Raw genomic sequence first — 69,838 nt, 5'->3', positions numbered from 1 at the left:
AGTGCTAGGATTACAGGCATGAGCCACTGCGCCCAGCTGAAGGCAGACATTTTTAAACGACTGCACACAGTGAAGCTGCACACAAGCATGAAGCAAAGAGTGGTTCTCTGGCTTTGTAGTCCCCTTGTCTGTAACCCAGAAATCAGACAGAAGTCTCCAAAACCTAGTTTTCGCTATGCACACCGCTCTACTGAGCAGCATTTACATCTGCAGTCCAAGAAATATAAAGCAGAATCCCTGTAACAGGCAAAAATGCTACAACATAAAATACAACTTACCAGAATGCCCTTTTCTCCCTCCATTAGGATATGTTTTAAACTAGGAAAGCGCCCGAAAGTCAAGGATTAATCACTGTATACTCTTGCTTACTACTCACCACACAGAGCATCAAGATATATGCTCTTTTGTTTTTTTTTTTGAGACCAAGTCTCGCTCTGTCGCCCAGGATGGAGTGCAATGGAGCGATCTTGGCTCACGGCAACCTCCACCTTCCAGGTTCAAGTGATTCTCCTGCCTCGGCCTCCCGAGTGGCTGAGATTATAGGCATGCCCCACTACGCCCGGCTAATTTTTGTATTTTCAGTAGAGACAGGGTTTCACCATGTTGGCCAGGCTGGTCTTGAACTCTTGACCTCAGGTGATCCACCTGCCTCAGCCTTCTAAGGTGCTGGGATTACAGGAGTTGAGCCACCACGCCCGGCTAGATATATACTCTTTTCCTCAAAAACCCTCACCAACCTAGGACATTTTAGGACTCATTTCCTCCTTCCTTATTGGGGAAGATAATGTGTATCATCTACTTCTTTCAAAATAAGGAGTAGGCCGGGCGCCATGGCTCATGCCTGTAATCCTAGCACTTTGAGAGGCCAAGGCTGGAGGATCACTTGAGGTCAGGAGTTAGAGACCAGCATGGCCAACATGGTGAAACCTCATCTCTACTAAAAATACAAAAAATTAGCCAGGCGTGGTAGTTGGTGCCTGTAATCCCAGCTACTTGGGAGGTTGAGGCAGGAAAATCACTTGAACCTGGGAGGCGGAGGTTGCAGTGAGCCGAGATCGCACCACTGCACTCCATCCAGCCTGTGCAACAGAGCAAAACTCCGTCTCAAAAAAAAAAAAAGAAAAATAAGAAAAAAAAGAAATTGGAGATTTAAGTTCAGTGTGTGAAAAATGTGTAGAGTATTTACAGCTATATACGTGATAGGATAATCTACATAGCTGTTAACTAAGACAGACCTCTATGTCACCCTATCTGTAAGTCATTAAACCAGCAAATATCTACCACTTAGAAAACAAGAACAGGACCAAAAAAGGTGTGATTAAAAAAAAAAATCTCAAAATCTATGCACTCAAATTTACAATAAACTTGGCTCTCAGAGTCAATGTTCATATTTTATTTATTTTTTTGACACAGAGTCTCACTCTGTTGCCCAGGATGGAGTGCAGTGGCGTGATCTCGGCTCACTGCAACCTCTGCCTCCCAGGTTCAAGTGATTCTTGTGCCTGAGCCTCCCAAGTAGCTGGGATTACAGGCACCCACCACCATATTCGGCTGATTTTTATATTTTTAGTAGAGACCGAGTTTCATCATGTCACCCAAGCTGTTCTTAAACTCCTGAACTCAAGCGATCCATTCGCCTCAGCCTCACAAAGTGCTGGGATTACAGGCGTGAGCCACCCTGCCTGGCCAATGCTCGTATTTTAGAAATAATTCAATTAATGAGGAATAGGTAGAAAAAACATACTAGAGGCAAAAAGTCAGGGCAAACAAGGACTGCTATGCCCAAAGGAACAGTTCAGAAAACTAAAGCATGCACACATGCCACTTAACATCCAACAACAAAGTTCCTACTAATTTGAAGTAACAAAAGATTTTTTTTTTTTTTTTGAGACGGAGTCTTGCTCTGTGGCCCAGGCTGGAGTGCAGTGGCGCGATCTCGGCTCACTGCAAGCTCCGTTCATGCCATTTTCCTGCCTCAGCCTCCCCAGTAGCTGGGACTACAGGTGCCCACCACCACACCCAGCTAATTTTTTGTTTTAGTAGAGACGGGGTTTCACCATATTAGCCAGGATGGTCTCCATCTCCTGATCTTGTGATCCACCAGCCTCGGCCTCCCAAAGTGCTGGGATTACAGGCATGAGCCACTGCACCCAGCCAACAAAAGATATCTAACAGAGGCTCTGCGAGGTGGCTCACACCTGTAACCCCAGCACTTTCGGAAGCTGAGGCAGGTGGATCAACATCAGCCCAGTCAACATGAAAAAACGCTGTCTCCACTAAAAACACAAAAATTAGCGCTGTGTGCTATGGCTCACGTCTGTAATCCCAACACTTTGGGAGGCCGAGGTGGGTGGATCACCTGAGGTCAGGAGTTCTAGACCAGCCTGGCCAACGTGATAAAACCTCATCTCTACTAAAAGTACATAATTAGCCGGGTGTGGTGGTGCACGACTGTAATCCCAGCTACTCCGGAGGCTAACGAAGGAGAATCGCTTGAACCTGGGAGGCGGAGGTTGTAGCGAGCCAAGATCGTGCCACCACACTCCAGACTGGACAACAGAGGAAGACTGTCTGAAAAAGATAAATAAAATAAAAATAAAATAAAATAAGCCAGGCCTAGTGGAGCATGTCTGCAATCCCAGCTACTTGGGAGGCTAAGGCACAAGAATCACTTGACCCCAGGAGGCAGAGGTAGCAGTGAGCCTAGATCATGCCACTGCACTCCAGCACGGGAGACGGAGTGAGACTGACTCAAAACAAAAAAAAAAGAAAAAGAAAAAGATTATCTAACAGGAAAAATGTTCACAACACGCAGCAAGGTTACAAAGGAGGATGCAGAATAGGATTCCAACCTAATTAAAAATAAGTAAGGCCGGGCCAGGTGCAGTGGCTCACGCCTGTAATCCCAGCACTCTGGGAGGCCGAGGCAGGTGGATCAGGAGGTCAGCAGATCGAGACCACCCTGGCTAACATGGTGAAACCCAGTCTCTACTAAAATTACAAAAAATTAGGTGGGCGCGGTGGCGGGCGCCTGTAGTCCCAGCTTCTCGGGAGGCTGAGGCAGGAGAATGGCGTGAACCCGGGAAGTGGAGCTTGCAGTGAGCCGAGATAGCGCCACTGCACTCCTGCGTGGGCGAAAGAGCGAGATTCCATCTCAAAAATAAATAAATAAATAAAAAATAAGTAGGTCCTGGTACGGTGGCTCACGCCTGTAATCCCAGCACTTTGGGAGGCCGACGTGGGTGGATCACCTGAGGTCAGGAGTTCCAGACCAGCCTGGCCAACATGGTGAATCCCTGTCTCTACTAAAAAAAAAAAAAAAAAAAAAAAAAAAAAATTGGCAAGGTGTTGGGGCAGGCACCTCTACTAAAAGTACAAAATTAGCCGAGTGTGGTGGTGCACGCCTGTAATCCCAGCTACTCTGGAGGACGAGGCAGGAGAATCACTTGAACCCGGGAGGCAGAGGCTGCAGTGAGCTGAGATTGAGCCACTGCACTCCAGCCTGGCAGACAAGAGCAAGACTTCGTCTCAAAAATAATAAATAAATAAATACATACATAAATAAATAAAATAAAAATAAAATACATAAATAATTAAAAAAACTAAGCTGGGCATGGTGGCTCACACCTGTAATCCCAACACCTTGGATGGCCAGGGAGGAGGGGATTGCTTGAGGCCAGGAGTTGAAGGCCAGCCTGGGCAACACAGTAAGACCCCATCTTTACAAAAAAAATAGCTGGGCCTGGTGATACGCACCTACACTCCTAGCTACCCAGGAGCTTGAGGCCAGAGGATCGCTTAAGGCCAGGAGTTCAAGGTTATAGTGAGCTATGATCACACCACAGCACTCTAGCCTGGGCAACAGAGCGAGACTCTGTCTCTAAATTAATTTAAAATAATCATTATAATTTAACAAACTAGACAAACAGCAATCCCAGTTATCCCACCTTAAGTCAGGACAGCATTACATCTTGCATGGACCAATGCAACGGCCTTCTAAACAGTTTCCCTGCTCCCCCTCTTGCTCCATTACCCACCATTTTTCACACAGCAGCCACGGATTTCTAAAATGTAAATCCATTATCAGCAAGAAGACTTCCCTTCTGAAACCACCATGCTGAAAACTCTTAAAGTCCAAACTCTTTCACATGGCCTACCAAGTGCTTCAGGGCCCTATCAGCAGATCTGCATCCAGCCTGACATACTCGCCTCTAATCACACTGAACTTCTTTCAGTAGCCAGAACATTCTAGGTCTTTCCTTTCCTGCCTCTGGGCCTTTGTACATGCCATTCCCTCTTCTAGGAATATACAAGCAATTCTCTATGTTTACACTAGTACACGAGCCTAAAGATGTGTATATAAGAAGGCTATCTACTACTAGGGTATTTTTCTCTAATGGCAAAAGATTAAAAACAAGCTGGGCGTGGTGGCTCATACCTGTAATCCCAGCACTTCAGGAAGCCTGGGCAGTTGGGAGACCAGGGCAATTGGGAGGCCGAGGCAGGTGGATCACCTGAGGTCAGGAGTTTGAGACCAGCCTGGCCAACATGACGAAACCCTGTATCTACTGAAAATACAAAAATTAGCCGGGCATGGTGGCATGTGCCCATAATCCCAGCTACTCGGGAGGCTGAGACAAGAGAATCGCTTAAACCTGAGAAGCAAGGATTGCAGTGAGCCGAGATCATGCCACTGCACTCCAGCCTAGGTGACAGAGCAGCAAGACTCCGTCTCAAATAAAAAAAAATAAAAAAAACCACAAAGATTGAAAACAACTCAAACGTCTAGAACAACGTGTATAGTAAGCTACTATTTGTGCTTTTTTATTTTTATTATTTATTTATTTATTTTGAGACGGAGTTTCACTCTTGTTGCCCAGGCTGGAGTGCAATGGCGATCTCGGCTCACTGCAACCTCCACCTCCCAGGTTCAAGCGATTCTCCTGCCTCAGCCTCCCGAGTAGCTGAGATTACAGGCATGTGCCACCACACCCAGCTAATTTTTGTATTTTTAGTAGAGATGGGGTTTCACCATGTTGGTCAGGCTGGTCTTGAACTCCTGACCTCAGGTGATCCACGCACCTCGGCCTTCCAAAGTGCTGGGATTACAGGCGTAAGCCACCACACCCGGCCTTTTATTTTCATTTATTTTTGAGACAAAGTCTTGCTCTTGTCCCCCAGGCTGGAGTGCAATGGTGCGATCTCGGCTCACTGCAACCTCCACTTCCCGGTTTCAAGCGATTCTCCTGCCTCAGCCACCTGAGTAGCTGAGATTACAGGCGCCTGCCACTACGCCCAGCTAATTTTCGTATTTTTAGTAGAGATGGGGTTTCACCATGTTGGCCAGGCTGGTCTCGAATTCCTGACCTCAGGTGATCTGCCCGCCTCGGCCTCCCAAAGTGCTGAGATTACAGGCGTGAGACACCATGCCCAGCCTATTTGTGCTTTTTTAAAAAGATACATAAACTTGGCCAGGCACATTGGCTCATGCTTGTAATCACAGCAATTTGGGAGGCCGAGGTGGGTGGAACACTTGAGGCCAGGAGTTCGAGACCAGCCTGGCCAACACAGTGAAATCCCATCTCTACTAAAACTACAAAAATTCGCTGGGCATGGCCGCACATGTGTATAATCTCAGCTACTTGGGAGGCTGAGGCACAAGAATCACTTCAACTCAGGAGGTGGAGGTTGCAGTGAGCCAAGATCACGTCTCTCACTCCAGCCTGGGCAACAGAGTGAAAACCCTGTCTCAAAAAAAAAAAAAAAAAAGATACATAAACTCATACATTTGAATATACGCAGAATTTTCTTTGGATGGACACATCAGAAATTGGTATTTATTGCCTCTGAGGAAGAAAAATGAGAGATCAGAGGCAGGACTGAGGATTACTTTTCATTATTAACATTTTGCACTGTTTGAAGTATTTCCCCCTCATGTTCTTACATTAAATGTGGTGGTTATAGAAAATTTCCATAGCACAATTATATTTTGTTTAAAAAGTTGTATTATATTTACATGCCTGTTAATAAAAGCACAAAGTCAACACACCAGACTATTAATAGTCTTCAGCTCTGGGAAAACAAAGTTAAGGGATTCTCTAGGTTCTAATGTAATTCTACAATCATTAGACTCTTCCAAAGAATGAAACTAAACATTACTTGGGTAATATTTAAAGAAAGTTTAAGACCAAATTTAAGTGAGGATCACTGCAAGAACTGCCTCTGCAACCTCAATCCCCTGTAACAGCTGGGCAGATGCAGGAGCTTCCTCCTGCCTTACTCTCCTCCTGGCTGCACTTCTATAACTGTTCCAGTGGCCCTCTCGATTCCACTCAAGAAGTCTAGACTGGCTGGGAGCGGTGGCTCACGCCTGTAATCCCAGCACTTTGGGAGGCCGAGGTGGGCGGATCACAAGGTCAGGAGATGATGAGACCATCCTGGCTAACACAGTGAAATCTCGTCTCTACTAAAAAAAATACAAAAAAAAAATTAGGCAGGCATGGTGGCAGGCGCCTGTAGTCCCAGCTACTCAGGAGGCTGAGGCAGGGGAATGGCATGAACCCGGGAGGCGGAGCTTGCAGTGAGCCAATATCGCGCCACTGCACTCCAGCCTGGGCAATGGAGCGAGACTCCATCTCAAAAAATAAAAAAAAAAAAAGAAGTCTAGACATTACTGCCAAGTAAACTAGGCAAAAACACCTTTTATCATTTCATTATCCTTTTTTTTTTTTGAGACAGAGCCGCCCAGGTTCACACCATTCTCCCACCTCAACCTCCTCAAGTAGCTGGGACTACAGGCGCCTGCCACCACGCCTGGCTAATTTTTGTATTTTTAGTAGAGACGGGGTTTCACTGTGTTAGCCAGGATGGTGTCGATCTCCTGACCTCGTGATCCGCCCACCTCGGCCTCCCGAAGTGCTGGGATTACAGGTGTGAGCCACCACGCCCGGCCCATTTCATTATCTTTATCAGAAAGTTTCAGTGCTACTTCCTACTGTACTGCATTCCCTTTTCCTTTAAAAATTATGCAATACAGGCAACAGGAGAAAGCTTAAAGAAACCTACCTATAGGTTTTATACACACATTCTGGCTTATATCCAAATTCGCAGTCCCCTCCCCAATATATACATATACTTACTCTCATGAGATCATACCATACATATTGTTTGATAATCTGCTTTCTTTGTACTTTGTTTCAAATATCTTGCCATTTCAACATATTTTTTATACATAATGGCTACACAACACTCTATTATAAGGCCAGGCGTGGTGGCTCACGCCTGTAATCCCAGCACTTTCGGAGGCAGAGGCAGGCGGATTAAGAGGTCAGGAGATCCAGACCATCCTGGCTAACATGGTGAAACCCCATCTCTACTAAAAACACAAAAAATTAGCGGTTCTAGCTACTCAGGAGGCTGAGGCAAGAGAATGGTGTGAAGCCGGGAGGCAGAGTTTGCAGTGAGCAGAGATCGTGCCACTGCACTCCAGCCTAGGTGACAGAGGGAGACACCATCTCAAAAAAAAAATAATAACATTCTATTATAGGGATGTATCATAATTTAACCAGTCACCTATTGTTAAATATTTTTATAGCCAGATTTTGGTAATTCTGCTTTAATCTAAGAAAAGAAAAAAACGTATTTGCATTAAAAAAATTACACAAACTATACAAAACCAACAAAAAGTGACCCCCAAACCAAACTACCCTCACACTACTAGTTTTGACTGATGATTTCCACGTCTGTTTAGTCTTTTTTCCCTAGGCATTCATTCATCCAAATAATTACTTATTGAGCTTCTGCTATACACCAGGTTTTAGTTTGGGATTTTCTTTACTTTTATTCCATAATAATTAACTTTTTGGTATTATGCTATTAAAAAACCTCTCTCATAAGCATTTTGCTGGTTAACAGCCTTCCGTTTTTTTTTTTTTTTTTTTTTTTTAAGACAGGGTCTCACTCTGTCACCCAGGCTAGAGTGCATGCAGCCTTAACCTCCTGGGCTCAGGTGATCCTCCCATCTCAGCCTCCCAAGTAGCTGAGACTACAGGTGTGCACCACCACACCTGGCTACATTTTTTTTTTTTTTTTTTTTTAACAGACAAGGTCTCACTAAGTTGCCCAGGCTGACATTCATCTTTTTAAATGGGTTAGGGTTTTATATCCCTTGCAACATGCAACGAGACCTTGTTTTCTTACCCACTTCTCTACTGCTCAACAGATTTTCTGATAAATCTAACCCATTTTCCTATGGCACAATATTTCCGTTTAGTTCATTAACATTTGTATTATCTGGTGGTCATCGAAGTTCAGTTTAATGCAAAATATATACAATAACCAACTTGGCTGGGCACGGTGGCTCACGCTTGTAATCCCAGCACTTTGGGAGGCCGAGGTGGGCGGATCACCTGAGGTCAGGATTTTGAGACCAGCCCAGCCAATATGGTGAAACCCCGTCTCTACTAAAAATACAAAAATTAGCTAGACATGGTGGTGTGCCTGTAGTCCTAGCTATTCAGGAGGCTGAGGCAGGAGAATCGGTTGAACCCGGGAAGCAGAGGCTGCAGTGAGCCAAGATCGCACCACCACTGCACTCCAGCCTGGCGACAGAGCGAGACTCCATCTCTCAAAAAAAAGAGGAAAGGGAAGCCCAAGGAAGTCACCTCTAATAGAACTGCCCAAGGCCATATAGCTATTAAGCTGCATGGCCAGGACTTGGAGTCCTAATGGGATTAAAATAAAATTCATCCTCCCAAAGTGCTGGGATTATAAGCATGAGCCACCACGCCCAGCCTCAGAAAACTTAATTCTTACTTACTTATTTGTTTATTGAGACAGGGTCTTACTCTGTCACCCAGGCTGAAATGCAGTGGTGGGACCACGGCTCATTGCAACCTCGACCTGCTCGGCTCAGACGATCCTCCTGCCTCAGCCTTCTGAATAGCTAGGACTACAGGCATGCAACACAACGCGTGACTAAAGAAAATGTAATTCTTTTTTTTCCCTCTATCCACAAGGACATATGGAAAAAATGTAATTCTTAAATGCCACTTATGTTAAGAGCAGTATGTTAATAACAATACTTAGTAATTGTAAAACACACAGTTAAGAATAGATGCTTTTGGATGGGCGCAGTGGCTCACGCCTGTAATCCCAGCACTTTGGGAGGCCGAGGCAGGCAGATCAAGAGGTCAGGAGATCAAGACCATCCTGGCTGACAAGGTGAAACTCTGTCTCTGCTAAAAATACAAAAATTAGCTGGGTGTGGTGGTGGGTGCATGTAGTCTCAGATACTTGGGAGGCCGAGGCAGGAGAATGGTGTGAACCTGGGAGGCGGAGCTTGCAGTGAGCCAAGATTGCACCACTGCACTTCAGCCTGGGCAACAGAGCAAGACTCCATCTCAAAAAAAAAAAAAAAAAAAAAAAAAAAGATGCTTTTGGCTGGGCGTGGTGGTTCATGCCTGTAATCCCAGCACTTTGGGAGGCCGAACTGGGTGGATCACCTGAGGTCAGGAGTTTGAGACCAGCCTGGCCAACATGGCAAAACCCCATCTCTACTAAAAATACCAAAATTAGCCAGGCGTGGGGGTGAACGCCTGTAATCCCAGCTACTCGGGAGACTGAGGCAGGAGAATTGCTTGAACCTGGGAGGGGGAAGTTGCAGTGAGCCGAGATCACACCACTGCACTCCAGCCTGGGCGACACAGTGAGACGGTCTCAAAAATAAATAAATAAAGTAGTCCTCTTAACAAACTGGCAAATCTAAAGAAGTATTTCCTTGAGGTCTGTGAACTGCTTTAGCAAACTAATGGAACCCAAGAAAGAGGTTGTGGGAAACTCAACTTGAAGCCAGTTGGTCAGAAGCTCTGAAGGAATGGGCTTGTGACTGGTAGGAAGGACAGGTGGTCTTACGGGACTGAACCCTAAACGTGTGGGATCTGACACCATCTTGGGTAGATGGTGTTGGAATTGAATTGGATGACACCTAGTTGGCATCCACTGTTTGGTGTGTGAGGAAAATCCCTCCACCCCATCTTTGGTCACGTAAGTCTTTTTTTTTTGAGATGGAGTCTCGCCTTGTCGCCAAGCCAGAGTACAGTGGCATGATCTCGGCTCACTGCAACTTCCGCCTCCCGGGTTCAAGCGATTCTCCTGCCTCAGCCTCCCCAGTAACTGGAACTACAGGCGCGCACCACAACGCCCGGCTAAATTTTGTATTTTTAGTAGAGATGGGATTTCACCATGTTGGTCAGGATGGTCTCGATCTCTTGGACTTGCAATCTGCCCACCTCGGCCTCCCAAAGTGCTAGGATTACAGGCATGAGCCACTGGGCCCAGCCACGTAAGTCTTCTTTTGTGTTGATGGTGCTTGTTATGTGAAAGCAAAGGAAAAACCTGGGCTTGAGAGTTTTTCCCTACACAAATACTACAAGGACAAAGTAAGGAGCAGGATAGCAGAGCTGTTCTATAGCTCAAATGTATTGCTTCTCAAACATATCCACTATAGAACCTATACAGAGAGAACTTCCCACCCTCAGGCACTCATGCTCATTTTGTTGAAGACCTATGTTATCTTAACCATACAGTTTTCATTCTGCTCCAAAAATGTTTATTTGTTTTAATATAACAATATTTAATATTTATTTATTTATTTTTTGAGACGGTTTTGCTCTGTCACCCAGTCTGGAGTGCAGTGGTGTGATCTTGGCTCACTGCAACCTCTGCCTGCCTCCTGGTTCAGGCGATTCTCCTGTCTCAGCCTCCCGAGTAGTTGGGATTACAGGCAGGCACCACCACACCCAGCTAATTGTCTTTTTGGGTTTTTTTTTGCTGTTTTTTTGAGACAGAGTCTCACTCTGTTGCCTGGGCTGGAGTGCAGTGATTTCAGCTCATTGCAACCTCCGCCTCCCAGGTTCAAACAATTCTTCTGCCTCAGCCTCCCGAGAAACTGGCATTACAGGTTCCCGCCACTACACCCAGCTAATTTTTTGTATTTTTAGTAGAGACGGGGTTTCACCATGTTGGCCAGGCTGGTCCCGAACTCCTGACCTTGTGATCCGCCCACCTCAGCCTCCCAAAGTTCTGGGATTACAGGCGTGAGCCACCGCGCCCAGTCTTTTGTTTTTTTTGGGGGGGGGGGGGGGTAGGGCAGACAGAGTCACTCTGTCGCCCAGGGTGGAGTGCAGTGACACAATCCTGGCTCACTGCAACCTCTGCTTCCCAGGTTTAAGCGATTCTCCTGCCTCAGCCTCCCAAGTAGCTGGGATTACAGGCACCTGCCACCACACTCGGCTAGTTTTTATATTTTTAGTAGAGATGGGGTTTTACCATGTTGGCCAGGCTGGTCTGGAACTCCTGACCTCAAGTGATCTACCTGCCTTGGCCTCCCAAAGTACTAGGATTACTGGGATTTTGGAGGCCTTGGCCTTCCAACGTACTGGGTGTGAGCTACCGTGCCTGGCCAATATTTAATATTTAATCACTGACCAGTTAAATTACTTAACTCACCACCGCCTCTATAAGTATAACTGAAGTTCTAGGAAGATGGGTCATGTTTATCTTTCTTGTGACTCCAAGTACCCCGAAATCATACTACCTGATTCCCTAAGGGTATTCATATCCCAGTTTGAGAAACAGGGATCTAAGCAATTAAGCTAGTCATAACACTTGAAAGTGATTAACGTGTTCCTATAAACCCATTCCCTAAACTCTTAAAGGTTCGATTTCTCAATAGTTTTTAAATCAGCATTCTTTTTTCAGCAACTTATTGGTATGCACTCTGTGTCAACACTCCTAAAAGAACCTGCAGGGCATAAGTTATTTTTGGAGTGACAGAAAACTACCACAGACCTTCTCCTTCCCATCTAGCAGGATAAGAAGTTGCCCATTTGGAAAATAAAGGTTTGAAGAATAACAGAACTTTCATTCCTATTCCCTTCTCTTTATTTGCTCCAGGCAGAGCTTGTAAGAAAAATCTTAGTAGTCATTTAGATGATTCATTCACATAAGCTTATCTAATCCTGGCATTTGTAATTTCCACTTCTACATTCCTTTTTGCCATTACACATGTACGATTAAATTATTTTCACATTTTTCTAGGGTCTGAAAAAAATGTGCTTTCCGGTACCGTGAGAAGAGATAATTTTTACAACCAGAATCCCACTTTGTTGTTTATGAGATCCCAAAGCATAGTCGATTCCAATATTTATAAAAGGTCTGTTCCAAGTTCCATATAATGTCCATTATATTTTATAGCAAAAATTATAGGCTGAATTAAAATGATAATTACTGTCACACTCTGACGCAAAATGGGCAATGAGCTAGGCTAACTCAAATTAAGACAATTTTTATCCAGGATACCAGGCTCCCCAAGAACAGGATTCCATCTGTTTCTCATCAAAATTACAAGTAGCCACAGGTCATGGACTTTCTTTTCAGTTCATTTGCCAATAGTCAAAATACACATTCCAAGGGTTTCTACAGAAAAGCAGCCACAATTTCCTGGGATCTTTCTATGTACATGTTCAGAATAGTACTTAACGCTTTACAAAACACATTCTCATTAACGGAGAATAGTCTCTGAGATTGGTGGTGTTATTCTCTCACAAGTGAGGACTACAGGAGTAGACAGGTTAAAGTAACTTGCCCCATATTACCCAGCTAGTATATCATCGTAAAGAGTTTCAAACCCAGGACTCTGATTATGAAGCCTGTATGCTCTCAATCACCTGATATCCTGCATCCCCTATATTCAAGAATTAGCCAACAAATCCTCCAACTCCAGGAGGGTTATATTACTACCATTTTTAAGATAGAAAAAACGGAAATAGCACTTACCTCTCCGTGGCTGCAAAGTCAGTTTGAGGAGGGAAAATAGAACCCAGCTCTCAAGCCCCTGGTCAGCAATCTGTCCACTAGCGCATCTTGTTCTTTGGCTTCAGGTCCGTAATCATTCTAAAAGAAAAGCACAAATCATTTTATGAAACACTAAATTCATACAAATACACACATAGTATGAAAAAAAATGAGGGAAAACTGAAGACAGAAAAAATTGGGAAAGAAACAAAACACCTGTTCATGTCATGTCACTAACTGAGCCATTCCATAAATGTCCACCATCAAGCCAATAACAAAACATTCATCTATTTTTTCACACATTTGCTAAATATATAAAGGGCTAAAGATTTGTAAGTAGCAAAACAGTACTCCAGGCTCACACCAGTGATCTTAACGCTTTCGGAAGCCAGGGTGGGAGACTCACCCAGGAGTTTGAGGCTGTACTGAGCTGAGATTGTGCCACTGCATTCCAGCCTGCTTGACAGAGTGAGAGATCTTGTCTCAAAAAAAAAAAAAAAAAAAAAAAAGGCCAGGCGCGGTGGCTCATGCCTGTAATCCCAGCACTTTGGGAGGCCAAGGCGGGCAGATCACGAGGTCAGGAGATCAAGACCAGCCTGGCTAACATGGCGAAACCCCGTCTGTACTAAAAATACAAAAAATTAGCCGGGTGTGGTGGCGGGCGCCTGTAGTACCAGCTACTTGGGAGGCTGAGAATGGCGCAAACCTGGGAGGCAGAGCTTGCAGTGAGCCGAGACCGCACCACGGCACTCCAGCCTGGGTGACAGAGCGAGACTCCGTCTCAAAAAAAAAAGAACAAAACAAAACATTCCACTGCAATATTGCAACCCAATAATGGCACACATATTCAAACTACCAAAAAATTAATTCTTGGCCGGGCGCAGTGGCTTACGCCTGTAATCCCAGCACTTTGGGAGGCCGAGGCAGACAGATCACGAGGTCAGCAGATCAAGACCATCCTGGCTAACATGTGAAACCCCGTCTCTACTAAAAATACAAAGAAAAAAATTAGCCGGGCGTGGTGGCGGGTGCCTGTAGTCCCAGCTACTCAGGAGGCTGAGGCAGGAGAATGGCATGAACCCGGGAGGCGGAGCTTGCAGTGAGCCGAGATCCTGCCACTGCATTCCAGCCTGGGCTACAGATCGAGACTCCGTCTCAAAAAAAAAAAATTAATCCTTATGGCTGCAGTAATGGCTCTCTAACAGTTTATTTCCATATCTTTAGCAAGTAGTGGTCTTACTGATTAAGTTTGTTCATGCCACAAGTAAAGGCTATGCTTTCCAGTTTAGTAAGACAACTGGGGAAGCCAAGGCAGGTGGATCACCTGAGGTCAGGAGTTTGAGAACAGCCTGACCAACATGGCGAAACCCCATCTCTACTAAAAATACAAAAATTAGCCAGGCGTGGTGGCACACACCTGTAATCCCAGCTATTCAGGAGGCTGAGGCAGGAGAATTGCCTGAACCCAGGAGCCGGAGGTTGGAATGAGCCGAGATCGCGCCACTGCACTCCAGCCTGTGCGACAGAGCGAGACTCCGTCTCATTTAAAAAAAAAAAAAAAAAAAAAAAAAAAAGATAACTGGCAAAAGGAGCTTTTACTGACCTTTGAAAATCCTAGAAGCATAGCAATGAAATAGTTTTTTTAGTCGAATAACGGAATACTTTGTTAGATGGCATCTTTTCACCCTAAATTACAAAATGAACTGTCAAGCTTCAAGCAAAGGTAGAGTGGAACCTACGTCTAAAGAAAAAAAAAAAAAGAAAGAAAGAAAATCCCAGGCCAGGCACAATGGCTCACACCTGTAATCCCAGCACTTTGGGAGGCCAAGGCGGGCGGATCACGAGGTCAAGAGATTGAGACCATCCTGGCCAACATAGTGAAACCCCGTCTCTACTAAAAATACAAAAATTAGCTGGGCAAGGTGGTGCAGGCCTGTAAACCCAGCTACTCAGGAGGCTGAGGCAGGAGAATCGTTTGAACCCAGGAGGCGGAGCTGCAATGAGCCAAGATCGTGCCACTGCACTCCAGCCTGGCGACAGAGTGAGACTCTGTCTCAAAAAAAGAATAAAACAAAATCCCAAGTGAAATAAAGAGCTAAATTTGAACTAAGTGTTTCCAAATAGGCCGGGCACAGTGGTTCACGCCTGTAATCCCAGCACTTTGGGAAGCCAAGGCAGGCGGATCACAAGGTCAGGAGTTCAAGACCAGCCTGACCAACATAGTGGAACCTTGTCTCTACTAAAAAAAATACAAAAATTAACCAGGCGTAGTGGTGTGTGCCAGTTATCCCAGCTATTCAGGAGGCTGGGGCAGGAGAATCGCTTGAACCCAGGAAGCAGAGGTTTCAGTGAGCCAAGATCGCACCACTGCACTCCAGCCTGGGCAACAGACTCAGTCTCAAAAAAAAAAAAAAAAAAAAGAGTTTCCAAATAATATAGCCAGGTGTCATGGCTCACACCAGCAATCCCAGCACTTTGAGAGGCCACAGTAGAGGAATGCTCGAGCCTAGGAGTTCAAAGCCAGTCAGGGCAACATGGCAAAACCCCGTCTCTACAAAATACATAAAAATTAGCCAGGCAGGCCGGGCACAGTGGCTAACGCCTGTAATCCCAGCACTTTAGGAGGCCCAGGCAGGTGGATCATGAGGTTAGAGTTCGAGACCACCCTGGCCAACGTGGTGAAACCCAGTCTCTACTAAAAATACAAAAACTAGGTGGGCATGGTGGTATGCACCTGTAATCCCAGCTTCTCAGGAGGCTGAGGCAGGAGAACTGGTTGAACCTGGGAGACGGAGGTTGCAGTGGGCCACCATCGCACCACTGCACTCCAGCCTGGGTGACAGAGGAAGACTTCGTCTCAGGGAAGAACAACAACAACAACAAAAAGGCCAGGCATGGTGGCTCACGTCTGTAGTCCCAGCACTTTGGGAGGTCGAGGTGGGTGGATAACCTGAGGTCATGAGTTCCAGACCAGCCTGGCCAAAATGGCGAAACCCCGTCTCTACTAAAAATACAAAAATTAGCTGGGCACGGTGGCAGGCACCTGTAATCCCAGCTACTCGCGAGGCTGAAGCAGGAGAATCACTTGAACCTGGGAGGTCGAGGTTGCAGTGAGCCCAGAACATGCCACTGCACTCCAGCCTGGGAGACAGAGCGAACTCCATCTTAAAAAAATATATATATATATACACGTATACATATATATGCCAGGCATGGTGTTGTGTGCCTGTGGTCCCAGCTACTTGGAAGGCTGAGGTGGGAGGATCGCTTGGGGCAGGTGGGGGACAAGGCTGCAGTGAGCCATGATCACACCACTGCACTGCAGTGTGGGCAACACAGTGACAACCTGTCTCAAAAAAAAAAAAAAAAGCCGAGTATGGTGGCTCACACCTGTGATGTCAACACTTTGGGAGGCCGAGGTGGGAGACTTGCTTGAGCCCAGGAGTTCAAGACCAGCCTGAGCAACATAGTAGGATCCTGTCTCTACAAAAAAATAAAAGAATCAGCTGGGCATGGTGGCACACGCCTATAGTACCAGCTACTTGGGAGGCTGCAGCAGGAAGACTGCTTGAGCCCAGGAGTTCAAGGCTGCAGTGAGCTATGATCATGCCACTGCACTCCTATCTGGGCAACAGCTATGATCATGCCACTGCCTCAATCAAAATGTATTAAAAAAAAAAAAAAGTTTCCAAGCAATTTGGCACATGAGGTACATCTTCTAAGAGGAAATCCATCTCACAATTAGCTAAACTCCACAAAACTCACTAATACTTTCTTAGATGACGCTAAAGTCTCCTCTGTTGAGAGGCAATTTTTAGTAACACAAATAGGTGATTAGCATATTTAGTCCAACCAACACTTCCGTACTGGAGTCCATTATTATTACTAGCATACCTCAAAGGGAATGAAATTTTCTACCCCTGAAAATTCCAAGAGTGACCAAAAACAAGGATCAAGGGTGAAAGAATCTCATCCTAACCCTCACCTTTGGACTGTATTTTGGCAGTCTATATGCAATGCCACAACTTTGCATTCAAATATTAAATCACTGAGAAAATGCACAAAGATACTAGCAGGGAAGATACGAAGACAGACTACAGAAAGTTTACAGGTGTTTAAAAAAAATGGGCTGGACACGGTGGCTCACACCTAATCCCAGCATTTTGGGAGGCCAAGGCAGACAGACTGCTTGAGGCCACGAGTTTGAGACCAGCCTAGGCAACATGACAAAACCCCGTACCTAGAAAAAATTAGTCCCAGCTACCCAGGAGGCTGAGGTGGCAGGATCATTTGAGCCAGGGAGGTGGAGGCTGCAGTGAGCTGTGATCACACCACTGCACTCCAGCCTGGGTAAAAGAGGAAGACCCTGTCTTAAAACAAACAAACAAACAAACCCCACAGGCCAGGCGCGGTGGCTCACGCCTGTAATCCCGGCACTTTAAGAGGCGGAGGCGGGCAGGTCAGGAGATCGAAACCATCCTTGCTAACACAGTGAAACCCCGTCTCTACTAAAAATACAAAAAATTAGCCAGGCGTGGTGGCAGGCGCCTGTAGTCCTCCCAGCTACTCGGGAGGCTGAGGCAGGAGAATGGCATGAACCCGGGAGGTGGAGCTTGCAGTGAGCGGAGATCGTGCCCCTGCACTCCAGCCTGGTAGACAAAGCGAGACTCCATCTCAAAAACAAAAAAATACCCCACAAGAACAACAAAACAAATGTGGTAAGACTAATCTTTTTTTTTTTTTTTTTTTTTTTAATTTTGAGACAGAGTCTCACTCTGTCACCCAGGCTGGAGTGCAACGGCACGATCTTGACTCACTGCAACCTCTGCCTCCCGGGTTCAAGTGATTCTCCTGACTCAGCCTCCCGAGTAGCTGGGATTACAGAAACAGACATATGCCACCATGCCCAGCTAATTTTTGTGTTTTTGGTAAAGATGGGGTCTCACCATGTTGGCCAGGCTGGTCTCAAACTCCTGACCTCAGGTGATCCGCCCGCCTCAGCCTCCCAAAGTGCTGGGATTACAGGTGTGAGCCACCATGTCCCACCTACAAATCACATCAATTGAGAACCATGGTCTTCAAAGTTACACATTATTTGCCATTATTGTTCTTTTTAAATCATAATGCATCTGAGTTGTTTGAAGAGGGGCCTAATTTTTGGCAAAACAGTCAAGTCATCTGGAGCCAAGACAGGTAAATTAGGCAGACAGATGGTCTAGTTTAAAAAAATTAGGTGGAGTCTATAACGTAGATGATGTGGAATGGCTGTGACAGCAGCAGCATCCCTGAAGCAAAAAAAGCAGTCTCTAGAGGTGACTTTTGGCCAGGAGGCACCAGCCTGCAAGGCTCTGCCCAGGATTCCTCCCCAGGGCCTTAAGTCAGCCACAAGTGGCTTCCACCAAGGAACTCCCCAAGCCATTCAGAAGTCCCAGGTGAGTGCCCTCATTTGCGTGTGTACTTTAAAATAAAATCCTAAAGCTCTTAGAATTTGAATGCATCTTAAGGACAACTTCACCTCCTAAATTCTTACATAGGTTGAATGGATCCCAATAAAGTTAACCTTTACAACTACTCTTTTTTTTTTTTTTTTTTTTTGAGATAGAGTCTCGCTCTGTTGCCCAGGCTGGAGTGCAGCGGCACAATCTCGGCTCACTGCAACCTCCGCCTTCTAGGTTCGAGCGATTCTCCTGTCTCAGCCTCCCTAGTAGCCAGGACTACGGCGTGTGCCACCATGCCTGGCTAATTTTTTGTATTTTTAGTAGAGACAGGGTTTCACCGTGTTAGTCAGGATGGTCTCAATCTCCTGACCTCGTGATTCTCCCGCCTTGGTCACCCAAAGTGCTGGGATTACAGGCGTGAGCCACCGCTCCCAGCCACAACTACTCTTAAATAGGCAGTATTTTCTTATGCAGGCAAACATTCCTGTTTTAATCATCCTCCTATCACTAATTTAAATAACAGGTCCTGGCCTGGCGAGATGGCTCACGCCTGTAATCCCAGCACTTTGGGAGGCTGAGGCGGGTGGATCACCTGAAGTCAGGAGTTCGAGACCAGCCTGGCCAACATCGTGAAAACCCGTCTCTACTAAAAATACAAAAATTAGCCGGGCGTGGTGGCACGGGCCTGTAATTCCTGCTACTTGGGAGGCAGAGACAGGAGAATTGCTTGAATCCGGGAGGCAGAGGTTGCAGTGAGCCGAGATCGCACCACTGCCACTCCAGCCTAGGGGACAGAACGAGACTCCGTCTCAAAAAAAAAAAAAAAAAAAGTCTGGGTTACCCTAACATATCAATTCATCCTCAATTTATTCTCTCTGTAGATTGTTTTTTAATAAAAACAAAACAAAGCATGATTCCTGGCATATGGGAATTTCAAAGGATAGCAACTGTGTGGAAAAGGTCTATTCCACTAAAACAGCATAAATGACGTATAAACCCAAGAAGCCGATGACTGCATATGAAACAACCAAACCAAGAAGCAAAATATGGTCTACGGAGCACAGTACTAACCCGGGAAAACAAGCTTTACTCCTGGCTCGATTATACACCTGCTGTATTTTAATTTTTAACTCAATGTTGAGCTTTAAATAAATAAAACGTGCTACTTAACCACAATTTCAAAAGTAAAACAAAGTCACAAAAGAATGCAATAAATTACACAATTGGACTAACATATTAGATAAGTAAAGGTGATTCTATTCCCAAGTCTAACTATCAATCAACACTACTGCATTTAGTTACTCTACGCAATTTTATTGAGGAAGAAGGGTGGCAGGAGTATTTTGCAGGGTTCCAAAAGGAGACATAGAAAGCGTGCCTACGAAGAGGACTGCAGTGAGGAGCTACAGATTGAGATTACATACAGTGGACTGGACAACTTTGGTTAGGACCAGGCTGTTTAATTTCTTCATAAACTTAACATAGCTTCCTTCCTAAAAACATGTTAATCCAGACTTTCTTCTCTCCAAAACAACCCGAACTGATACATCAACTGCTGCAATGAACTATATTAAGGCACTAGAATATTTACGGAAAAGCAAAAGACTCCCGCAATTCAACGGGATGCTTTTTAGTGAAGAAAGAAAACTTAAGGACCGAATAAATTTAAATATATGCCCTGTTTAACTTCCTTTCCCACCTATGAGGACTTGGTTTTTAACTTTCCTAGTTGATCGAAACTCAAAGTATGAAGACTGTATGCGAATGTTTACTTAACGCTGAACTCGGGGCTACAGGAAGTCTCCTACTAAACAGTAGTTACATTAGGCGTAGATATTTATAAACTATCTGCAGCAAGTGACCCAGGATTCAATTACAACATCAACCCTCATATTTCATCGTATGGGCAAATTACCAGTCGAGTCAAGAATAAACTCATTCTGCCCTACTGGCGCTCTAGATCGAGTTGCACAATCCTGGGGCAGAACCGCCTTCACCTAGCCCTAGAGCATCAGGTACTAAGTTAGTGTGAGGACATTTTAAAGCGGGAGGGAAACTCAAGGGACTTAGCCCATACTCCCAAATTCAGAAATTTGTCACGTCACTTGAGATCAGAATGAAATTTAAGTTTCAGTCCCTTTGAGATCTCTGAGCGCACAAAGTCAGGCTGCTATCACTCGGCTGGGGAGTCCGAACCCGGCTGGATAAAAACTACTTGGTGCGGAACTCGCATCTTTTCCGCCCACCGTGGGGGGCCCGCACCGGTCGGGTCCGGCCAGGAACCGGGGCGCGAGTTTGGGGGCGCAGCGGGGGCGGCGAGCGCGCGTCCCCCCGCCCGCTCAGGCAGCGTAGAGGTGCGAGCAGCTCAGCCAGCCTTGCAGAGGGAGCTCTCGACAGCTCTGGGGTCCCTCTGCTCGCAGCCGCTGCAGCGCCGCCTGCGCCACTCGGCGGAGACGGAGACCAGCGGCGGCGACGCGCGGACTGGGAGCGACCGCCGAGCAGCCAAGCAGCTGGGGAGGCACGCAGGCCGGCAGGGTAGGTTCCGGGGACGGGGCTGGCTGGAGGAGGGGCAGCCCGAGACGCGACGGCCAGGGCCCGACACCCATACGGCACCGGGACCTGGCTTAGCGCGCGGCGGCAGTCGGTCCGAACCCTTAAGCTAGGCGGGCGCCGAAGCCGGGACGCGGAGATAGTGTCTCAGCTGGGGCCACCCGCCGCGGGAGGGGCGGAGGACACAGGACAGAGGGCGGGCCGCGGCCGGGCGATCGGCCGGCCAAGAACCGGCCTCGAGGGCAGACAAAGGAAGGAAAATGGAGTCGCCGGGCGCGCGGGCCTCTGCCTCTGCCGCCGCCCGAGGCCTAGCGCGCTGCCAGGAGGGAGGCCTAGCGGGCGGGCGGGCGTGGGGGTGGGGGAGGCGGCCGGGCCACGACGGCGACGGGCAATGGCGGCGGCCGCGCCGCAGCAGGGACGGTAGAGGGAGACAAACACCCCCCGGCGGCGGCGCTGGCGCCGGGCTGCAGCCAGCGCCGACCGGAGCGGCCCCATCGTGACACCTAGAGGCGGCCCGCGAAACCTCCTCCACCCCGGGCCCCCTTACCTCCGCGCCACACCCCCCGCGGCGCCCGCTCCGCCGCCGCTCCACGGCTCCGGCCACCCGGCGTCTCCGGCGAGCTCCGCGCGTCCGCACCGGCTACCGCCGCCGCCGCTGCCGCCAAAGAAGCAGGTCCGCGCACGGTTTAATCGCTCCACAGGCTCAGACACAAAATGGCGGCGGCGCGGTGCAGTGCGCCTGCGTCGGCGCTGCCGGGGCCGCGGGTGCTGATAAGGGAAGGGACGGGTGGGGGGGCCGGCCGGGCGGCGAGTAGAGGGCGGGGGAGGAAAGGTGAGGGGAGGGGTTGGCGCAGGGCAGCATGGGAGGCGGCCCCGGGCGCCAACTTTCAAAAGCGGGCGCGATGGCGTCACGGGACGCGCCGCGAGTCGCGTCGTCACGCCGCACGCGCCCTCCCGCGCCCTCGCCGGGTCGCCCGTGGGCTCTGCCGGCGCCGCGGCGTCCTGGCTCCCGCTGGGTGGGGCTTCCTGGGCGGAGGCCGCCGCCCCTGGGCGGTGCCGGATCCAGTCCGCTTGACCTTATTCCCTAGCTGCTGTCTCCGGCCCCCTGAACCCGTACAGGGTTGGGGAAGTGGGGGGTGGCTGGAGGAAGCGCGCGCGGGGCAAGCCAGTGGGGCTGAGGAGGCTCCCGGGCCCGGCCCCGCCCAGTCTCCGCCCCAGCCAGGCCCGACCCGCCCTCCGAACGTCTTACAGCTGCCCGCCACAGAGTAAGGCCGGGTCGGTTCCCGCGCGCTCCCAGCTCCGTGCCCGCGAGCGACGACTGGAAGGGCTGTCCTTGCTCAGCGGCTTTTGGTGATCTCTCCGCCCTAGAAGAGGGCCACCTAAAAGCGGGTGCAGGAGAAGAGTGGGAGGGCCTCCTCTTGGTGTCCCCAGGCCACCTCAGCCCGGAGAGGTGGCGGAAAACCAGACTTGATGCTTTAACACGTTCATAGCAATCGCTTTTTACTGAAAGGAGTTTCTGTATTTAGCGCTGTGTAATTCTGTGGAAACGTGCATTTCTTGTCTTTGCGGGAGAGCTGTTCTCTGTGGGCGGAGACCTTCAGTCCCACCCCTCCCCAGGAGGCGCCTGCGGACCCTTCCCCACCTGCAGTCAAGTTGACCAAGAACTGACTGCAAGGTGCTGGTGGCTCTGGGATGAGAGCCTTTTGGTACTTACAGGGAATATGACTCTTCCCTTAGATATCAAATGGACCCAATATCTAGGGAGCAGCTTCTGCTCCATCCATCTGACCGTTCCGTTGTGAGAATGCTGGCCCAATAACATACTCTTTTTTTTTTCCCCTAAAGGAATAAAAAATCTGTATTTTTAAGATGTCAAATCTCCAGAGTTTTTAGATGTTAGCAACTGAATCAGATGTTTTTAAACTTCATAAGCTGATTAAACCACATAGATGAGCTGTCAGTTTACGACCCCTGGCTTGGCTTGGAGGAAAGAGTGAAGAGAAATTCCATGGCCAAATCCTGGGGCACTCCAATATTGGGGGGGTAATGGAGAAGGAGTCTGAAAGGCAGCATCTAGGAAGTCATGAAAGCTAGCGCTGAGTTGTGGAATCCCTGGGCAGAGAAGGTTTCAGGTAGGAGGCATCAGCTGAGCGGTGTGATAAACTTGGGCCAGAGATGTGGCTATTGGATCGGGTCACCTTGCAAGTCACTGGAGAATGTCACTGATGGCCTTGGCTTGATTCACGTGAGTATATCAGGGAGGTGGACCTGACCGGAATGGGTTGAACAGTCACCAGGAAAGTGAGGAAATGGAGACAGCACATGTATGCAATTTGAGAGAGGTTTTGCTGTGAAGGGACCAGATAAGTTTGGGGATAGATATAGAAAGGAATCTTTTAAAAGATAGTAGGGGCCAGGCGCAGTGGCTCACGCCTGTTATCCTAGCACTTTGGGAGGCCGAGGCAGGTGGATCACCTGAGGTCAGGAGTTCGAGACCAGCCTGGCCAATATGGTGAAACCCGGTCTCTACTAAAAATACAAAAATTAGTTGGGCATGGTGGCGCGCGCCTGTAATCCCAGCTACTGGGGAGGCTGAGGCAGGAGAATTGCTTGAACCCGGGAGGCAGAGGTTGCAGAGAGCCAAGATTGGGCCACAGCACTCCAGCCTGGGCAACAAAGCGGGACTCCATCTCAAAAAATAATAATAAATAAAATAAAAGATGGTAGGGTTCCCAGAGCATGTTTATGTGCCATTGGGAGGGATATGGTGGGGAAGAAAGATGGGTGATCCAGGAGAGAGGAGGCTTGCTTGACCTATATAGGAGTGAAATCCATGAGAAGATATAAGGAAACAGGGAGGGTTGACCTTGGAGAGGAACAGGGATGCTTCCATTCATGATAAGGGCAACAAAGGTGAAGACAGATGCAAGTGCAGGGGAGAGGGAAGGCAAGTCCTTAACAGGATTGCCTTGGTGGCATTGGGTACTCATCTGAGGTTTGTGATCATGACGTTAAAGGTAAACCAGTTGGCCCAGTGTGTTGGTTTTTCTCCAACATTCAGCTGCTTGGGTACAGACATGAAGAAAAGGGATAGTACAGCTTCTCAACACCAGGACCCAATTTTTCTCATTTCTTTTTTTTTTTTTTTTTGAGATGGAGTTTTGCTCTTATCGCCCAGGCTGGAGTGCAATGGTGTGATCTCAGCTCACCACAACCTCTGCCTCCTGGGTTCAAGCGATTCTCCTGCCTCAACCTCCTGAGTAGCTGGGATTACAGGCATGCGCCACCACCCCCGATTAATTTTGTATTTTTAGTAGAGATGGGGTTTCTCCATGTTGGTCAGGCTGGTCTTGAACTCCCAACCTCAGGTGATCCGCCCGCCTCGGCCTCCCAAAGTGCTGGGATTACAGGAGCGACTCACCGAGCCCGGCAAGTTTTCTCATGTCTAATCCCAGTTACTTACCTTATACAATTAGATACTATTTTAGAAATGTGTGAAGTATTTGAAAAATTTACACGTGACCCTTCTTTTTCTAGAAACCAAGTTATCCCATTTGCCTCTTATGTACACATTAGGACTCAGACATAAAGAAAAGACAAACTCAGAGGAAAATTACCAAACAGATGCTTCTGGAATATTTCCATTTTGCATTCTCCTCAGCCTAAATAGTTCCTGGTATACTTAGGAACTTATGTACTAGAAACAACAAAGCTGACATGCACATAGGGAGACCCTGTTTATACAAAAAATTTAAAAATTAGCTGAGTGTGGTGGCGTATGACTGTAGTCCCAGCTACTTGGGAGGCTGAGGTGGGAGGATCGCTTGAGCCCAGGAGGTCGAGACTACAGGGAGCCATGTGTGTGCCACTGTACTCCAGCCTGGGTGATGAAGCAAGACCCTGTCTCAAAAAAATAAAAAATAGGCCAGGCACAGTGGCTCATGCCTCTAATCCCAGCACTTTGGGAGGCCAAGGTAGGTGGATTACTTGAACCCAGGAGTTTGAGACTAGCCTGGGTAACATGGCAAAAACCCATCTCTACAAAAAATTAGCTGAACATGGTGGTATGTACCTGTAGTCCCAGCTACTTGGGAGGCTGAGGCAGGAGCATCACTTGAGACCAGGAGGTTGAAGCTGCAGTGAACCCCGATTGCACCACTACATTCCAGCGTGAGTGACAGAGCAAGACATTGTCTCAAAAATAAAAAAAAAAATTAAAAGCTGACTTGCATTTAAACTTTAGATTTTCTTTCTAGTAACATTAATAAGCTAATTAGTTCACTTTCTCAAGATTTTACTTCAAATCATCTTCCTTTTTTTTTTTTTTGTTTTTTGTTTTTTGTTCTCTTTTTGTGGAGATGAGGTCTCACTGTGTTGCCCAGGCTGGTCTCAGGCTCCAGCAATTCTCCTGTCTTGGCCTTCCAAAGTGCTGGGATGTAAGCCACCACACCTGTCCCCATCTTCTTTAAGAGTAGACTACAGGAACACCTTCTAAAGCTTTTATGTAGGCAAATATGAAGCAGTGGATTTATTTTTTTATTTTATTTTATTTTTAGATGTAATCTCACTCTGTCGCCCAGGCTGGAATGCAGTGGCTCGATCTCAGCTCCCTGCAACTTCTGCTTCCTGGGTTCAAGCAATTCTCTTGCCTCAGCCTCCTGAGTAGCTGGGACTACAGGTGTGCACTACCACTCCTGGCTAATTTTTTGTATTTTTAGTGGAGACAGGGTTTCGCCGTGTTGGCCAGGCTGGTCTTGAACTCCTGATCTCAGGAGATCCGCCCACCTCAGCCTCCCAAAGTCTTGGGATTACAGATGTAAGCCACCACACCCAGCCTGAGGCAGTGGATTTAGAGGGAAAAAAGCCTCAACTGTATTTATGATTATATTTACAACTATATATTATATTTATAACTCTATGATCTCTGAGGCATCAAAAGCCAGGAATGGGGTCCAAATGGCCTTGGAGCCTGCTTTCTGAAGACAAGGACCCTATGTACTGCTCTCACATAGGGCTGAGAAAATGCGACGGATCACTAAGGAAGGAAGAAAAGAAAATATTTTCTGGCTGGGCGTAGTGGCTCACACCTGTAATCCCAGCACTGTGGGAGGCCGAGGCAGGCGGATTACCTGAGGTCAGGAGTTTGAGATCAGCCTGGCCAACATGGTGAAACCTCATCTCTACTGAAAATATAAAAATTAGCCAGGCGTGGTGGCACACCTGTAATCCCAGCTACTCGGGAGGCTGAGGCAGGAGAATTGCTTGAACCTGGGAGGTGGAGGTTGCAGTGAGCCGAGATTGTGCCACTGCACACCAGCCTGGGCGACAGAGAGAGCCTTCATCTCAAAAATAAATAAACAAAATATTTTCTTGTCTTTATGGTAAATCTTGATGTGTCCTACTTTATGGAGTCAGCTCCAAAGATAAAGGAACAGAAGGCCAAACAAAAGGAATAGAATGTTTGAGGCTGGAAAGAAACAAGCTGAGGGAAAATATGATGACAGGCTGTGAAACAGTTGAGGTGATAAAAATAAGGCTAGGCTGGGCACGGTGGCTCATGCCTGTAATCCCAGCACTTTCAGAGGCCGAGGTGGGCAGATCACTAGGTCAAGAGATTGAGACCATCCTGGCCAACATGGTGAAATCCCGTCTCTACTGAAAATACAGAAATTAGCTGGGTGTGGTGGCGTGTGCCTGTAATCCCAGCTACTCAGGAGGCTGAGGCAGGAGAATCGCTTGAACCTGGGAGGCGGAGGTTGCAGTGAGCAGAGATCGCACCACTGCACTCCAGCCTGGCGACAGAGCGAGACTCTGTCTCAAAAAAAAAAAAAAAAGATCTGGCCTTGAGCCTCACGTACAGGACCAGAAACCCAATGTGGTTTGTACCCTAAGAGCAGATTCCTTCCTCGGGGATTTGTCAGGCGCACAGGCGCTTGCTAGATAAGCAGAGTGCTGTTAACAACGGGCAAGTGGACCAGTGTCCTCGTGCTGGCAAAAGGCATATTGATCCCCTATAGGAGAGCATTCGGGGAAGCCAAATTACTAGAAATATTTGATGAGCAGTTAATTAGATTAACTAGTGTTAGTTATGTAACTTAAATGTTTAATGTCACCCTCTCTGGATGCTAGAATTAGATTGTTCGGGATTCAAGTCTAGTCTTGGTTTCTTATTAGCTGTGTGGTCTCTGTTGAATTAGTAACAACTCAACTATAGATTTCTCTTCTATAAAATGGGATGATAGGTTGGGCGTGGTGGCTCATGCCTGTAATCACAGCACTTTGGGAGGCCAAGGCAGGCGGATCACCTATGGTCAGGAGTTCAAGACCAAAAATACAAAAATTAGCCAGGTACGATAGTGGGTGCCTGTAATCCCAGCTACTCAGGAGGCTGAGGGGGGAGAACTGCTTGAATCTGGTAGGCAGAGGTTGCAGTGAGCCGAGATCGCGCCACTGCACTCCAGCCTGGGTGACAGAGGAGACTCTGTCTCAAAAAAATAAATAAATAAAATGGGATGATCATTGTGCTTGATACAGCCATAAGGATTAGACAAGAAATAAAGCAGCTTTTTTTTTTTTTTTTTTGAGACAGGGTCGCATTGTCCACTGTTGCCCAGGCTGGGGTGTGGAGTGCAGTGGCGAACTCTGCTCACTGCAACCTTTGCCTCAGCGTTCTGAGTTGCTGGGACTATAGGCGAGTGCCAACACACCCGGCTGAGGTTTTTTGTTTTTTGTAGAGATGGGGGTCTTACTATGTTGCCCAGGCTGGTCTCGAATTCCTGGTGTGAAGCAATCCTCCTACCTCAGCCTCCCAAAGTGCTGGGATTACAGGCATGAGCCACTGCACCCGGCCAGAAATCATTATCCTATGATTCTCAGGAGAACAGTTGTATTTCCAAGATCTTCCTTGGCTCCTATTGTTACCCCTGTAAAGCTTGCAATAATTATGATCATTTACATGTTTTTTAAAAACTCTTTAATTAAGATAATCAACAAATGAAGGGGAGACATATTGATTTTCTAAGACATAATGAGCAGGGAATCTTCCTGCCCTCCTTGGGGTAAGGCCTAAAGTTACATGTGAACACTCTGGTTTTCTCTATACCTGTTGAGAACATGTGTGAGACATGATGCAGCTCATCAAGTAATTATTGAATACTTGCTGTGTGTAGCTTCCTGTTCTAGGCACTGGAGATTCAAAGATGACTCACGATGTGTTTCCTGCCCTTGGACTCAAAATTTAACTAGTAAAACTGGTTAAAACAAACACACAAAAAATTAATGCAATAACTGTTATAGTGGAAAGAAATGAGCTCGCAGCTAAAGGAGTAAATCACTCCAGGAGCATCTCATTTCAGCTGGGTCTAAAGGATTAGCAAAGCATTAGCAAGTGACACGAAGACATGTAAGGTGAAGAGCCATGATCAAAGGCATAAAAGTCTACAAGAGTATTTGGGGGACAGCGAGTCATCTTACACCATTGGATGAGGATGTAGAGTAGTGATGCTAAACCTTTAAAGACATTTGGAAAGCTTTCATTGTCTGCCAACATCAACTGCCAAGCCTAACCACTTCTAACATTTTAATTTTTTTTTTCCCTAAGATGGAGTCTTGCTCTGTTGCCCAGCCTGGAGTGCAGTGGTGCAATCTTGGCTCATTGCAACCTCTGCCTCCCAGGTTCAAGCAATTCTCCTGCCTGAACCTCCCAAATTGCTGGGATTACAGGCACGCACCACCATGCCCAGCTAATTTTTGTATTTTTAGTAGAGATGGGTTTCACCATGTTGGCCAGGCTGGTCTCAATCTCCCGACCTCACGATCTGCCTGCCTCGGCCTCCCAAAGTGCTGGGATTACAGGCATGAGCCACCAAGCCCGGCCTATTCTAACATTTTAAAGACTCATCCTTCCATATCATCTCCTGCCTAGACTGTAGGAGTTTTTTTCCTTATTAATGTCTGCTTTCTTCAGACCCCTGTGAAAGCCTTATTTATTTATTTATTTATTTATTTATTTTGAGACGGAGTTTTGCTCTTGTTGCCCAGGCTGGAGTACAATGGCATGATTTTGGCTCACCACAACCTCCACCTCCCGGGTTCAAGCAGTTCTCCCGCCTCAGCCTCCCAAGTAGCTGGGATTACAGGCATGCGCCACCATGGCCGGCTAATTTTGTATATTTAGTAGAGACGGGGTTTCTCCATGTTAGTCAGGCTGATCTCGAATTCCCAACCTCATGTGATCTGCCCACCTCAGCCTCCCAAAGAGCTGGGATTACAGTCGTGAGCCGCCACGCTGGCCTATTTATTTATTTATTTATTTTGAGGTGGAGTCTCGCTGTGTCGCTCAGGCTGGAGTGCAGTGGCGAGATCTCAACTCACTGCAGCTTCTGCCTCCCAGATTCAAGCAATTCTCCTGCCTCAGCCTACTGAGTAGCTGGGACTACAGGTATGTGCCACCATGCCCAGCTAATGTTTTTGTATTTTTAGTAGAGATGGGGTTTCACCCTGTTAGCCAGGATGGTCTCGATCTCCTGACCTTGTGATCTGCCCGCCTCAGCCTCCCAAAGTGCTGGGGTTACCCCGGCCAGCCATATTTATTTTTTACCTCTCAGCTCAAATGACTGCTCTTAAAGGTATAAAGGACTGTTGCTAGACCTATATCCAATGTTTTAGAAGTTGATTTTGTTTTCTGTGCTGTTACTTACTTTTCCAAACATGCATGGATCACCCTTTATAATCCATCTCTATATTTTTCATTTTGCACAACACCTTCATGTCTGCCTTTTCAAGTGATGCTCACAGCTCTATTTGATCAGCCAGGCAGTTTTGTCCTAAATTCAGAAGTGAAGTGACTTGCTCAGGGTTGTCTGGCAACTTGTTGGCAAAATCAGAATGAGTACAGTAGTCTCCCACTTGTTCACAGCTTCACTTTCTGCTATTTTCTGCTATTGGTTACACATGGTCAACTGCAGTCTGAAAATACTAAATGGAAACTTCCAGAAATCATGTTTCGAATTGCACACCATTCTGAGTAGAGTGGTGAAATCTCACAACATCCTGCTGCATACTGCCTGGAATGTGACTCGTTCCATTGTCCAGCATACCCATGCTGTATACACTACCCACCTATTAGCCACTTAGTAGCCATCTCAGTTATCAGATTGATAACACATACTATATATAGGATTCAGGACTATCCTTGATTTCAGACATCCACCAGAGAGCTTGGAACATATCCCCCATAAAAAATGGGGGACTGTAGGCTTGGTGTGGTGGCAATCACGGCCTATAATCCCAGCACTTTGGGAGGCTAAGGTGGGTGGATCACGAGGTCAGGAGTTCGAGACCAGCCTAATCAACATGGTGAAACCCCGTCTCTACTAAAAATACAAAAATTATCTGGGTGTGGTGGTGTGTGCCTGTCATCCCATCTACTCAGCAGGCTGAGGCAGGGGAATCACTTGAACCTGGGAGGTAGAGGTTGCAGTGAGCCGAGATTGCGCCACTGCACTCCAGCCTGGGCGACAGAGCGAGACTCTGTCTCAGAAAAAAAAAAAAAAAAGATGGGATCTCACTCTGTCACCCAGGCTGAAGTGCAATGGCGTAATCATAGCTCACTGCAGCCTTTAACTCCTGGGCTCAAGCAATCCTCCTGAGTCGCTAGGACTACAGGCACATGCCACCATGTCTGGCTAATTAAAAAAAAAAAATTATTTATAGAGACAGGGTCTCACTATGTTGCCCAGGCTGGGAAGGGCTTTAATTGTGGAAACTTCAGGCTCTCAGGCAGACAGCAGAGGTATTTAGGTGATGACTTATTAATCTACAAGTATGTCCTGAATAACTGCTTAGGACCCAGGTCTATGTTCAAGGTTAGGTACTACCAGAGATAGATAGAGGATGTCCCTAGCCTTCGAGTGCCTTCTATTTCATTTTATATTAGTGTGGAAATATCAGACTAAACCTTGAGTATTAGAAGGTAAAAGTCAAGGATGAAAAGGGAAGTGTAAAGGTATAGGCTACAGGTGTGGAAGGAATGGAATGGAGCAGTCACTGGACATCACAGTAGTCATATGAAACCGCATGCTAAAGCGAGCATGACTTTCAAGCCTCTGCTTCTAGCCTTTACCCACTCTGGCCCAGGCTACTCTTGCTTCTTTTTTTTTTTTTTTTTTTGAGATGGGGTCTCACTCTGTTGCCCAGGCTATCAGGCAGTGGTGCGATCACAGCTCACGCAGCCCTGACCTCCCAGGCTCAAGTTATCTTCCTGCTTCAGCCTCCTCAGTAGCTGATGCTACAGGTGCACACCACTGTGCCCAGCTAATTTTTGTATTTTTTGTAGAGATGGGGTTTTGCCATGTTGCCTAGGCTAGTCTCAAACTCCTGAGCTCAAGCAATCCACCTGCTTCAGCCTCCCAAAGTGCTGGGATTATAAGTGTGAGCCACCAGGCCCAGACTCTTGCTTCTTCTAATGTAACTGCAGGCTCCTCCCTGCTTCCGGCCTCCTCCCTCTCACAGCTGCCAGAGTGACCTTCCCAAAGTGCACACGTGATCACAAAACCCCCCTGCTTCAAGCCCACGGGTGGCTCCCCGGTAGCCTGGGATAAATTCCAAACTCCTCAGCCACTCCACAAGGCCTCCCATGCTCACCAAGCCCCTGCTCACCCCCTCAGCCTCATCTCTAACTGCCCCCTCTGGCCCCTGGGGATTCAGCTTGCTTGCTTCCTCCACCAGTCTGACCTCAGTCCTCCCTCCCTCTGTTGTCCCCTCCTCAGGCTTCTGTTCCATTCCTTAATTGGGATCCTGGTGGTGAAAGTGCATTCTAAAGCGCTATGCCCCATGGGGGGACTAGGGAGAGTGTTTCTGAGTTTCCAGGCTTCTTCCACACTGAACATATGGTACTTTCACACTCAAAGTGCTTTTCAGGTTGCTTTTGACATAAGACAAGGCCATCAGTTGGGGAGGTGTATTTAAGGGAAACCAGAGCTAGAGACAGGTTTTAGAGGTATTCATCAGAAGATATTTCTGGACCACTTACTGTGTATCTGGCCTTGGGTGCTGGGCATAGCAAAGGCAGATGCAGCCTGAACAAATAGAGAATTGGCTGGCCCTACGCCAGACTTGCTGAATTGGAATCTCCAGGGAAGTTCTCAGGTGAATCTTAGAACTGGGTAAGTTGGAAAGCCCTAACCTGATTTCATTTGTAAGACATATCCAGGATAGGCAAATCTGTAGAGACAGAAAGTAGATTAGTGGTTGCCTGGGGGTAGGGTGGAGAATATGGAAGCGCAGGGATGACAGCTAAGGGGTGCAGGGTTTCTTTTTGGGTTGATGAAAATGTTCTAAAATTGTGGTGATGGCTGTGCAACTCTGAATATACTAAAAGCCATTGAATTGTACACTTTAAGTATTTATTAATTTTTTTGAGACGGAGTCTCACTCTTTCACCTAGGTTGGAGTGCAGTGGCATGATCTAACTCACTGCAACCTCCGCCTCCCGGGTTCAAGAGATTCTTCTGCCTCAGCCTCCCAAGTAGCTGGGATTAGAAGCATCCACTACCATGCCCAGCTAATTTTTGTATTTTTTAAGTAGAGACAACATGGGGTTTCACCATGTTGGCCAGGCTGGTCTGGAACTCCTGACCTCAGGTGGTCCACCTGCCTTGGCCTCCAAAAGTGCTGGGATTATAGGCATGAGCCACTGCGCCTGGCCAAATTGTACACTTTAAATGGTTGAATTGCATGGTAGGTGCGCTAAATCTCGAAAAGAGCTGTTTAAAAAAAATAAAAAGGCTGGGTGTGATGCCTCATACCTGTGATCCCAGCACTTTAGAAAGCCAAGGTGGGAGGATCACTTGAGGCCAGCCTGGGCGACATAGTGAGACCACCTCTTTAGCAGGGCATAGTAGTGTGTGCCTATAGTCCCAGCTACTTGGTAGGCTGAGGTAGGAGGATCCCTTGAGCCCAGGAGTTCAAGGTTACGGTGAGCTATGATCATACCACTGCACTCCAGCCAGGACAACAGAGCAAGACCCTGTCTCAAAAACAAAACAAAACACTTGGACCAAGTTCTAGAGGGAAGGCACCCACTTCAGACCTGGGTGGTTACCCAGTAAAATTGTCAGCATATATTAGAATGTATGTTCCAGAGGGTACAAAGTAAATAAGCAATTGCAGGCCAGGTGCGGTGGCTCACGCCTGTCATCCCGCACTTTGGGCGGCCAGGGTGGGTGGATCACCTGAGGTAAGGAGTTTGAGACCAGCCTGACCAACATCGAAAAACGCCGTCTCTACTAAAAATACAAAATTAGCCAGGTGTGGTGGCACATGCCTGTAATCCCAGCTACTCAGGAGGCTGAGGCAGGACAATCGCTTGAACCCGGGAGGCAGAGGTTGTGGTGAGCTGAGATCACGCCATTGCACTCCAGCCTGGGCAACAGGAGTGAAACTCTATCTCAAAAAATAAATAAATAAATAAAATAAGCAATTGCAATGAAGTGTGATTAGTCTTATAGAAGGGAAAGCGCAGGCTCCTGTGACAAGAGCAGGTGGGCATGCAGCTTGCTTAAGAAATATATGGGCCAGGTGCCGTGGCTCACACCTGTAATCCCAGCAGTTTGGGAGGCTGAGGCGGGTGGGTCACTTGGGGTTAGGAGTTAGAGACCAGCCTGGCCAACAAGGTGAAACCTTGTCTCTACTAAAAATACAAAAATTGGCTGGTTGTGGTGGCAGGCATCTGTAATCCCAGCAACTCCAGAGGCTGAGGCGCAAGAATTGCTTGAACCCGGGAGGCAGAAGTTACAGTGAGCCAAGATCGTGCCACTGCACTCAGCCTGGGCAGCAGCGCAAGACTCCATATCAAAAAAATATATATTTAGGGCATTTAATTGGGAGGATTCTGATGGCTGGGATGTGGGTACAGAGGAAAGAGTAAGGATGAGGCTCTGTTATATGGCTTGGGTACCTGGGAAATTGGTAACCCCTAGAGCTGTTGGAGGAGAAACAAGTTTTGAGAAGATGTTGAGTCTGATTTTGAGCATGTTGAGTTTGAAATGCCCCAGATGTTCAAAAGGAAGTGTCCAGTGAGCAGCTGGATGTGGGGGTCTGGAAGCAAGGTAAGAACCATGTGAATGATTGGCATGCAGCCTCAGCATGTGGATGGAAGCCAGCAGAATGGGGAGGTCATCTAGGGGTATGTTTTGAGAGAGGAGGAAAGGGCCTAGAATGGAACCCTGTGGGGCGATTTTTATTTTTTAAGTAGAGACAACATGGGGTTTCACCATGTTAAGACATGCCTGAGGAGGAGGAGAAGGTTGTAAGGAGATTAAGAGGAGACAGCTAGAAATCTAGGTGTTGCGTATAGCAATTCAGCTGCTCTCAGTCAGCATTCACTGAGTGTCCATATGCCCTGGGTGTATCTGGAGACAAGTGAGACAAGCGAGACTTGACCCTTGACATTAAACTCAGAGTAGTGGCCATCACCCAATTGCCATCAACCTTCTGAAACAAGAGACCCCTTTCTCGCAGGCCAATGTCAGTCCTATTTTCTAAATGATAGATTGTGCTTCATTAGCAGTTTATATGAGGCACTGGAGTCCTTCCCAAGCTTACCCTCCTGTATCACCCAGGCCCAGAAAAGCCAGGCCTTGCAGCCAAGCCAAGAGCCTTCTGTCCATGGGAGATGGATGGCCTGAAAGGGACACTCCAGGATTGTCTGGGGTGGGGAGGGGGGTATGGAGGGAAAGGAGGGTCATGTCATATGTCTGGGGTTCAGCAAATTGTACCCACATACCAGGCACAGAAACATACAAGGAAGGCACCCCGCTCTGTGGGCGAGACAAAGCAGCAATCCTCTTCCCACATGCCAACCCATCTTTTTCTTTGCCTTCACAAACGTGCCTTTTCTCTTTCTTCTTTTTTTGGTCCTCTGCAGCTTGGAATACATGAGGAAGAAGAGTGGGAGACAGGAGGAAAGGTAAGGTTGGGAGAGGGCAAGAGGAAAGGAGGAGAGTAGAGGGAACACTCCATCGATTGCCAGCACAATAAACTGTATCATGGACTACTTCAGCCTGGCCCCTGTTTTGCAGTGTGTGTGGAGCAGTTTCCTCTGGGCAGAGTCTCAGAGATGATGGCCAAGGCGACTGTGGCCTCAATGGACTTAACTGATAGGGCACTTCTCAGTGTGTCACAGGCCTTGGAGGCCCACTTCCATCTGTCCTCTCAGAGGCTGGGCAGACGCTTTCCCTGCCCTGATACCTCTGACTCATGATGGTATCGTCAACTGCCCATCACCTGGGGCAAGGGGCTCCCAACTGTCCTCAGTCCCAGACAGCAGGAACACGTGCCTCCCTGACCCACATGACAGCAGGGTAGGGGGTGGGAGAATGCTATGGGCAGGTTTGCCCTGTGGGAGGCCCCTGTGAGGCAGACGGGGTCAGGAGAGATACAGAGGTGGGAGGACAAGGGTTCTCCCTGCCCCTCCACCATCTCAGGGACCTGGGCATGGGCCTGGGTGTAGGAGGCCATCCAGCCTGCCTTCAAGCCACTGATGGAGAGAGGCCGACTGGCTGTCCTGGGGTTGATTCATGCTGCTCTGAGCCAGATAGGCATCATGTGCTTCACCTGGCTGTGCTCACAGTGCCCTCATTCCAGCTCCTGTCCCCTTCCGATCCTCACACCCACCCCTGGCTAGAGCTGAATACTAGGCTCTGGCCTCAGGACTCTGCAGAGCACAGAGTCTAGGGTCTGTCCCTTCGCAGCATTGGAGAGCAGGGATTCTTAGTGACAACTCCAGTGGACCCCTTGGCTGGGATGATGACATTTTTCCATCCTGCATTTCTTGCCCAAGCCCTGCTCTCTCCTGTGTACTGAGCTGTGAGCTCACGCAGGCTCAGTCACCCCCATCTGCACTTTCCCAGGACCTGGTCAACCAGTGTTCACTTCCTCTTCCCCTACCATGACAGGCTATGCTTTTGATGCAGGTGGATAGCCCTGCTCTACCAATGGGCCTCTTGTGGGGGCCTCAGGACTGAGGGCTGCTAGGGGCGGTTGTGGGATTGCCGGCCTCCTGCAGGGACCCCTGGGGCAGGCCCCAGCTGTGGCCAGCCTTGGGTGCTGGCCTGGTCTCCATCATTTGTTTGCCTCCTCTGCCCCATGCTGCTCCAGCTGACCACCCCAAATACTGAGCTGCACCATCCCGTGCCACCCTTCGTTACCCAGAGAGCAAAGAGCCGCGCCAGTGTGCAGAGGGCTGCCTGCCTGCCCCTGCCCACCCTCGCCCCAGCGTCTGGAATGAGCCACCTGCATCCACACAGGTGCTTCCTGTGCTTCTTCCTGTTGCCGTTTTTTCTGCTCAGCTTGGCTTCCCCAGCAGGTGGTTAAAGCCCCAGCCAAACCTCTTCATACCTAGCTCTAAAACACTGGGGGGCAGGGCTCCCTGGGGATCTGGGTCACCCTCCAGGGGACTATGGGCACTTCACTGGCTCTTCCTGAGGGCAGGCTCCCCAACGTGACACGTCCTGCACAGGCCAAGCTGCTGCCACAGGTACTGGGACATCAGAGTGGCCTCAGTGAGTCGGGGAAGTGCTGCGTGTGCACCATCTCCTTGCCCCTGGATACTGGAAGTGCTGAGGGAGAGGGGAAGGGTGGAGAGCCTGTTTCTCTAGCCACGGGTGTGGGCCTCCCTCAGCCCCTCCTTAGAACAGGCCTGCCATCCTGAAGTCCCACCCCACACTCCAGTTCCTCACACAGGACTCAGCCTTCTGGGGTTAACACATTCACTGGCCAGGCAGCTCTGGGGCAAGGCGAAGCGGGGCAAAGGCAAGCCCTCTCCTGGGATCTCTGCTTCCTGAAGCAGCACAGGTTGGCCAGCTGTTGGGGATCACAGAATTCAGGCACGTTTGTTATTACAGAGGGGGAGACGGCTGGGGAGGGAAGGGACTTGCTGTCTTGGGTCACAGGTTAGCCATCCAGGTCTCCTGCCTCCCAGGTCCCAGCTCTTCCCCTCCGCAAGGAGCTCCTCTCCCCTGCCATCCAGCCTCAAGGAGCTCCTTCAGCCCCCTCTGCAGAAAGCTGCCCAGGCTGCAGAAGACCCAAACCTGGCATCTGCTGACGCGGATCTGCTGCCCCCTGGTGGGCAGAAGCTCCAGCTACCCCGTGCCTCCTTTCCCTTCCTGTTTTTCCTTTCCCTTCCCCTTTGCTCCCAGGCCACAGCCTGGGATTGGCACCCTTTGGTGTTTTCTGGGCCAACTCCAGTTTAGCTCCACCTTGGGCCATAGTTCCCAGGCCCAGGGTAGGCCCCACCTGCAGGCTGAACCACCCTTTTCCCCTGCTCTCTTCTCCAAGCCTAGTTCCAGCCTCTGGGCTTTCTTCCACCTGAATTTCTAGGGCAAGTGCACATGGCACTGTCACAGCTGCAGTGTGAACACACCAGTGTCAGGCAGGGCCACAGCCAGAGGGTGTTGGAGCAGAGGGTCAGGAGTGTACCAGGCCATGTAGGAAAGACATTTTGCTTTTTTATTTTCTGTAAAACTCTGTAAATAAAATACAAAACCAAGGGATGTGGCTGGGCAGCGGCAGGGTGGCCAAGCCCCAGACACTGATTTGTGGCAAGGGATGTGCTGAGCCGAGGCTGGGAGGCACTTGACTGCAGGCACTGACTCTCCAACCCCAGGGGCAACAGAAGAATATATTAGATTTTCATTGCTAGGAATCTGTGGGGGAGGGGTATCTGGAGCCAGCCCTTACCCTCCCTGCCAGTGCCTGGTGAGCCCTGCAAGTGGGGGGAAAGGGGCACCAGGAACCCATGGGTGAATAGTTTAGAATGCTGTGCTGGCCATGCTGCCAGGCCCAAAGATGCGGGGCAGGGCGTCCAGGGACTCCTCCAGCCGTCGATGGGCAGACTGTCCCTCTTCTCCTGTAATGAGTGAGGATGAGGTCAAGGGTGGCCCTAGCCCCATCCCACTCTCCCACCCCTGGCGCCATCTCTCCTACTCCCATCAGCCAAGATGTCCCAGAACTCCACCCATCTCTCCCATCCCCCAGCCTCACCACACTGCTGTAGGCTTTGCCGGGCAGCTTCCCTCACAGCTTCTGTGTCAGTTTGGCAGAGGTACACCAGGGGCTCAATGCCCTCAGGAGCCTGTCAGGGGAGGGAGCATTGAGGTGGGCTCGGGGGAGCAGATGGGAGGGTTTCAGGGGTGGGGGTGCCGGAAGCGGACAGAGGGGTGGGAGGGTTGGCAGGGGTCACCTTGATGCAGCCTAGGGCCAGGCAGCCAGCCACTCGAGTCTGCACGTCCTCATCCTCCAGCTGGTCCAGGAAGCACAGGAGGGCCTGTGGAAGGGCGGGAGGACAGACTTAGCCAGACAGTGGGAGTCCAGGACCCCAGCCCTCGCCCTCAAGGGAGCCCTGTCCAACTCACCCTCTCCCGGAAGGTAGGGCCCAGTGACAGGCTCCGGAGCTGGGTGCTGACAGCAGCCATGACCTTGTTGTTGCCATGGACGAGCAGAGAGCTGAGGGCCCGCAGCCCGTCCCTTCGCAGACGCCCCTCGGGCGCCAATCTCAGGGCCTTCAGCACAACAGCCTGATCATCCGAGTTCAGATTCCGCACCAGTAGCACTGAAAAAAGGGGATATGGTGGGTGGGTGGGCAAGGTGGCAGGGTGAGGAGCCCCCGAGGGTGGGGAGGGCTTGTCCTCATGTCCTCAGACCCAAAGAGGCCACTATGTGATCAGGGCCACCGCCTCACCCTCCTCAGCGGTCTCAGTCACGTAGGCCTCCATGGTGGGGCTGTCCAAGGTTTCCACAAAACTCCAGAATTGGAAGACCGTGAGCTGCTCTCCAGGCCCTGGCTGGGGCCTTCTGGGCAGCTTCTGCCCCAGGGCATCCTCCAGGAACTTCACACACACTGCAGGAGGCAGTAGCATGGGCCTCAGAGTTTGGGTGAACACAGCTTTTAGAGGGGAGAGATGCTCCTATCCCAGGCTCAGGTCCAGGGGCCCCCTGTTCAAACCCCACCCATCTGGGTCCTTCTGCTCTAAGGCCCAAGTCTTTGCTGGTCTCCTCGGTGCCCAGTTCGTTTATCTGTGTGGGCTGACCTGGCTTCCTCGAGCTTCCTGTCACTGGGAATCTGAGCAAGGGTGGAAGGAGGAAGCAGCCCACTCACCAGCCTCAGCCAAGCCTGGCTGGCGCAGGGAGAGGCGGGCACCATACTGGTTGCAGAAGATGAGAAGCACCCGCTCCACCGGGCAGAGGAAGCAGCTGAGTCTCTCCGTGCACTGGTCCCAGAAGGTCAGGAAGCCAGGCCGAGAGGCCGAGAACTGCACCACTGTGAGGGGGTGAGGGAAACCGTCAGCAATAGGCAGGCAGGTGAGTAGAGAGCATGCAGATGGCGGTAGGCTGAGGTAGGAGCTTCAAGGCAGATGGCAGAGCCCGAACCCCCAGGGCCTTTACCTTCCTGGGCAGAGCTGGCCGGGATCTCCCACCGCCTGCTGAACTCGCATACTGCTTCCAGTACTCGGGCTTCCCGCAGCAGCCGCTCCAGGGCCCATGCCTCCTGGCAGCGCAGGGGCCCAAATGTGCCCAGTTTCTGGAGAACATGGGTGGCCAAGTAGCTCAGGCCTCCGGGTAGGGCTTGAGAGGATCGTGCTCAGGGACAAGTCCCAGCATGCACTGGGGGAGGTTGGGGTTGCAGAGTTGGGAGATACTCCATTCAGCAAGGGCCAGATGCCAAGGGCCCTGGGGCACTGGGGTGTGGCACTCAGAGGAGGTATAGAGGACCAGGATGGAAGGGCAGGACTCCCTGGGGTTAGGGGTTACAAAGGAAGGGTGGGGGAACGCCATCAGCCTCACCAGCAGGAGGCGACTGCAGTGGTACAGGTGCCGGACCAAGGCAGCATCCAGAGCTGGACACCCCGTGCTGAGGGGGCGGGCACTGGGTGAGTCTATGCTGTCCTCAGCCCCAGCCTCCGGGCTGCTTGGAGGCCTGAGGGAAAAATGGGGTCCACCACCCCACAGGCACACATCACCACCTGGTCACCAGCGTTTATTTTTATTAAGCTTCCCCCATGCCAGAAAGGAAGAAGATGATGCACCGACAGCAGACAGTGGGGTAAGTTCATGGAGGATTTCCAGAAGGAGGAAGGGGCTGGGACCAGCAGGTGGTAGTAGGGATCTCTGGAGTCAGTCTGTGCCATGCTACCTCCAGCTGGGACCACTGGGGATGGCATGGGTAGGAGTAGGCTGCAGGCGGGATGGTTTATGACAAGTGGACTGCAAAGGGTGCAGGGCATGGGGCTGTAGCCTGGGCAGCAGCAGAGGAAGGAGGGACCTGGCACAACTCTCAACTGGGAACCAGCAAAGGCCACTCCAGGACTGACAGTTGAGGGGCCAGGGCCTCTGGGACAGTCGGGGTTGAGAAGGAGTGGGGCAGTGCTGGGATCCCAGGGTGCACGGCGAGACACTGAGAGAGCTCCTTAAAGGACAGGTCCAAGGTGAGGCCAAGGGGAAGAGGAGGGGCTGGAGGCACCCAAGCTGATGGGGACCGGCAGGGGAGGCAGACATTGCAGAGATGAGGAGGGCGGTCAGAAGCACTGGGGACACACGTAGGATTGGAGACATGGGCATGAAGGACATGGGAGGGGTGGACACAGGTGCACCTGCCAGCAACTCAGTCCTCACATGCTCCACCTGGCCCTGCCTCACCTGTCCTGTCCTTTGACTTTCTCCCAATTCACCTGTTCCACCTTCCCCTGGTCCTGCCTCACCTTTTCCCTCTCACCTAGCCTCACACCCATCTTGCCTAGCCCCCTCACCTGTCCCCAGGAACATCATTGTCTTCATCTTCGTCTTCATTGAGGAAGCTGAAGCTCTCCAAGGCATGCTCCACAGTGATGCTGAGACTGGAGGCCCGGCTGCGAGTCAGACCTTGTCTCTGCTGAGGTTGTGAAGGGCATCAGAGCGGCTGCCGCCCCCTGGCTGCCCTCCCTGGTTGCCCTAGCCCAGCCCAGCCCTCCTCACCATGAGCAGACTCTCTAGGCGGGTCACCTCCTGCTCCAGGCCCTGCAGCTCAGGAAACTGGCCACGGTAGTCATCCAGGGCAGCCATTAGGGCCCCCAGTGCCTCCTCCAGGCTCCTGTCCCCAGACCCTCCGGCTGCCGTTGGGACTGGGGTCTGGACAGCCATGGCCAGGCTAAGGTCTGAATGCTGGGGTGCAGGGGTTGGGGGTGAGGGAGTGGGGCTTAGACTCTGAACCGTAGACTCTGGGGGATCTGGGGCAGGGCTTGTGAGGGGTTTCCTACTGGAATGGGCAGGACTTGGGTGGGGAGTTCTGGGGGCCATAGGGTCTGCCTGAGTGTAGGAACCGGAGACTGGGGGACTACAGGGAAGGGAGTCAGTGCCTGGGAGGGTGGGGTCTGAGTGTTTGGAGGGGCTGGAGAGGGTAGCAAGTTCTAGAGAAGTGGAAGGGCTTACATTTATAAGGATGGGGCTTGTGGTGGGATGGGTGGGGCTTGTGGGAGGATGGGTGGGACTTGTGGCAGTCTGGACTAGGCCCATACCACTGGGGGTAGGACTTGTAGTGGTGGGAGGTGACATACTGGTTTTGTGGGTGGGACTTGTGGGGGTATGGGTGGGGCTTGTGGGGGTGTGGGTGGGGCTTGTGGGGGTATGGGTGGGGCTTGTGGAAGTATGAGTGGGGCTTGCTGTGGTATGGGTAGGGCTTGGCATAGTGTGGGTGGGGCTTGTGGTAGTCTGGACTGGGCCTATGATATTGAGGGGAGGGCCTGTAGTAGTAAGGGTAGAGATTATGGGCTTGTGGGTGGAGCCTGTAGTAGTGTGAGTGAGGGGGCTTGGAGCACTGTGGGTAGTGGTAATGGCACTATAGGTAGAGCCTGTAGTGGTGTGAGTGGGGCCTGGCAGTTCTGAAGGGCCAGAGTCTGTGGACTTATGAACTGAGTCTAGGTGTGCAGTTGGGGCAGGGTCTGTAGATGTGGGGACAGAGCCTGTTGTACTGAGGGTGGAGCTTGTGGCAGAGTGGCCAGGGTCCAGGGCAGGAGGAACAGGACTGGGGTGCTCTCTATGGGTGGGAGCTGGGTGTGTAGGTGGGCTAGGTCCCCAGGCTAGGCTTTCTGGGCCAACGGCCTCCACTGAAGCCTCAGCCAAGGCAGCGTCTACACTAGCCTCACTGATGTGGCTCAGAGTCCGACTGTAGGGTGCATGCCCATTTGCCAGGACTGGGGCCACGGCCCCCTCCTCATCCAAGGGCCCAGAGCTGGGGGTCTCAGGCCTACGGAAGGCAACTTGGATGGGAAGGGGCTCGGGCTGCTGCACCAGGGGCCTAGGGGCTGATGAGTGGCGGGCAGTGCCTGAGAGCTGTGGGCTGGATGAGTCGTCTGAAGATTCGGATGACAGGGACCATGCTGTCCCATTCTCCAGCTCCTCCTGCCGTCGCAGCATGTTCTGAGAAAGAGGAGAGGGCATTTCAGAACCACCCCCAGGGAGCCTCTGGGGGATGGTGAGGCCTGGACCTGGGCTATGACTCACATAGAAAGCCTGTTCCCGAAGTGAGGGTGTGTCCGGTGGGCTCTGGCTATAGGTGGAGAAGCGCTTGGTGACTGTGGAGGCCTTGTTGACAGAAGAAGCAGCTGAGGGCTGGTCATCCTTGTCGAAGGGGCTGGGAAGGGAAGAGGCTGTTGGCAGGTGCCACAGCCCTCCTGGCCCTCCTCCAAGCCTCTCAGCCCCACCAACCTCCATGTGACTTCCAGGCTGAGCTTGATGGTACCAAGGTCATTGATATCCACAGCCACAACCTGGGGCAGGGCGGCAAACAGGTCCTTGGTCTCACAGGAGACACTGCCCACAACCACATGGTTGGCCAGGCCCTTCAGTTCTGTCACCTGTAGCCAAGAGTGCATGGTAGGGTCACAAGGGTGCAGGGGCTATGAGATCATGGGAAATCTGAGGTCTGAATTTGCATAGAACTTATAAAATGGTCATGGGAGGCTGAGGCAGGAGGATCACTTAAGGCCAGGAGTTCAAGACCAGCTTGGGCAACATGGCAAGGCTCTGTCTCAAAAAAAAAAAAAAAAAAAAAATTTTAGCCAGGCATGGTGGTGCACCTGTAGTCCCAGCTACTTGGGAGGCTGAAGTGGGAGGATGGGTTGAGCCCAGGAGTTTGAGACTGCAGTGAGGTATGATTGCACTGCTGCACTCCAACCTGGGTGACAGAGTGAGACCCGCCATCTCCTAGATAGATAGATAGACACATGCATGCTCATGGAGCCATGGATGCTTGAAGCAGCCTGGGAGCATGGGAATCACAGAGGTCTGCATGGTAGGGTCACTGAGGTCATAGAGGTCACAGCCTCATAGGAGCTTAGGAGGTCAAATATTCACAGGGTCAGAAGATCATGAGGAGGTCACAGGGTCAGGAAGCCATGATGTCCTAAGAGTCACAAAGATTGTTCCTCTCAGGGCCACAGAGATCATGAAGGTCATGGAATCATATCTTCACAGGGCTATGGAGCTATGAGGGGATCACAGGAGTAAGGGACTCAGGGTAATGGGGGTCACAAGGGGTTCACAGGACCAAGGTGGCCTGCCGTCCTGGGCAGAGACATCACCTTAATAGACAGAAATTCCGTGAGCAGAGGGAGAAAGATGGTTTCTTCACTGTCCCACACCTGCTTTCCACTACCCTCAATTCGGCCTCGTAGTTTCCAGCGCTGACGCCCATATTTCATGCAGATCTGGGGGAACAGGTAGAATGAAGCAGCCTAGGTGTTGGGACCCTACCGACCCAGCCCTTCCCTGCACATTCTCATACCTCATACTGATCGCCCACACACAGCCTGGCGAAGCCAGCCAGCCCTGAGAGTTGGAGGAGAAGGGGAGAAGTCGGTGAGCCATATTGGGGTTCTTCAGCATACTCCCTCCAGCCCCCCACCTGCCCCCACAACTCAGTACCTTTCATTCGGAGATGAAACTCGCCCAGCTGTGCCTCCAGCTCGCTCTCCAGCAGACACATGCTCTGGGAGGGAGGGGCAGGGACAGGAGGGGGTCAAGAGCCAGCCACTAGCCCTGCCACACCCTGTGCCTCTGCCTCATGGGCCCCCATCCCTCACCTCCGTGTACTCGCGATGCCCCCGAGTGGCCTCTGCCAGGCTGTCCCGGGCCTCTCGGCTTCCCGGGGACCCAGTGGTGTAGGCACGGACCATGTTGTAGGCACCATCCCGGAGACGCCGCTGGACACAGTATGCCTCATACAGCTCATCGATCTGGGAAGGTGAGTGGGGTGACAGTAGGGGGACTGAGACTCACCTCTGGGGTTACTCACCTCTGAGGCTGCTCACCCAGGGCCTGGCACCACCCCTCTTCTCCCTATGATATCCAACCCCCCACCCCACTCTGCACACATGCTGCACTTGTACCTTGCTGGCATGGAACTCCAGTCGTCGCAGGAAGCGTTCAATGGACTTGACTTGCTGGGGGAGAGGTGGGTCAGGAGGGGCCTGAGGCCCAGGGTCCTTACCCTCCCTGTGAGCCAACCCCTTCCAGTACCATTCCATGCATACTCACCTTGTCCAGATCATACAGGAAGCCCTGCAGGGGGTGGGGAGAAGGGGCAAATATTTAGGAGGGATGAGGAGGACTCCAGCAGAGGCACTCAGACTCATCACAGCTCCCCTTTCTCACACCACAGTCCACAAGCACTCCTGTCACAGTAGCAACTGACGCCCCTTCCTGCTGGTCTAGCCCTTGGTGGATGCTGGTAGCACAGATCTGGTCCCTTCAGCCCCCTCCAGGACCCCTCCTTCCACCTCTTCCCTGGGATTCCTTTTCCTGCAGCCCCCTGGGGAGAGCTCTGTGCTTCCTTGTGCAAGGTTCCCTCTGCAGGGGAACTCCCATCAAGCCCCGGCAGAAGTGTTCCCTCCTCCGGGAAGCCCTAACCTCTTCCCAAGAAGCACCATGCAGCAGTACCACTGCTCAGTACCACTGCAGCAGAATCTCCTGCTGTCCATGTCTGTAGGGGTCCCACCTACCCCACTGGAAGCTCCTGGAGCAGGTACTGAGTCCCAAGCAGAAAGTATGCACAGCAAAGTTTGGGGATAGAAAAGCCCCTCAGCCTTTCCTGATATCCCCTTTTCTACTCACACCTGAACCAGATCACTTAAGAAAATAGCCCAGATATCACCCAGGGCTGCCGTTGCCCAGCCCTCCACACCAAAGAGGCAAAGGGCATCCCTACCTCCCGCCACTCACCAAGCGGGAATTCCTCTTGGACTCCCTTATCTGCCCCTGGAGTTTCTCTTGCTCCTGCTGGTGCACTTCCAAGTAGGCCCTGAGGAAAGGGGCGACCACAAGAATGAACTCGGCTCTCCAGCTTCATGCTGCCCAGGGTGCAGACAGCAGGGAGAGGGCATGGGGCTGGAGAAGGTTCCTGCTAGCAGGATGCGGGCTTTGGGAGGGATCCCGGGACAGGGCTGGGAAGAGAGGAGCTGCTCACGTCAGGCCCCGCTTCAGCGCCGTGTACACCAGGTCCAGCCGCTCGGGCTGCGGCACCTTGGCGGCTGGGTGAGCCACGGAAAACATCCTGGACACTCGGGAGAGCGCGGGGGGCTTCCGTGGGGGCCCCGGCGGGCTGAAGACCGGGAAACTCCTGAAGGAGAGGCTGTCCTCAGAAAGAGGAGAGCAGGAGTCCCCCAGACTCTCACTACGCACCCCCAGACCCAGCCCCATCTGACGCCCTTTGACCCCACCAACCCTGCGAGGCCGCGTACCTGGGCCCCCGCTCGTGGCTGCCGAGGACGCCTGCGAAGGACTGGCTCCTACTGACCCGGGCGCTGAGCAGGCGGCGCTGCGGCCGCACCGACAGGGACATCATAGAGTGAGTCCGCGCGGGGCTCCCTGCGGGTGATCGGGGGGGTGTCCAGTACCAGTCGGATCCCCGAAGCCCTCTCCCACGCAGCGGGATCCAGGGCTGGCGCAGGTCTTTCCTGTCGCTAGGCACAGCTGCCCCAGCGGGCTCCGGCCGGGTCCGCCTAGTCCCGCCGACCCGGGCACTAATGACAGGACAGCCGCAGGCGACTCGGCCTCGGACTCAGCGTGGCCTCGGCTCGGCCCCCACTTCCTGCCGAGGTGCGGGCTCCGCCTGCCGCGGGGCAGGAAGGGGGGTCGCGCGGGGACCCTCCTCCGGCTGGGAAGGGGCAGGAAAGGGGCGGCGCGCGCGAAGAATGTGCGGAAGCGCCTGTTTACCCGGGGGCGGGGCAGCCTCCCCAGCCCTGCCCCCGATGCCCCCCCAGGGCACCCGGAGCTCGGGGCCCCCCACCCCGGGAGGCCAAGGAGGTCACGGGGCGGGGCGGGGCCACGCTCGGAGCCCTGCGGAGCTGCCCAACAGGCCCAGCCGGTGCGGGTTTGTCGCCCGCCCCCCGCCTGCCAGCGTGACCTGCTGCCCCCAACCCCCACCGGCCCCGGCGTCCCGGCGCCCTCCAGGCAGGGGGATTCCCAGAGCTGGGCGCGATGCCGAGAAGGGCCCCGCCCCCTCCTCTTTCCTGCGGCTCCCACCTGGAAACTGAGTCACGGACGTGCGCCTCCACCCCGGCATCGGCGGGGAGAGCTCCTCGGCAGACCCCCACCCCGCTTCGGCGAAACACGCACTCCTGGCCCCCAAACCCGGCCTGCTTCCCCTGGGGCCAGTCCCTGAGCTTTCGCAGCCCCGAGCCGGGTCCTACCTCTCTTCTTGGTGTTCATGGTGGGTCCGGGACGGCCCCCGACCCGCGCTCGCCCCCCGCAGACCCTCCGGCCCTGGCCACTTCCAGCCGCCCGGCTGGGCTCCCGGCTCGCTCCCAGCGGCTCTGGCTCGGCTTCGGCTCCTCCCGGCGCCGCCCCCCGCCCAGTTCCTGCCGCCTGACTCAGCCCGCCTGGATGGGGCGGGACCGGTGACTGGGGTTCCCCTCGGGGAGGGGACCGACGGGGGGTGGGGGGTCTGCTCGGCTGGGGTCAGTAATGTGCGTAAAGGGATTTGAGCATGGGGATGAATATGAAGGGATAGAATGGAGGCGCTAAGTGGAGGAAGTATCGGACATTAGAGTAGGGGGCTTAAAGAGTCGCTATTGAGGCCGGGCGCGGTGGCTCACGCCTGTAATCTCAGCACTTTGGGAGGCCGAGGCGGGCGGATCACGAGGTCAGGAGTTCGAGATCAGCCTGACCAACAAGGTGAAACCCCGTCTCTACTAAAAATACAAAAATTAGCCGGGCGTGGTGGCGCGCGCCTGTAATCCCAGCTACTCAGGAGGCTGAGGCAGGAGAATCGCTTGAACCCGGGAGGTGGCGCCACTGCACTCCAGCCTGGGCGACAGAGCGAGACTCCGTCTCCCCCAAAAAAGAGTGGCTGTTGAGCAGTGCTAAGGCTGAACACACAGAGGGCTGAGAGCTGGAGTTCTAAGTGTGAGAAGCTGGATAGTAGGGGGCTGAAGAGTGGAAAGATGGGCTAAGGGTGCTGATTGGAGGGGCTGTGCCAATGGAGGGCGGAGAGTTAGGGCACTGATCACCAGGGGACTGAGGCTGAGAAGAGAGGCTGAAAGTGTGAGGCTAGATCCACCCCATAGTGTGTGCTGCTGCGCCAAGATAGATGCAGAGAAGGAACTGGATGCAGAGTCCCACAGCCCCATGCACCACCCCATCCCTACTCCCACAGAGGGAGTGCTCAGCCTGAGCACTCCCCTCTTCCCAGGACCCAGGGGAAAAGATCAGGTCTGGCTGCCAGCCAGGGCCTCCTCCCTAGTCAAGCTGCATCCTAGGCTAATGCCCCATCCTTCCTGCCCCCAGCTCACATGGGCCTCTCAGGTTCTGCGTTCCCATCCTGATCCCCATCCCCAGTTCCTCTCTTTTTTTTTCTGTGTCTCCCAGGCTGTAGTGCAGTGGCACGATCTTGGCTCACTGCAACCTCTGCCTCTCAGATTCAAGCGATTCTCCTGCCTCAGGCTCCCAAATAGCTGGTATTACAAACACCCGCCACTATGCCTGGCTAATGTTTGTATTTTTAGTAGAGACGGGGTTTCACCATGTTGGCCAGGCTGGTCTCGAACCCCTGACCTCAAGTGATCAGCCTGCCTCATTCTCCCAAAGTGCTGAGATTACAGGCATGAGCCACCGCGCCCAGCCTATCTCTTCTTTGAATACCCCATGTCCACCTCTAGCCTGGATAGATGCCACCATGCCCATCCCTCCCTTGACCTTGGAGGGGCTGGATGCTCCCCCATCCCATAAACACTCTTGCTCCTTGAGGCTCAGTTCTCCCATACTGTGCTTACTTTCTCCCCAAAAGGCTGGGTTGGGCCCAGGGGTCTGCATTTCCACAAGTTCCCCCTCCCCCCGACAGATTCAGATGCAAGAGGTCCAGGGACCTCAGTTTGAGATATGTTATTCTCCCCTCCTCCTTGAAGGCGAAGCCTGGGTACCCTGCACCCTACACTGGTGACCTGTGCATTCCCATGGATTGCCTACCTAACGCTGGCCTCTCTGGTCCCTTCAGCCATCCCCAGTCTTATCACCTGCCTTTGGAATGCCCCCTTCCTAAACCACAACCACACTGATGCAACCCTCAGGCTTTCCATCACCCCCACCTCACCTGCCTTTTACCTGAGACCTCTGGCCCCTTGAGCCCTCACCCATTTATTCACCTATTCACTGAGTGGCAACCTTGTGCCAAGCATGTGCCAGTCACTGGAGATACAGCCCAGAATTTCACAGACACCACCCTGTGCAGAGCTCACAGTCCGCCTCTGCTTTCTTTTTTTCTGCTAGCTCCCTCCTACCTTCTCTTCTGTACCTTCCCTGCACAGCCTCCTCCCCAGCCTGGATCCACAGCCACCATCCCATCACTTGCCTGCTGCAAGTATCCTCAGCACTGCACGCCTCTCTCCCAGCTGGCAGAAACCAGCCCTGGGGAACCCAACTCCTGGACTTCTCTACACCTGCACACAGGTTGGCAGGAGTTGCCAGAGGTCTTGGCACAGCAGCCTGGCTGGAATCACAGAGCAATCCTCAACCTTGGCCAGGCCCTCACTGCCCACCTGGCAAATCCTCAAGTGTGACCCTAGTCATCTTTCTCCTTTTGGGGTGTTTCAGACTTTCTCCACAAGTCTCAGACAAGCTCAAGTCACTCCCACATGAAAAATAAAAATGGGCTGGGTGTGGTGGTTCATGCCTATAATCCCAATACTTTGGGAGGCAGAGGTGGGTGGATCACTTGAGGTCAGGAGTTCGAGACCAGCTTGGCCAACATGGTGAAACCCCATCTCTGCTAAAAATACAAAAATTAGCTGGGCTTGGTCGTGCACGCCTGTAGTGCCAGCTACCTGGGCGGCTGAGGCAGGAGGATCGCTTGAACCTGGGACGCAGAGGCTGCAGAGAGCTGCTATCATGCCACTGCACTCCAGGCTGGGTGACAGAGTGGGAGTCTGTCTCAAAAAAAAAGAAAAAAGAAAAAAGAAAAAAAGAAAACCCTGGAAACTGTCCAGATGCCTGTCAATGAATAATGGAATTACCACATAGCAAAAAGAATGAAAAATATACAGTGACATGCAACAATATGGGTGGATCTGAGAGCAAACCCAAGAGAGGACAAATGTATGACCTTGATAATAAGTTCAAAAGCAAGCAAAACTAATCTATGGTGATAGAAGTCAGCCTGGGAGTCTCCCTCCAGGTGTTGTGACTGAAGAGGCCACAAGGGTCTTCCAGGGTGCTGGTAATGTCCTATTTCCTGCTCTGGGTTAAATTTCCTGATCCTATATGAGTGTGTTCTCTTATGAAAATGTACAGAGTTGTACACTTAGGACATACACACTTTTTGTGTGCCTATTATATTTCAATGTAAAATTGGTTGTAAATAATTACAAAATGTTGGGCCGGTGCGGTGGCTTACGCCTGTAATCCTAGCACGTTGGGAGGCTGAGGCAGGTGGATCACTGAGGCTAGGAGTTTGAGACCAGCCTGGCCAACATGGTGAAACCCTGACTCTATTAAAAATACAAAAATTAGCCAGGTGTGGTGGCATGGCCTGTAGTCCCACCTACTCGGGAGGCTGAGGCATGAGAATTGCTCAACCCAGGAGGCAGTGAGCTGAGGTCGCGCTGCACTACAGCCTAGGTGATAGAGCAAGATTCTTTCTTAAAAAAAAAAAAAAATTACAAAAAAGAAATGACTCAGCCCAGTGCAGCGGCTCATGCCTGTAATCCTAGTACTTTGGGAGGCCGAGGCAGGTGGATCACCTGAAGTAAGGAGTTCGAGACCAGCCTGACCAACTTGGTGAAACCCCGTCTCTACTAAAAAAAAAAAAAAAAAAAAAAAAAAAAAAAAAAAATTAGCCGGGCGTGGTGGTGCATGACTGTAATCCCAATTGCTTGGAAGACTGAGGCAGGAGAATCGCTTGAACCCGGGAGGGGGAGGTTGCAGTGAGCCAAGATTGCACCACTGCACTCCAGCCTGGGCGACAAGAGCAAAACTCCGTCTCAGAAAAAAAAAAAAAAAAAGACTGCTTGTGGACCTTCTGTCTTTGTCCAGCTACTGCATTTCTTACTCCATCTTTCTCCTCTCCTTTCAAAGCCAAGTGTCTTGAAGAGATGTCTACCTGCATTTTCTCACTACACCCGCCTGCTTCTCTTCCCACCCTGGTCCAGTTTCTGTACCCACCACTGGACAAGGTCACCAGTGACCTCCCTGTTGCTGAACCCAGTGCCCATGTTTTATCCTTATCCTGCTTGATCTCAGCAAAGCTTTGGACTTCGTGGTTCCCCTCCTCTTCTTTAAGCCCTTCCTTCCCCTGAATTTCAAGAGACAATACGCTGGTTTTTTTTGTTTGTTTGTTTGTTTTTTTTGAGACGGAGTCTTGCTCTGTCGCCCAGGCTGGAGTGCAGTGGCGCGATCTCGGCTCACTGCAAGCTCCACCTCCTGGGTTCACGCCATTCTCCTGCCTCAGCCTCCCGAGTAGCTGGGACTACAGGCGCCCACTACCACGCCCGGCTAATTTTTTGTATTTTTAGTAGAGACGGGGTTTCACCGTGTTAGCCAGGATGGTCTCGATCTCCTGACCTCGTGATCCGCCCGCCTCGGCCTCCCAAAGTGCTGGGATTACAGGCGTGAGCCACCGCGCCCGGCCTACGCTGGTTTTCTATCTACCTCTCTGGCTGCATATCTTACTTTCCCACAGAGGCCCCTTCTTTCCTCCCATCCCTGAATGGGCCTTATCCTCCCCGCCCTTGGGCTGTGCACAGATCCCACAGCTCAATGCCATCTAAATGTTGCCAGCTTCCTTATCTGTCCTCCACCCAAGCCACTCTTCTGAGCACCAGGCCTCTGTATCCAACTGCCTGCTTGCTGCCTCCCCAGATGCTGCATGCACTGTCATAGTGCATGCTGGGTTTGAGGTTCCCAAACCAAATTCACCACTTTCCACCTGACTCTCCCTAGTCTCAACTTCTCCATGACACCCCACCATCCGTTGTTCAAGACAGAAACTAGGAGTCGTCCTGGATGTCTCAGTTAGCCCCTATGACCAGTCACCCCCTCCTGCCAGGTCACCCCCTCCTGCCAGGTCTGGCTCTTAAATCTCTCTGCAATCTGCCCCCTCACCTCTACCCCTATAGCCAGAATTCAGGTCCAAGCCATCACCAACTCTCCCCTCGAGCCCTACAGCTGGGCTTCTGATGAGCTAGAACCTTCCTGAGGGACTTCCTGTCTCCACTCTAACCTGCAATCATTCATTCATTATTCAGTAACAACACTGACCTTAAAATTGTAGCCACTTGACAGTGCCAAAAACTGTCCTTTATTGAGAGCATTCTATATGCCAGGCATTGAGCTTAGCAAACATCATCTCATTTAATCCTGGCAACAGCCTTATGGGGGTAAGTCCTATTAGCTCCACTTCGCACCTGAGAAACCTGAGGCTGTGTGACCTTGGGCAAGACACTTATTCAGCCTTTTGGGCTTCAGACACCCATCTGTAAAAAGAGGACAATAATAACAACAGCTATTTCCCAAGGCTGCTGGGAGGATGAAATGAGATCTCCTCTCATGAGGATGTCCCTCTATAGGAAGTGTTTGGGGAAGGGAGAATTGTATGTGGGGTAGAGACGTTGAGGTGGACTCACTATACCTAATTTTTTTTTTTTTTAAGACAAGGTCTCACTCTGTCACCCAGGTCTCAGTGCAGTGGTGTGTTCATAGCTCACTGCAGCCTTGAACTCCTGGGCTCAAGCGATCTTACTGCCTTAGCCTCTTGAGTAGCTGGAACCACAGGCATGCACCACCATGCCTAGCTAACATCTAACTGTGAACACACAACAAATACTAACTGCTATTATTTTTAACAGTCACACAGCCGGGCGCGGTGGCTCACGCCTGTAATCCCAGCACTTTGGGAGGCTGAGGAGGGCGGATCATGAGGTCAGGAGATCAAGACCATCCTGGCTAACACGGTGAAACCCCATATCTACTAAATATACAAAAAAAAAAAAATTAGCCGGGCGTGGTGGCTGGCGCCTGTAGTCCCAGCTACTCGGTAGGCTGAGGTGGGAGAATGGCGTGAGCCCGGGAGGTGGAGCTTGCAGTGAGCCAAGATCGCACCACTGTACTCCAGCCTGGGCGACAGAGCGAGACTCCGTCTCAAAAAACAAAACAAAACAGTCACACAGGTGGTAAGTGTCAAGACCATGATTCAAACCCAGGCTGTCTGACCCCAGGACTCTAAATCTTTAATATCACTCTATTCAGACTGATGTGAAATAGCCACAGCCACTCTTGTCCCAGGGAGAAAGCCCAGACTCTCTAACATGACCCACAAGGCCCTTCAGGATTTGTCCTGTCCCTCACATTCTTTCAACCACTCCTCTCCTCCCAGTCCCCTGCTTTCTCTGTTCCAGCAACTGAGACCCTCTCTCAATACCTGCAAGGTTCTTCAGAATCTGACCGGCAGCCCCCATCGCTCCTATTCCTTCTTCCCACTACTCAGCCCCAAGTCCCTCTCCTTCCTCAAGTCTACCCTATGACTTCTTCCTCCAGGAAGCAGGCCCTGGGTTGGTTCCCCCTTTTTGACTTCCTCCCTCTGAACCCCGAGACCACATAACCCAGTTGTCAGTTCTCCTTTAGGGCCTGTCTTCCCACCAGACTGAACCTTGTGAGACCTGGGGCATATCTGCTTGGCTCACCACAGCGCTCTGGGGGTCCTGTAGCACCTGGGAGATGAAGGAGGGGGAGCAGTGGGGGAAGCTGGGCTGCCTAGACACAGGAACAGCAGGTCCTGAGCTGTTTGTTGGTGGGGAGGATTTCAAGTCTGTGTCCACCCCAACTCCCCTACCCCACATGCAATCCTCCCTCTCCCTTCCCACTGGCTGATGGTATCGTATACCATCAGCAAGTGGGGCTCTGCTCCCTGGGATGGTGCAGGGTGGGGATCCCCTGGGATTCTGGACTTGGAAACCGCTGACTGTTCCATCACTTTTCTGTCTCTGGTTGGCCCTCTGCTGCCACCATCCCCCGAGTCCCATAGGAACTAGGATGTCTAACTGTTGGTACAAATGACCATCATAATGTCCATCTGAGTGACCGCTTCGGGAGATGGGCGGGCAGGATTGCCCTTGCTGGGTGAGAGCAGGTAGGGAAAGAGCTGAACCCCTTGAGCTAAGGCAGAAGGGCCACCTCAACTGGTGGGGGACTGGCTGATAAGAACCAGGGGACTCTCTGGGCTCATGTCAGCCCTACAGTCTGTTCCCAGGATGGGAAATAACCCAGATCCAAGGTTCCAAAGGTTATGAGGCTTGCAGCACAGCCAGGTCAGGATGGCCGTGAGTGGAGCCCTGACCTGTCCGCATGGCCCCAGATCCTGCAGCCCCGCTATACTTCCTACACACCAAGACTGGCACACCCGGGTGCGGCGGAATATCCCACCACCTGGGCTGCCCATCTCAGCACTGTGCCAGGCCAGCTGCCTCTCTGGGAGTCCCCGGGTCTAGCCCCGCCCCGCCCCGGGGCCGCCCCGACCGAGGTAAACAGAGGCTAAAAATAACCTGGGCAAGGGGCGGCTGCAAGGGAGAAGGGGGTCCCTTCTGAGCCTGTCCTTGTCTCCATGGCAACTGCCCCCAAACCCGGCGGCTGACGTCATCTCGCAGCTGCCCAAGCGTATAGGAGGGAGGGGGAGCGGCACAGCCCCGGACCCCCCACCCCGGAACCGGGCGGAGGCTGTCGGGTGGCCTCACTTCCTGCCGGCCCCCTCCCTGGTCAGCTGGTTACATTCCCTGGCCGCGCGCTGGGAGCCTGGCGGCCTCCCCCGGGCCGGGCCTGGCCAGGGCTGAGTCCGAGCGGCGGCGCAGAGGGGCCGCCGTGACTCACCCGCGCCCTCCCCGCCCACTTCTCTCCAGCAGGACCCAGCCCAGAGTCCTGAGTCCTCCCCTCACCCGCACCCAAACCCAGACCCCTGGGGCGGCTCACCTTGCTCCTCTCTCCCGCCGCAGTCACAGGACCCAAGCCGGAGAGGGGGGTGGAAGAAGGAGCTATGCCAGTCCTCCTTGTCCCGCTGGAGTATTTTGTACCTCAGCCCCCAATTATCATCCATCTCCTCCCTCCAATACCACGGAGGTGGGTGTCGCAGGGGCAAGGACTCAGATCTAATCCTCGCTTCTCCCAAACCAGCTGTGTGACCTTGAGAATACTACTAACCTCTCTGGGCCTGTTTCTGCATATGCCAGATGGTCATAACCCTCCTCAGATGCTGTGCGTTGGCCGAACGCGGCAGGCCCAGGGCGCGGCCCCGCAGACTGCAGCCAGGGCACAAGGATTGTTACATGAGGCTGCGCACAGTAGGTGCTGGGGCGGCCAGCCTGGACACACGTTAGAACTGGCTGGGGAGGGTCTGTAGGGGAGGCCGGACTCAGGCCTCACCCTGGAGAGGAGGACAAAGGGTGCTGAATCTGGACTGAATCCGACCTCTAGCCCTGGTGAGCAGCCCCTTGCCCAAACCAGTTCTGCAGAGTGCCCAGGCCCGGCTGTTGCAGGAACCTTGCGCCAACCTCCATTTCCAGGGAAAAGCTCCGTTCCCCGACAAGGACGATCCTCTCCGGCTTCGGCTACGCCAGGTTTGGGCGGAGAGCCCGGCTCCAGCCCAGGCTCGGTAACCTCGGGGCCGGCCACAAAGCCGCTTAGGCCGTACCCTAGAGCTAGGAGGATTAGCTCAGCTCCTAGGCCGGCCCGCACCCTTCGTCGCCCCCTCCCCATTTCCAGCCCAGCCTCCCCTGCGGCGAAGGCAGCAAGGGCTCCCGGGGAGCGCGCGTGCCAGGGCCCAGGCTGGCGCCTTGAGCCCGCTCTCTGGCCTGGCCCACCCCAGCGCCCCGGGGCACCGGCCGCCAGGGCCTTGCCGTGGGAGGAAGGCAGCAGCGCCAGGCTCTGCAGGCCCGGAGGCGGCGGCTTTTGTGGGAGAAGCTGCGTTCTCCACGCCCGGGGGGAGGGGAGGAAAGACAAGGCGCGGCCGGGGTCCGGGAGATGGGGTGAGGCGGGACAGAGCCGCAGATCCCGGACCCACCGGGCGGCGCCGGCGGGGGGGCACCAGAACCTCCGCGCCTGCTCCCCGCCCGGCCTGCAGCCCCGGAAACGGCGCGGACACTCACATGGCTGCGCGGACCTCGCGCTGTCCTTGCGCTCGGAGGTGCCCGGCCTGGTCGCGCCGCAGCTGCCGCTGTCGCCGCCGCAGGCGCCAGCCCCTCCCTCCGCCCGCCGCCCCGCCGCCCCTCCCCTGGCCCGCCGGGCCCCACCCCCTGCGCTCCCGCGGCTCCCGCACCCCTGGAGGCGCCCACGGCTCGCTCCGCCCTCTCGGATAACGGGGCAGGCCGGTGGCCCATGCAGCCCACCAGCTTGCAGGGAGGGCAGACCCTGGGGGATGTGAGGGAGGCTTTCTCACGCAGACCCTAAAACGGTGAGCGCCAGGGAGCCCCGCCTGCTTGTCCCCTCCCCAGATCCCTCGGGCTCTGGAGACCTTGCGGGCCCCCTGTCTGTGACCACCTGAAACAGGTCCTGGAGCTGCTACTGCTGGCTTAGGCTGGTTGGTGGAAAGGATCCAGGGCTGTTGTGAAGGCCTTGGGGAGTCCAGAAGCCGCCTGGCACCTTCTGGGTCCAGACGCTGCCCTTCAGCCCTGCCATTTCAGCCAGCCTCAGCTTCGCTGTAGAGGCAGGCCGCCCTTTCTGCCACTGTCTGGCTGGTAAGTCCAGGCTCATAGCCGGGTCATGCATTCCCCACTCATTGGGTACTGGTTTTCGGGCAGTCTTGGGGTGGGGACGCTGGCAGGGTCCGGGTACAGGGCCATGTGTTGGGCAACCCAGTCCTTTCCAAAGCCGGGGCTAGAATGCTGGCCCTCCACACAGTTGGTAAAGGTGGGGCTGAGAGTCGACCCCATGTTGGGGTCAAAGGGCCAGTTCCACTCCCCCGCTCCTCCCATCAATCAGACACCCCTGGCCCTTCCAACCTGGACACCCCTGAGGCTTCTCCAGGCCTTGCACTCCCGCAGCCCTCATGTATGTCAGACCTACCCAGGAATGGTTTCAGGGACAGTAAGAGGTCCCTGAATATCTGTACCCCGCCCTCACCAGTCCTGAGGGCTGTTTTTTTGTGTGTTTTGCTTGTTTGCTTGGTTTTGTTTGGTCGGGTTTTTTTGTTTTGTTTTGTTTTGTTTTTGAGACAGAGTGTCACTGTCGCCCAGGCTGGAATGCAGTGCAAGCTCCACCTCCCAGGTTCATGCCATTCTCCTGCCTCAGCCTCCCGAGTAGCTGGGACTACAGGCGCCTGCACCACGCCTGGCTAATTTTTTGTATTTTTAGTAGAGATGGGGTTTCACCATGTTAGCCAGGATGGTCTCGATCTCCTGACCTCGTGATCTGCCCGCCTTGGCCTCCCAAAGTGCTGGGATTACAGGCATGAGCCACCGCGCCCAGCCTGTTTGGTCGGTTTTTTAGAGATGGGCTTTCTTCATGTTGCTCAGACTGGTCTCTAACTGGGCTCAAGCGATCCTCCCACCTTGGCCTCCCAAAGTACTGGGATTACAGTCTTGAGCTACCTCTGCCTCACAGTTCTCCACTCTCCAGCCCCTCCTCTTGGGCTTCCTTTGTAGTGCCCTTTTCTTTCTTTCTTTTTTGTTTTTTTTTTTGGGGAACAGAGTCTCCCTCTGTTGCCCAGGCTGGAGTGTAGTGGCGTGATCTTGGCTCACTGCAACCTCCGCCTTCTAATTTCTATATTTTTGGTAGAGATGTCCCGGCTAATTTTTATATTTTTGGTAGAGATGGGGTTTCACCATGTTGGCCAGGCTGGCCTCCACCTCCTGGCCTCAAGTGATCCACCCACCTTGGCCTCTCAAAGTGCTGGGATTATAGGCATGAGCCACTGGGCCGGTCAGTGCCCTTTTCTCTGAAGTCCTTAAACCTGGGCATGACTTCCAGGGGCTGAGTTCTTCTCTTTATTCACCCTACCCTAAAATATCATCCAGTCTCAGGGCTCCCATCCATTCACTGCTGACCATCCCAAACTTCCCTCTGTGCCCAGAGCCCTCTCCTGTTTCAGAGCCCCTGGCTGCTTTCTGGTTGACTCACCAGTCCTCATGATTGTCCCCATCCCTGCAAAGCACCACTGTCTACCCAGGCATCCACCTGAGCTAGAGACTGGGGTTTTCTGGAGTTCTCAAAGCTGGCACCAATTGGCCTCTGCCCACCCCTAAAGTCACCTCTCAGCCAGGCATCTTCTAAGTACTTTCTCTGCAGACACCCTCTGTTCCAGCCTCCTATTGACTCCCTTCATACTGCTCACCATGGCCAGGCAGCAGTGTGCACGCCATGTGTGCTCATGGGCCTGACCCTGACTGACTGTGTTGTCTCTAAGTAGTGTGCGTGTAGGAACCACAGAAGTCCTTATCATCACGGTCCCTGGCTCATAGTGGGAGTTCAAGAAATATTTGTTGAATGAGCAAGTAACTGAACGTGTAAATGCATGAGCCCTTGGCATCCCCCTCTCCTGCCCTCACCTTCCTTTAGCCGCCCAGTCCTCTTGCTTCTTTCTCCTTAACATCTTTTGAATTAATTCCCTCCCCCTACCATGCCCACCCACTCCAGAAGATAGTCCATACTATGTGGTAGGGCCTCCAAGGCCCAGGAGATCTGGCCTCAGATGACCTCACCTCCTTATCTTGCACTTATTCTGCGGCCCCTGTGATCTGGCTTCCACTACACTCCCAGCCTGCAGCTCCCTGGATGCAGCCTCCACCCTCCGGCCTCTGCCTTTTTTCCCAGCCTCCCTTCTGCCTAGGATGCTTCTCCCCCTCATCCACTTGGAAAACAGCTCAGATGTCCCTTCCTCCAGGGAACCTGTGTCCTCTGAGCACCCATTACTGCCTATTGTCCTTGTCCATGGCCAGGCCTGTGACCACCAGACCAGGCACAGATGGGGCTGCAGTGATTAAATGGAACACCTGGGAGTTCACCTGGCTCTTCCCCCACATCCAAGGGGCCTCGAGGGAAGGGCAGCATCCCTCCGAGGGTCACAGGGTGCTGGTGGCTTTCAAGGCCTCTCCCTAACAATTGGTGAGCTAAGCACAGGGGAGGACACAGCTTGAAACCCACTTCAAAGAGGAGACACCTGAAGCTCAGGGAAGGCAAGAACTTCCCATAGAAACTGTCACATCGTTGGGAAGGGCAGTCTGAGCTCCAACTTGGCTCCCTGGGTCGTGGTCAGTTCGGCCCTGTTTGAATCAGGCATCATTTCCTGAGCCCTGTCCTCTGCCTGGGACTCAGCTGGTAGCTGTGGTGTGTGTAGAAAGGAATTATGAGCACTTCTAACCACTGGGAGATCACATTCTCAGAGGGGTGGACTCAGGCCTGAGAAAAATCCCTGGGACAGAGAGCAGAGGGTGGTGAGAGCCGCAATGAACCCCCAGTCCTCACACACGGCACTGCTAGTTCCATTTTCGGAAGCAATGCAGTTCAAGTCCAAAACCCAAGAAAATCCGCGGCTTCCCTCACCCCACCCTACAGCCCCCGCGGATGACAACTCTCTGCTATGCAACCCCCACCCCCATCCCAGCTTTCTGTGAACAGATAGTATAGAAGCTTGCCCTGGACTGTGCCTGGGGCCACATCATTCATTCATTTGCCAGATATACAGCAAGCATTTGTGGAATGTCAGCTGTGCCCGGGCCACCCTGGGGGGACCAGAGGTGAGATCTCCCTAGTCCCTTCCCACAGGGCTCACAGTCAAAGAGAACAGGTATGTCCAAGTCTCTGCACCTCCCAAGTCCCCAAATGCTGAGGATGTGTGTGTATGTGAGTGTGTGGGACTGTGTCTGTGTGCACATGTGTGCTAGTTAGGAAGGGCTTTGCAGAGAAGGGGCCCTTAGCGTGGCTCGTTGTTGGAGCTCCCTAGGCAGACAGTGGGTAGGTCCTGGGAGGAGCAGCTGAGGCTGGGGGAGCAAGAGTTTAAGCCACAGGAGGAAGGAGCAGCCTCTTTTGCTGGACCAGAGCAAAAGCTGGAGAATTGCGTGCGGGGCCTTGGGGCCGGCTGGGGAGCAAGGATTTTACCCTTGGGGTGATGGGGAGCCTGGGCTTTAGGCTGGGGGATTTTGTGGTCATATCTGTGCTTTGCAAACGTCACTCAGGCACTGTGTGTGTGTATGAGGGGAGGCAGGAGGCCTCAAGGAGGCTGGTGCAATTTCCAGCCCAGTGGATGGTGGCCTGGGCCAGGGTAGGGGCGGTGGGGATGGAGAGGAGACATTTAAGAGATGTTCAGGAGGCAGAATGCAGAGCTTGGTGACTGAAGGGATGTGGAGTCTGGAGAGAGGGAGACATCCCAGATGAGGCAGGGGCTTTGGGCCTGGGTGATGGGTGGATAGTGGGATAGTGGTGTTTTTTAATGAGGTGGGGAGGCCTGGAGGATCTGGATAAGGGAAAGGTAATATGGTCAGTTTGGGCAGGTGGCATCTGAGGGATCTAGGGACCACCGAGGAGGAAGTGTCCAGAAGGCAGCTGGACAGGCAGGGAGAAGAGAGAGGGGTCTGAGCTGGAGACATCTTCTGGGGGGAACAGTGGTCAACTGGGTTACCAAGAGATCAAGTAAGGAAAGGCCCAAAGCACCACGGCCTGTTGGAGCACTTCAGTGCATGGTGGGGCAAAGGCAGGCTTGGAGGAGGTAGGTATGAGGCTTGCGGGTATACTTGACCCACCACCAGCCTCCACACCCCTCCAGCCCCAGCCTGGACTCTACTTTCCTTTGTGTGTGTCAAAAGACAAGAGCCAGAGATGCTGCCCCACATTCAAGTCCTGGCTTTACCACTGTCATCAGGCTCCTCCTAGAGCCATTTCTCCTTTCTGATACTTTAAGTGCACCCATCCGTTTAATCGTTAAAATTGCAATTTGAAGAAGTGCCGCATCTCATTAATAATCAACACAATGCAAACACAAACAACAGGAGACACTATTTTTTTTTGTTTGCCTCTGAGGTGGGCAGTGATGAATGTGATGTGTGAGTGGACACTCAAGAGAGTAGGAATTGGTTTAAATGTTTAAGGGTAGGCTGGGTAGTGGCTCACACCCGTAATTTCAGCACTTCGGGAGGCAAGGTGGGAGGATGGCTTCAGCCCAGGAGTTAGAGACCAGCCTGGGCAACATAGTAAAACCCAGTCTCTACTAAAAACACAAAAATGAGCACGCCATGGTGGCGCATGCCTGTAATCCCAGCTCAAGAGACTGAGGTGGGGGAATCGCTTGAGCCCAGTAGGTTGAGGCTGCAGTGAGCCGTGATTGTGCCGCTGCACTCCAGCCTGGGCGACAGAGCGAGACCCTGTCTCAAAAAAAAAAAAAGTTTAAGAGTAGTTTTTTCAGAATTTATCAGGATGGCAAGTGCAAACCTCCCTTTCACCAAATTTCAGCAAATTTACCCCAAAGAAATAGCTGTTCATGCAGGAAAACATCTGTGCCAAAAGATGTTGACTACTGTTTTTTTTGTTTTTTTTTATGGAGTCTCGCTCTGTCACTAGGCTGGAGTGCAGTGGCACGATCTCAGCTCACTGCAACCTCTGCCTCCCGGGTTCAAGCGATTCTCGTGCCTCAGCCTCCCGAGTAGCTGGGGTTACAGGCACGCGCCACCATGCCCGGCTAATTTTTGTATTTTTAGTAGAGACGGGGTTTCACCATGTTGGCCAGGCTGGTCTCGAACTCCTGACCTCAAGTGATCCACCTGCCTCGGCCTTCCAAAGTACTGGCTTGTTTAATCAGGGACAGAGGGATGACATAGTCCCGCAGTGGGAGATGGAGGGCTAAAGGAGGTGCACTTAGGCCTGAGATGTGCCATAGCCACTGCAAATGGATGGCAGGCATGGATTGAGCATGTGCTATGCGCCTGGCATCATTCTGGATGCTGGGGACACAGTGACAGACCAGTTCAGCAAGGCCCCTGCTCTCAAGTTTACACTCTGCCAAAGGAGACTGACAATAAATGAGTTAACATATAAACAAGATGATTTCAGAGAGAGGGAGAGAGGAGAGCTGTGAAGAAGCCAAACCAGGTGATGTGGTTTGGAGTGGTGGGGCTGAGGGGCTGCTTTCGTCAGGTTGGTCAGGGAAGGCCTCTTTGAGGCAGTGAGTGACGTTGGAGCTGAGACTTGAATGACAGGAAAGAAACAGTCACTGAACAACCCAGAGGAAGAGTGTCCCAGGCAGAGGGAACAGCAAAGGCGGGGGGTGGGGGGCTGGGAGGTGAGAATGAGCTAGTGGTAGTTGAGCCATGTGGGCTAGAGGAGAGGTCAGGAGGTGAGGTCTGAGAGGTGAGTGTGGTGAGGGCGGGGTAGGGAGTGAGGGTTTTATATCTGAACATGGAAAGGCACTCAATATAATAAGCATGGTGGAGGCCGGATGCAGTGGCTCATGCCTGTAATCCCAACACTTTGGGTGGCTGAGGCGGGCAGATCACGAGGTCAAGAGATCGAGACCATCCTGGCCAATATGGTGAAACCCCGTCTCTACTAAAAATACAAAAATTGGCCAGGCGCGGTGGCTCACGCCTGTGATCTCAGCACTTTGGGAGGCCGAGGCAGGTGGATCACCTGAGGTCAGGAGTTCGAGACTAGCCTGGCCAATATGGGGATACCCCGTCTCTACTAAAAATACAAAATAAGCCAGGCATGGTGATACGTGCCTGTAATCCCAGCTACCAGGGAGGCTGAGGCAGGAGAATTGCTGGAACCTGGGAGGCGGAGGTTTCAGTGAGCCGAGATCGCGCCACTGCACTCCAGCCTGGGGAACAGAGCAAGACTCTGTCTCAAAAAAAAAAAAAAAAAAAAAAAAAAAAAAAAAAAAAAAAAAAATCTGGGCGTGGTGGCACACGCCTGTAGTCTCAGCTACTCGGGAGGCTGAGGCAGAAGAATCGCTTGAATCCGGGAGGCAGAGGTTGCAGTGAGCTGAGATCGCACCACTGCACTCCAGCCTGGCGACAGAGCGAGACTCTGTCTCAAACAACAACAACAACAACAACAACAAAACATGGTGGAGTGGAGAAAGTTCCAGAACAGCCTGCATAGCAGGAATCTCCTCAGGTGAGACCTGCATCCATCGGTCCTGAGAGCCACAATGCCCGTCATCTCTGGGCGTTGTACTTTCATTTGGATTATTTTCTTCTTTGTATTTATTCATACAAATAATGGTTTGCAATCAACATGGCATCGTTTTCAAAAGCAACATGGCCATTACTTATTGGGGCATCTCCAGGCTGGCCTCTGCACTGAGGAGGTGTAAGTTTCTAGGCTTGGCAATCGCTTCCCTGGGGACACCGCCTGAGGCTGGCCACTGTCGCTGTCATTGTCCCCGCTAGTCCAGCCTCGGCCTCCAGGGGGAGCTGTGAGCTGGGCGGTGCTCTGCTGGTTTGGGCAAGGGGTGGGGCGATTGACTGTGTGTCTCGCGGTCTGGGCTGGGCGTCCTTCCTTCCTTCCTGACTCCTTTCTCCTAAGGGACAAGTGGGAGGGACGTCTTCGCCTCTCCCAGCTCATGGGATGAACTGCTCCCCTGGGACCCTTTCAGCCCAGGCCCCCTGACAAAGGAAGGCTGCAGTGTGTGGTGCATAGTTTATTTCTGTGAGTTGCTAACGCTAGGTGAACTGCTCTGACAGAGATTTGGAGGGTGTGGTGGTAGGAGAGACCCGGCCACCAGGCATTTGGAAATTCCCCGGTCCCATCGGATGACGACCTGGGGCTGAGAATCCCCAAGCGGAACCCGACTCTGCTCCTAAGAAGTAAAGTTGGTCTTTGGCGCCACCGTCTGGGAAGTGTCTACACTGCAGTTACGGACTTGGCAAAATACCGCCAGCTCAAGGGGGTGCCCCTGGCGGCCAGTCCTGGATTCAAGAACAGACAGTCACTGTAGAGTGCAGTGCACAACCTGTTAGGTTCTGTGTGACAGCTCTGCTGACACTCAGACCTGATCACGGATCCTGGGAACCCCACCACTACCATTAAAACCCCCTCCATATGCCAAAGCCTCTTCAAGAGGGAGAAATGCTCCCTGTCCCTCCACTTCTCAGTCCTCTCCTCCTTTGACCTTTCCAGGTGTGTTGGGCACAGCTGGTCCTCCCCATCTTCTGAAGCGTCCTTTGGCTTCTGTGATCCAAGAGAAGGATTTCTAGCTGCTTCTCTGGCTATCTCCCTTCATGCCCCTCAGTGAGCTCCTCCAGGAGCTCAATCCCCTTCCCTCATTCTTTTTTTTTTTTTTTTTTTGAGATGGAGTCTCACTCTGTCGCCTAGGCTGGAGTGCAGTGGCACTATCTCCGCTCACTGCCACCTCTGCCTCCTAGGTTTAAGCGATTCTCCTGCCTCAGCCTCCTGAGTAGCTGGGATTACAGGTGCACACCCCATGCCCAGCTAATTTTTGTATTTTTAGTAGAGACGGGGTTTCACCATGTTGGTCAGGCTGCTCTCAAACTCTTGACCTAATGATCTGCCTGCCTCGGCCACCCAAAGTGTTGGGATTACAGGCGTGACCCACAGCACCTAGCCACACCTCATTCTTGATACTTCTCTCCAGGGTACAACTTCAGGGCCTCTTTTCTTTTTTCTCTTCTCTTCTCTTCTCTTCTCTCTTTTCCATCCCTTCCTTCCTTTCTTTTCTTTTCTTTTTTTTTTTTTGAGATGGGGTCTCACTGTCACCAGGTTGGAGTGCAGTGGCGCGATCTCAGCTCACTGCAACTTCTGCCTCCCAGGCTCAAGTGATCCTCCCACCTCAGCGTCCTGAGTAGCTGGGACCACAGGCACACACAACCATGCCCGGCTAATTGTTTTTGTATTTTTGGTACAGACAGGGTTTCACCTTGTTGTCCAGGCTGGTCTTGAACTCCTGAGCTCAAGTGATCTGCTAACCTCAGCCTCCCAAAGTGCTGGGATCGCAGGCAGGAGCCACTGCACTCGGCCCTCAGAGTCTTTTTTTTTTTTTTTTTTTTTGAGACGGAGTTTTGCTCTTGTGACCCAGGCTGGAGTTCAATGGCGCCATCTCGGCTCACTGCAACCTCTGCCTCCCAGGTTCAAGCAATTCTTCTGCCTCAGCCTCCCGAGTAGCTGGGATTACAGGTGCCCGCCACCACACCCGGCTAATTTTTGTATTTTTAGTAGAGACAGGGTTTCACCATGTTGGCCAGGCTGGTCTCAAGCTCCTGACCTCAGGTGATCCATCTGCCTCGGCCTCCCACAGTGCTGGGATTACAGGCATGAGCCACCGCACTGGCCAGAGCCTCCTTTTTGTTCCCACAGTGATGACTTGAGTCTCATCCCCCACATCTCTTGCTCCACTTCCCCCACTTAGGATGACCTTCGGACACCTCCAAATCCATTGTGTAAAGTCAACCCCATCTCCTCCCTTCAGAACTGCCCTCCCTCCTGGGTCCCCATGTAATCTTTCCCCAGACCTCTTCCCTGACACCCTCCAGCCACCAAGTGAGTCCCCTCTTCCCTATGCCCACTTTCCTGCCCTTGGCCAGACTATCACTTGCCAAGGATACACATCACTTGGTGTCCTTGTTCATTGTCCACGCAGCAGCTGGATGACCTCTGCCCGTGGGACCTGTCTCTCCTCACTTCCCCACTGGCCCCTCACCCCTGGCCAGTTCCTCCTTAGGAGGGCGTAGTTCCAGCTGGACTGAACTTCTTTGTGTCCCTGGATACACCCTGCCTTCCCTACCTCTCCAGCTTTGCACAGGGTGGGCCCTGAAGTGTTTTTTTTTTTTTTGAAACAGAGTCTTTCTCTGTTGCCCAGGCTGGAGTGCAGTGGCACAATCTCCACTCACTGCAACCTCCACCTCCCAGGTTCAAGCAATTCTCATGCCTCAGACTCCCAAGTAGCTGGCACTACAGATGTGCATCAGCACGCGTAGTAGTGCATTTTTAGTAGAGGCCGGGTTTCATCGTGTTGTCCAGGCTGGTCTCAAACTCCTGACCTCAGGTGATCCACCCACCTCAGCCTCCCAAATTACTGGGATTACAGGCATGAGCCACTGCGCCTGGCCTGGGCCGTACAGTTGAATGCCTTTTCCTCTTTCCTTCGCCTAACTGCTGCTCACCCTTGAGGTCTCAGCCGAGACCCACTTCCTTTGAGACAGTTTCCTGGACCGCAGGCTGGGTCCGGAACCTCTCCTTCTCTCTTACAAAGCCCTGTGCAGCCCCCTTCTCTGCCCTTGTCTGCCTCCCCTTCCAAGAGCACCACCTGCTCTGCTCAGGGTTCCACACCCCAAGACCGGGTGCAGGTTGAGTCACCTGACTCTGTGCCCAATTCCCAGACTCAGAGGTCCCAGATCTCAGAGGTCACTGAGTTCCAGAGGGAGCAAGGCCATGCTTGAGGGTCGCCACAGTGAGCCAGTGGCCAGGCTGGGCTGGGACCCAGGACTCTTACCTTCCCCTCCAGGGCTCCTGCGCTCCCCCAGATGCCATCATGAGCAGAGTTGGGATCCCTGAGGGCCCAAGGGGCCTCAACCAGAAGGGACTTGGTGGGCTCCTGTCCTGGGGGGATGGCAGCCACCAGCCCAGGGTCTTGAGAGCGCAGGATGCTGGTGAGGGCTGTCCCAGGAAGCCAAGAGAGCCAGTGTCAGCACATCTAATGAACTGCCTCCTTCTCCAACAGGGCTGGGCCGTGGGAGTGCTGGCCAACGTGCCAGGCAGGGAGGACCTGAATTCCTGAAGGTGGTGGTGGCAGCTGTTAGGGTCCACAGGTTAATGATCTCCAACGTCACACAGAAGAGAATGTGCTGAGGTGTGACCTCCCTCACCCTGCCTTGGCTGCGTGGGGCACTGTCTCTCCAGGACTCACCCTGCCCCCGAATAGACTGAAGTCTGAAGATCAGCCCAGTCTTCCTTCAGGCCTCAATGCCCTCTCACTTCCCCAGCCCGAGGGACTCCTGGCTCTTCTCGGAGGCTGCTCTGTGGGGTCCCTCCCTTGGGCCTTTGCTAATGCTGTGCCCTCTGCCTGTCCCAGAGGTGGGCCTGGGCCCGTTTCTCAGGGAGCTCCTGAACACCAAGAAATTGAATTGCTTTGTAAATAAACAAAAAGTGCCAAACAAGCCTGCCTGTCACTTGGGAGATGGCCCGTCTCTGCCCCACCAAATTTGCTAATCAAACAAATAACCTAAAATACAATAGAAAGAACTCATCTAGACTTTTCTTGTACCTCTGCTCCCCAAACAGCTTCTCTTTTCAGGTCTCCGGAGCAGCCCTGTTCTCTCTAGCCCAGGCCTCTGTCAAAAATTCAGCCTGACCTTAATTAATTAATTATTATTATTTTTAATTAAAAAATTTTTAAATATATACAGACGGGTGGGTGTGGTGGCTCATGCCTATAATCCCAGCACTTTGGAAGGCTGAGGCTGGCGGATCACCTGAGATCAGGAGTTTGAGACCAGCCTGGCCAACACGGCGAAACCCCATCAACTCTACTAAAAATACAAAAATTAGTTGGGCATGGTGATGCATGCCTATAACCCCAGCTACTAGGGAGGTTGAGGCAGGAGAGTCGCTTGAACCCAGGAACCCAAGCAATATATATACACAAACAAGGTTTCACCATGTTGCCCAGGCTGATCTTGAACTCCTGAGCTCAAGCAATCCACCCGCCTTGGCCTCCCAAAGTGTTGAGATTACAGCCATGAGCCACTGTGCCCGGCCTTATTATCTGAGTAAAGGTCTCACTCTTTCACCCAGGCTGGAGTGCAGTGTCATGATCATGGCTCACTGCAACTTTTAACTCCTGGGTTCACGTGATCTTGCCTCAGCTTCCTGAGTAGCTGGGACTATAAGTGTGTGCCAGCATGCCCAGCTAATTTCTTTTTTTAAATTTTTTTTGTAAAGACAAGATCTCACTATTTTGCCCAGGCTAGTCTTGAACTACTGTGCTCAAGCAATCCTCCCGCCTCAACCTCCCAAAGTGTTGGGATTACAGATATAAGCCACCGTGCCCAGCCTCAGCTTGAACTTTATATCTGAACGATCCTCCCGTAGGTGTTGGAGAAGCCTTCCAGGACCCCCATCCCAAACCTTCCTCCTTCTCACTTAACACAAGTGCAGTGACTTGCTCAATGGCTGTGAGCTCTGTGGGGCCAGGGATGGTGGTGCCTCATTCACCAATCCATGTGCACTGCCTTCCATAGGAACTGGATGGATGCTCAATGACTCTCTGTTGGATTATGAATGGCAGGGGGCCTTGGGCACTGGGATATTGTCTTCCTCTCTGGAGCTGCCCAGTTTTTTGTTTTTTGTGTTTTTTTTTTTTTTTTTTGCTGAGTAGGTGCATCTCAGTCTTCTATTAATAAATTGCCCGGAGGCACAGACTCTCTCAGGCGAGCCGTCTGGTTCCTTGCTATTTCGCTAGTCTTTCTCACTGTTGTTTTTCTCCCTGAGTTTCCACCGGAGCAAGCGGCTTGACAGTTTCACACTAAAACTAAACACTTTCCCCAAGATTCATCCTTCCTTAGTTCCTGGAATCTGTTTTTCATCTTTCTTGGCTTAGAAAGCCAGTGACTCATTTACTGATCCAGGATTCACTTCTCCACTGGAATTTCTTGCAGGAAATCTGAGAGTGGCAGGTGACATCATTTTTCACTCCGCCTGCCCCCTCTTGTCTCTGAATTTTCTTATCTAAAACTCCAGATTTGTTGAATTGTAAGAGGCAGTGGAGTTGTTAGTTTTTCCTTTGATTTAGGTAGCCCTCATTACACCACGGCCCTGTACTCCTAGGGGCTCACCCCAGGGCCTTTGTAGAGCTTCCAAGGCCCCCAACCTCCAAACCTTACAAAATCACCTGTGTTTCCTTGCTAAGTTTCCACATAATGAAAACAACTGGCTCTCACTGGAAATCTAGAAAGCCATAGGTTTATTTCTAATGTACTTTCAAAATGCCAACCCTTCTCACCCTTTCTAGCTACCCAGAAATCACACATACACACAAGTACAATTCCTAATTTGTAATAATCTAAAAGCTCAAATGAAAATTATAGAGTCCACAGCCTGAACATAGTCAGTGTTTATGCTGTGACTGAAATGACCTAGGGGTTTGGTCTAGGTCCTGCTGCTCGCCACACAGAAAGCCAATCACTGAAACGAGTATTGCCAGGAAAGAAGGCTTTATTCATGTATTGCAGCTGAGATGAGAGATCAGTCTCAAATCCGTCTCTTTGACTGAACGAAATTAGGGGTTTAGGCCAGGTGTGGTGGCTCATGCCTGTAATCCCAGCACTTTGGGAGGCGGAGGGGGGGCAGATCACGAGGTTAGGAGTTTGAGACCAGCCTGGCCAACATGGCAAAACCCCATCTCTACTAAAAATACAAAAATCAACCAGGTGTGATGGTGTGTGCTGATAATCCCAGCTACTCGGGAGGCTGATGCAGGAGAATCACTGAACCCAGGAGGCAGAAGTTGCAGTGAGCCAAGATCGTGCCACTGCACTCTAGCCTCAGTGACAGAGCCAGACTTTGTATCAAAAAAAAAAAAAAAAAGGCTGGGCGCAGTGGCTCACGCCTGTAATCCCAGCACTTTGGGAGGCCAAGGTGGGCAGATCCCCTGAGGTCAGGGGCTCAAGACCAGCCTGGCCAGCATGATGAAACCCCATCTCTACTAAAAATACAAAAAATTAGCCAGACGTGGTGGCAGGTGCCTGTAATCCCAGCTACTCAGGAGGCTGAGGTGGGAGAATTGCTTGAACCTGGGAAGCAGAGGTTGCAGTGAGCCAAGATCGTGCCACTGCACTCCAGCCTGGGCAACAAGAGTGAAACTCTGTCTCAAAAAAAAAAAAAAAAAAAGATTTTAAGGGTTTATATAGCAGGCAAGAAATGTGATCTTGTATGGGAAAACAGGAATTAGGGAAGGGCAAGGAAGAGGAGTTGGTCAATAGGAAGCAGGTGGCTGGTTAGGCAGTTATTTATTTATTTATTTAGAGACACAGTCTTACTCTGTCACCCAGGCTGCAGTGCAGTGGCGCGATCTTGGCTCACTGAAACCTCTGCCTCCTGGGTTCAAGTGATTCTTGTGCCTCAGCCTCTCAAGTAGCTGGGATTACAGGCATGCCACCATGCCTGGCTAATTTTTGTATTTTTAGGAGAGATGGGGTTTTGCCATGTTGGCCAGGCTGGTCTCAAACTCCTGACCTCAGGTGATCCGCCTGCCTCAGTCTCCCAAAGTGCTAGGATTACAGGTGTGAGCCACTGCACCCAGCATGATTAGGCAGTTATGATGGGTATGGGGTCTGGTAACATATTGTCCAGATGCAGTGATGTGTAAAGTTTCAGTTCCTTGATACTACCTGGGAGGCCTGATGGTTGGTTTCCTGAGAAAGGAACTAATCAATAGATTGGAGCAAGAACAGAGCTGTAGGGCCATAACCCCCGTGAACAGAGAAGACCAAGTGAGAAGTTCCCAGGAAGTCCCAAAAGGAGAGCAAGCGTAAACATGCACCCACAAG

At 51.8% G+C, this 69,838-nt stretch overlaps 2 protein-coding genes and 1 long non-coding RNA gene across 11 annotated transcripts in view; 1 reads left to right on the top strand and 2 right to left on the bottom strand.

Annotated features, from left to right (window-relative positions):
• CTCF (CCCTC-binding factor) overlaps positions 1-21,782 on the bottom strand; it is a 77,132-nt gene extending 55,350 nt beyond the window's left edge. Inside the window, exons 1-2 of one of the 2 annotated variants that reach the window (XM_031002759.3) lie at positions 21,391-21,782; positions 12,838-12,954 (exon numbers count right to left, since the gene is read on the bottom strand). The gene's annotated coding sequence lies outside the window, so the exon portion shown is untranslated. The remainder of the gene's footprint in view (positions 1-12,837; positions 12,955-21,390) is intronic. The other variant, XM_055366177.2, reaches the window with a different exon arrangement.
• A 15,549-nt stretch (positions 21,783-37,331) lies between these two features.
• On the bottom strand, positions 37,332-55,630 carry RIPOR1 (RHO family interacting cell polarization regulator 1). 8 transcript variants are annotated; one of them, XM_031002728.3, is made up of 22 exons: positions 55,496-55,630; positions 45,614-45,740; positions 45,340-45,492; positions 45,096-45,174; positions 44,412-44,435; positions 44,264-44,317; positions 43,958-44,110; positions 43,800-43,863; positions 43,660-43,703; positions 43,457-43,582; positions 42,582-42,730; positions 42,378-42,507; positions 40,854-42,293; positions 40,649-40,770; positions 39,687-39,819; positions 39,288-39,423; positions 39,001-39,162; positions 38,584-38,742; positions 38,258-38,454; positions 38,086-38,169; positions 37,887-37,977; positions 37,332-37,752 (listed from the first exon to the last, which is right to left on the bottom strand). In XM_031002728.3, exons 2-22 carry the CDS (start codon positions 45,715-45,717, stop codon positions 37,655-37,657), a joined length of 3,702 nt encoding a protein of 1,233 aa, XP_030858588.3. In that variant the 5' UTR covers positions 45,718-45,740; positions 55,496-55,630; the 3' UTR covers positions 37,332-37,654. The 8 variants fall into 8 exon arrangements, with proteins under 8 accessions (XP_030858588.3, XP_055222149.2, XP_055222144.2 ...); XM_055366174.2 differs by having other exon boundaries at positions 40,649-40,767; XM_055366169.2 differs by lacking the exon at positions 55,496-55,630 and adding an exon at positions 54,324-55,435.
• A 24-nt stretch (positions 55,631-55,654) lies between these two features.
• LOC101129531 (uncharacterized) lies at positions 55,655-66,692 on the top strand. Its single transcript, XR_002003195.4, has 2 exons — positions 55,655-56,083; positions 66,013-66,692. It is a non-coding gene; the product is annotated as an uncharacterized lncRNA (long non-coding RNA).
• Positions 66,693-69,838: the final 3,146 nt, after the last annotated feature.

Source organism: Gorilla gorilla, chromosome 18 (genome assembly GCF_029281585.2).
Source record: "Gorilla gorilla gorilla isolate KB3781 chromosome 18, NHGRI_mGorGor1-v2.1_pri, whole genome shotgun sequence".
In the NCBI taxonomy this organism is placed as follows: domain Eukaryota; kingdom Metazoa; phylum Chordata; class Mammalia; order Primates; family Hominidae; genus Gorilla; species Gorilla gorilla.
This window is presented reverse-complemented; position numbering and strand designations above follow the sequence as displayed.

What these genes read in the sequence shown, in the direction of transcription:
- RIPOR1 (XM_055366169.2), bottom strand. Translation starts at nt 54,447, where the DNA reads ATGGATGATAATTGGGGGCTGAGGTACAAAATACTCCAGCGGGACAAG. An exon ending in GGCCAGCTCTGCCCAGGAAG is followed by an intron (nt 39,163 to 39,287) that starts GTAAAGGCCCTG and finishes ACCCCCTCACAG; the next exon opens with TGGTGCAGTTCTCGGCCTCT. An exon ending in GCCAGGCTTGGCTGAGGCTG is followed by an intron (nt 38,743 to 39,000) that starts GTGAGTGGGCTG and finishes TGCCTCCTGCAG; the next exon opens with TGTGTGTGAAGTTCCTGGAG.